At 37.4% G+C, this 72,089-nt stretch overlaps 4 protein-coding genes across 4 annotated transcripts; 2 read left to right on the top strand and 2 right to left on the bottom strand.

The window, feature by feature from the left end:
• Positions 1–20,361: 20,361 nt before the first annotated feature.
• On the bottom strand, positions 20,362–20,913 carry LOC147498686 (uncharacterized). Its single transcript, XM_086563319.1, has one exon. The coding sequence runs from the start codon at positions 20,911–20,913 to the stop codon at positions 20,362–20,364; it is 552 nt and encodes a 183-aa protein (XP_086419445.1).
• Positions 20,914–34,596: 13,683 nt separating this feature from the next.
• LOC147498685 (small ribosomal subunit protein uS15y-like) lies at positions 34,597–36,570 on the bottom strand. Its single transcript, XM_086559062.1, has 4 exons — positions 36,294–36,570; positions 36,082–36,141; positions 35,805–35,991; positions 34,597–34,856 (listed from the first exon to the last, which is right to left on the bottom strand). The coding sequence occupies exons 1-4, from the start codon at positions 36,352–36,354 to the stop codon at positions 34,823–34,825; spliced, it is 342 nt and encodes a 113-aa protein (XP_086415188.1). The 5' UTR covers positions 36,355–36,570; the 3' UTR covers positions 34,597–34,822.
• Positions 36,571–38,581: 2,011 nt separating this feature from the next.
• Positions 38,582–47,871, top strand: LOC147498684 (uncharacterized). The gene is made up of 8 exons (XM_086563318.1): positions 38,582–38,926; positions 39,036–39,250; positions 43,980–44,106; positions 44,194–44,279; positions 44,515–44,606; positions 44,731–45,007; positions 47,472–47,619; positions 47,724–47,871. Exons 1-6 carry the CDS (start codon positions 38,597–38,599, stop codon positions 44,991–44,993), a joined length of 1,113 nt encoding a protein of 370 aa, XP_086419444.1. The 5' UTR covers positions 38,582–38,596; the 3' UTR covers positions 44,994–45,007; positions 47,472–47,619; positions 47,724–47,871.
• Positions 47,872–47,923: 52 nt separating this feature from the next.
• LOC147498683 (L10-interacting MYB domain-containing protein-like) lies at positions 47,924–50,325 on the top strand. Its single transcript, XM_086560597.1, has 3 exons — positions 47,924–48,505; positions 48,589–49,296; positions 49,373–50,325. The coding sequence occupies exons 1-3, from the start codon at positions 48,161–48,163 to the stop codon at positions 50,072–50,074; spliced, it is 1,755 nt and encodes a 584-aa protein (XP_086416723.1). The 5' UTR covers positions 47,924–48,160; the 3' UTR covers positions 50,075–50,325.
• The last annotated feature ends 21,764 nt before the right edge of the window (positions 50,326–72,089 follow it).

Genomic DNA, 72,089 nt, shown 5'->3' with positions numbered 1-72,089 from the left:
CCGGTCGTGAGAATGTAAGAGCCGAGCCGCTCCATGGGCTGGTGGGCGAAGTTGGGCCCGCCCAAAATCAAAATTTTCGATTTTTCGATTTTTTTTTGTGAATTTCAAATCAAAATTCCCGCCTATTACGGGTCCGATTTTTTGCGAATGAGATATGGAAATGATCAGGAGAGAATTTCCTATCCAATGATCCATAAAACACTCTATTCTGACTTTAGATGACATACGTGATAGTGGAAAACGCCTCGAAATGCGCGGCATGACGAAGTTATGCGAAACGAATGAAATCTAAATTAATAGATTATGTCAATCCAATCGTAATACAATAAAACGCCTAAGCAACTCTAATGGGACATAAAACATTTTAGTATCGAACATTTAACATCTTTACCCCCAAACAAATTTTTACAACGGCTTTAGAAAATTTGTTTTTAGCAAACCGGTCTTTTAAAGTCGATTCCCGAGACTTCATAGATTACTATGTTTTTTTTTTTTTTTTTTATTTTAGTTTTAGAAGGAAAACAATAAGCAATAAAGACATAATTCACACCATAGAGAAACATGACTCAAAAAATCCTTAAAAACATGCAAGAGTGGAAAACGGAACTATGTGAACCGTGGACTTAGATCCCAGATTTACAGCCACACACTCCATAGGAGGGCCCGCTACCTTTTAATGGTGCACTCACCAATATATTGAATGAGAGGAAATGCACCAACACAGAAATTTGAGTCGCTTATAGTCGATACTCAAGACTTTATCTAAAACATATGTATGAACATGCAGGGCTGATCATATATCAACAACCTAAATAGTCAGGATCATTCCATAAATAAATATCGAGGAAACATATCCAAACACAATGAAACACCAAGATTTCTACCTACACTTCTAGTGGAATCCAAACGGTCGGATAACCCTATTGTGGTAACCTATCATGCACCTTTTTTTCATTTTGAATGAGTGGGTGTTCTAGTAAATAAGTGTGGAAAAGTGAATGGTCATGGAGAATATGGTAGATATGGATAAGTTCTAGAAAGACAGCTTTGTACACAATGAGGATGTGGTTTTAGCAATCAACTCATTCATTGTGTGTGGACCGCCCTAATTTTGAAATGAAGGTGTCAAATAGTTTGTCCTTCCTCAAGCATCCGCTTGCTGGGAGGATTTAAAAAATTATGAAGCACGTGAGAAACAACAGATCGAAAAAACTCGGGTTCCTTTGAAAGGGTGGAAGGAGGGGAATCGAGGTGGATGTTGTGCTAGTTAGTTCTTGATAGGGTGAATTGTCACCTACCAAGAAACTCATCAAATTCCTCATCTAGATTGGTCATATCCACATTACTATGGTAGTCCTCTACATCTTTGAGAAAGTCATCTATCCCATCCCTCGCCAATAACATGTGTATCGACTAGTGTAGGAAAGAAAATATTGAGTCCCACTTTCCAAAGGAAAGAATTTTGGGGCATATGACTATCGTGAACGTGTTTGTTGAAATAATCTCGAAAGCAAAGCTCTCGATCATGCTAACCTCTCCATCCATAGATCGAATCGGGTAACCGTGTGTCCTTGTTTTAAAAACATTGACTTCAAAAGAAGATGGCCAAAAGATACGGACATTGAACCATCACGCAATTAATGAGCGATTGGCAAATGCCAAGAAAGGACGCCTCTAAAATGATCGGGACAGAGTCGCTAGCTTAATCGGACGAGGACTACAAAATCAGCCGATAGGTAGAAACTCCGACTTTTACAAGCACATTTTCGACTACACCCTTTAGGGTACTTAATAGACCGATCGCCTAATTGCAACGCCATTTTAGTGGTTGCATTTTGTCTAGACCTATTTGTCTATACAAATAAAATGGGAGTAAGTTAACACTAGCCCCCCGTCTAATAATAACGGTCGTCGATAGAATCTCCTAAGGTGCATTGTACAAAGAGGATCTACTGTGGTCCTTTGTAACTTAACAATCCCATTATGTTCGATAAGGTTGGGAATTGTTCCTTCGTTAAAAAGCGCCTTTTTGGTATATTTGTCTTTACTTAGTAGTACACAATTCCTTAAGAAACTTAGCATGATGTGGTAGCTTTTTAATAGCTTCGAGGAAGGGAAGGTTTATAGTTAGATTCTTAAAACATCCCTAATCTCCTCATAATTTGTATCCTTAGTTAACATGGCTAATTTTTGTGGAAACGGTGGTTTCGGCTCATATTTAGCAAATTGTATCACCCTCGATGTTTTACCGTGAAGCTTTATGTTTTTTCAGGTTGTGAAACCGGTACCTCTACAAAGGTAGGCTCTTCAGTTTCTATTTCAAGATTCTAGTAATATAGCAGTGTAGGGTTCGGTGGGGTAACTATAGGCATAGTTACTTTTAGTTATCAACCACTCGCCGTAATCCAGAGTGGTGATGGCATTTATCTCACCTACATTTTCAAATTCATTACTAGTATTATCCGCTACCTCAAAAGCGTCGGTTTGTTGTTTTAGGATTAGGTATCATGCACATTCGAAACACACCTTTGGTTTTGGGCTTTATCTTGAGCCAACCGTTGGGTTAAATTAGTTACGGATTGTAGAAGCCGTTGGTTGATTGAGCCATTGTTTGAAAAAGTTTTGGCTCACTTGTATAAAGGTGTCAAGACGATCCGGTTGTGTGGGTGTAGTGGGTCACGGGTGGTGTTATCGAACTATTTCCCTTGAATTATTTATCAGCGGGATTTTGATAGTTATTATTTAACCTAACGATACCTCTATTAGCATTATAATTATTATAATTACCTTGACCTTGTGCTTGACCTTTGTCGAGGTTGCACTTGGTTGTTATAATTATTAAAATTACCCCGACTCGCCCTTGTCGAGCGGGCTTGGTTAAAGCTTCTATGAGCCTAACATATTGATTATTGTACCCTCGAGGTGTGACGCTTTGGTTATTTCTCCAACCGGCTCGATTTTGTCTCCAAGCGGGCGCTAGTTCACTATTAATGGAACAAGCCCGCTCATAGGCTATAGGACGCTGGGATTCGGATGCTCGTGACTCCAAATGTAAACTACATGGATTTGAATTTACATTCATAACGGGATTGGCTTTTGTTGTACGTAAATGGCATCTACCTTTTTTGTGAGGGATTCAATTAGAGTTTTAAGCTCGATCCGATTTAACCTCAAACATACTAGTAGCCTTAATCGGAAGAAGAACTAGCGAGCGGAGTAATCGCCACTACCCCCAATTATTATTACTTTTAGTTTGGTCCCTCTAAAATTTATAAGCCTCCGAGGCTCCTTTGTTTAAGAAACTACCCCCATTCATTATGTCAAGGACTTCTTTATGGTGATGTTGAAGTTCTTTGAAAAAGGCAATAACTAACGGTCTCTTCGCTAAGCTATGATGACACTCTATAAGCAGATCGGTGAAACGATTCCAAGCCTCCAAAATGTTTCATGAGGATTTTGTCGAAAGAAATGAATCTTGGAAAGCATCTCATCCGCCTTTTAGGTGGGTAAAAATGTTCCATAAACAAATTGAACAAGTTTAGCCCACGAAATCCACGCATTAGCGCCAAGGGCGCTTAACCAAGACGCCTTTATCGGCTAAGGTGAAAGGGAATACCCTTAATTTAATTTGTTCAACCAACCGTAGGATGGTGGAATGTTGTTAGACTTGTTCAATCCCACGATATAGGTAAGGTTTTTCATGGTCTAAACCATGAAAAACGGTAACAAATTAAAAATATTTGAGGGATTCTCAAATCCCCTGGCGGGTTTGCTAGAACGATGCAAGATTTTGGGCTATCGCCAAGGCTTTGTAGAAGTCCGAGAGGAGTCTCTTTTCTTCCCATTATATCGTATGGGCGTGTGGAATAGTAGCTTTAGAGGTGTAAAGTGGGTATACTAGATAGACTTGATTGTTGATGTTGTTTGCATTTACGCTCGCGTGTTTTTGTACCACTGCATCTTTAATCTCATGCAAGACTAAGTCGAAGCTTAACTACACATGCAACACTCCAAACAATTTCGATATACTAGTATAAACCTCTAACAGAGATGCGAGGTGTGGAAGAAAGGAATACCTGATTGCTGGCCCCTTCGCTTTATGAATACCGCCTTTTACCAGCTGTTCGTTTATAAGAGAATAGAACACTGAAAAACTTGACAACCTCGAAGTTCAAATCAAACCGCGGAAATCGAAATTCGAAGAAGCTGGCGCTTTATCTCTGCAGCGCTGGCGCCATCCAAGGCAAAGTCGAGGTCCCAGAAGATAGCGCTGGTCGCTTTCTTTTGGGCGCCAAACTGGTATAAACGAAGTCCAAGAAGATAGCGCGGGTCGATTCTTTGCGCGTCGCGCAGCGCTAAAACGAAGTCCAAAGATAGCCCGCTTGGGCGCTTAAAGCGCCTCGCTTTTCTCGATTTTTCCAAAATCAAACGCAAACCAAACTATGAATCAAACAAAATCAAAGCGGTGGGAGAAATGGGACTTAAAATTACTAATTCTATTATGAAAACAATGATAAAGTGCAACTAAGATAAGTAGCCTTTATTTGATAAACGTAAAATGAATAGTACCTACGAAATGAACTATGAATCCACAACGAAGTAAACTAAACTTTTTACTTAATGCATTTGTTTATCAAAGATTTATTTCTACTCTCAACCAATCGAGATATAGTGGAGTAGATAAGTTCGCTCCAATTCTAGTTTCCTAGCATGGATGTTTTCTAATCTAACTAGTCGCTTTTAAGTCTATGAGAGTTTTACGGCGGAAATTATACTCACGATGCAACTACCCACAAGATGCAAACTAGTCGCTTATCACCAATCCAAGGAATGCTACGCTGATTCTATGATATAAGGAGTTGAGGGGATTGATTCCACCTTAACTCAACTTAATCCACTAACGATTTAATCGTCAGAATCCGAATTGAATCGCTTCGCAACAATTGGTTATTCCTAATCCCTAATTATACATGGCATTTCTACCAATTTATAACTAGCATGTGAACAATTAAACCCATTCTCATGGTGAACTAATCATTTCTAGAGTGGAATAGAAAAATACCTATTTACGACTTTACGATAATCGAATCAAGCTTTCATCAAGGCTTCACAACCCCCTCTAATGGAGGTTTAGCCTGAATCATTCGCAATCATTTCCATTTATATTAAAACTAAACATAATATAAAAGCATTGAAATTTATTTAATTAAACAATAATGAAATCTAATTTAATGACTAAATTGAACTAAGGACATGAATTGAAATTAGATCTAGAATTGAAATTGACAAAAATCGAAATGGATAAAGAATACTACTTTATTTATCTAATCAAATGAAGAACAAGATTCAAAGGTTTAATCTAAAATGAATTGAAATGAAACTTAAACTTAATTAATCTAATAAAACTAGATCTAGAATTAAGGTTTAATGGAGTGCTAACTAATCTAATTTATTTTCTAACCTAACTATTACCTATCTACCATTAACAAAGACTTAAGCTTTTGTTCTTATACATTCAGATCCAAAATTCGTGCATGGGCTTGAGCCATGGTTTGGGCCAGAGAATCGTGCCCAAAACCCAATTCTTTTCAAATTCAAAAGGCCTCTTCAGCTGCAGTTGACTTCCCACAGACTTTTTCGTCCACTTCTTGCTCCTCTGATTGGTCAAGGCTTGGACCATTGCAAAGCTCTTCCGGTCGGCCTGGCCGTTTTGACATAAGGTATGCCCAATTCGGTGGTCCGAGTCCAAAGATACGCTTTCGAAGTTCTCAATGACTTTTGCCCTTTATCTCGCTAAAAGTGGTACATTCTCGCATTATAATGGACTTTGAAGCCCTAAATGCATAAAAACGCCAGAATCGTCTTGTATCTCAGCGGGCATAAGTAAGTCCAAGAACAAATGCTACAGGCACCCTACAGTAATCTCCATCGTTCATTGGTCAATGTTGATGGAGAACAATTGTTCTCCATCCTGCCTCTTCAAAGAAAATGCAGCTATTATAAAAATAAGATGTTTGCCGGAGAATAAAGTTCAGCCGGTCTTACCATAAGAGGTTCCTTAGCCAACATATGTGATCACCTTCACAAACCAAGCACCGAGAAGTGCTTTGGAACAAATCCAGCATCGTTCGGTGATCAATATTGAGATATCATCTCTAAATTACGCTTTGAATACCGCGAATGATTCGGATACTACACGCTTAAAAACCGAAAATTTCTTGGTCCAGGAGAAGTCGTGGAGCGGCCATTAACTTATGCCGCGCCGCTTTGTATTTCTGATTTCCAAGAATTTAGCGCTGGTCGCCAAAATACAAGGCGCCAAGGCCGACCAAATTTTTCGATAGAATTTTAGTATGCTCAACTGCCAACTAGCGGCCCGAAGGCGCAGAATTGCGAAATGAAGTCCTAACGCGGGGAATCGCTGGTTTGAAGGGTGAGTGACGGAGTTTAGGTGTAAAGTGAAATTGAGGATAGATTGTATCAAGTTTATATGCTTAAAGTTGCTAGAATGGATCGGAAAGTTGCCAAAACTAATTTGGCAGTTCCGAAATCCTAAAATTTCCAAACTCGAAAACGAAACAACTCATCTCCCGATTCTAATTCAAACCCAAGATCTCTTATTTGGATTTTATGACTGAATGTACCTATTTAATCTAGATTTCATCCTACAATGATTCTCAATCACGATATGCCTAAACTTCCATATATTTTCACCTTACTTCTATAAGAATTTAACACTAGGGTTTTTATAAAAAATACTTTGAAATAATCAAACCACCCCCAAACAAGTTTGGAAGGTGTGGTCAATATGAAATAAGCACACAATATGAAAATAAACCCCTTGTATTATAATTTCATTCGAGTATTACTACAAAATTCAAATTCATCAAATAAAAGTTACATTACAATAAAGACAACAAAAGTAAATAAAACAACAACTACTAAAACATAAATAAGGGACTATCACTCCTCATCCTCTCTAAACACCTCGCCATTTGGTGGCGAGGGCCTCGAACTTTCAGTGGTCCGTCCCGTAAATCCGAAGGAAGCAGTTAGCCGTCCTTCGCCGACGACATTTCATGCCCTAGTAGTGTTGTGTCCCCGTGAGGCAGAGTCCAGATGAGGTGGGAAGCCGTTAGCATCTCTACTTTCTAAACCGACGGGCTTCCATCTCGGCCCTAGCACGCTCCCATCTCTCATCCTCCTCGGGTGCGAGCTCGAAGTTGTTGTGGTGAATGGTGGTCTGTCGAGTCCGAGAGGTCCGCATGCAGAGAGTGTTGAGTGAACGATGCCCCTATGTAGCATAGTCATATTTCAAGATCAGACCAACACCTCCGGAAGGCATCCGTATCAAAAGCGGTGCCATCCTCCTCATCCTCCTCCGACTCATCCTCATCTACCCTCTCCTCGTCCTCCCCTCCTGTTCCCTATCCCGGGCAATTTCGGACTTATTGGACACCTCCCTATAGATACGCGGGTTCCGCGGTGGTAATGTAAATCCTCCTCGCTTCGGAGTTACCTTCATCTTCAACATGATCTTAGTGATAAGCAATGTGAAAGAGGTGCCAACGAATCGTCCGATCCTCCCCGATTATGTTGAGCAAAACTCCGGATACAGAAATCGACTTCAGCCCCTCGAGTATCCATAGACGTGGAGGCAGAGTCGACCGATGTCACCGACCTTGTCCTTGCCCTGGGACATTCCGGACCAATCCACGGGTTCGTAGCCGTTGGTTGGTCCTCGAGAAGTTCTCGGCGCATAACAATGGGGAGTTTGGATTGTAGCTCCCATTGATGGCGAACGCTTCCATCAACGCTCAACCCCATCAAACCGGGATCCCAGATACGGCACATCAGATTGATTCTAGGCGGAATGCCTAGAATCTCGAATCTCAACCAACCGTCAACTCCCTCCTCTTCTTCCTCACCAACACAAAATCTTACTCCCCTCCAACTCCGGGGTGTTGTAGAACCGTCGACCAAGTCTTCATGGTAGAAGTCTTCGTCGAAAATTACCGTAGACTATTCCAGTCTCATTACTAGCCATTTCGTCAACCGTGAAAGCGCGCGAAATGGTCGGCGGTGAAAATCTGCTCGGTATAATACGGATTGAGCCATTTAGAGTTTGATTACACGGTTTGGGGTTTGTGAGGGTGTGGTAGTGGTGGTTTAACTTGACCGACCTAAAGAAAAGTGGTGGTGGCGCTGTGGCGGCAGCGCAAATTTTTTTTTAAATTTCCGTGGTTTTGATAATAGAAACGGTGGGTGGTAGTGATGGTTGGTGTTTTGAAGTCGATTTGGTTTGGATTTGATTTTGGCGTGGGTTGTTTGTATTTTCTTTTTATTTTGATTTTCTTTTAGGTTTGGAGCTTGGTAATGGCGTTAATGGAAGATGAAACGATGAACTGGTCGGAGAATGTAAGAGCGAGCGGCGCTTCCATGGGCTGGTGGGCTGAAGTTGGAGCCCCAAGCCCAAAATCAAAATTTTCGATTTTTCGATTTTTTTTAATTTCAAATCAAAATTCCCGCCGTTACCGGGTCCGATTTTTTATGAATGAGATATGGAAATGATCAGAGAGAATTTCCTATCCAATGATCCATAAAACACTCTATTCTGACTTTAGATGACATACGCGGATAGTGGAAAACGCCGAAATGCGTGCATGACGTAAGTTGCGCAAACGAATGAAATCTAAATTAATAGATTATGTCGATCCGAATCGTAATACAATAAAACGGCCTAAGCAACTCTAATGGGACATAAAACATTTTAGTACGGAACATTTAACACTTGAATTCCCCAAACAAATTTTTACAATGAAGCTTAGAAAATTTGTTTTTAGCAACCGGTCTTTTAAAGTCGATTCCCGAGACTTCATAGATTACTATGTTTATTTTTTTTTTATTTTAGTTTTAGAAGGAAAACAATAAGCAATAAAGACATAATTCACACCATAGAGAAACATGACTCAAAAATCCGAGAAAAACATGCAAGAGTGGAAAACGTGAACTATGTGAACCGTGGACTTAGGATCCGTACTTATGACCACACACCCATAGGGAGGGCCCGGTTACCTTAATGGTGCACTCACCAATATATTGGAATGAGAGGAAATGCACCAACACAGAAATTTGAGTCGCGTTTATAGTCGATACTCAAGACTTTATCTAAAAACATATGTATGAACATGCAGTTGATCATATATCAACAACCTAAATAGTTGTGGATCATTCCATAAATAAATATCGAGGAAACATATCCAAACACAATGAAACACCAAGATTTCCTACCACAATTTCTTAGTGGAATCCAAACTAAGTCGGATAACCCTATTGTGTAACCTATCATGCACCTTCTTTTCATTTTTGAATGAGTGGGTGTTCTAGTAAATAAGTGTGGGAAAGTGAATGGTTGTGGAGAATATGGTAGATATGGATAAGTTCTAGAAAAAGACAAATTTTGTACACAATGAGGATGTGGTTTTAGCAACCTAACTCATTCATTGTGTGTAGTGGACCGGCCTCAATCACCTCTGAAAATGAAGGTGTCAAATAGGTTGTCCTTCCAAGTATCCGCTTTGCTAGGAGGATTTAAAAAATTATGAAGCACGGAGAAACAACAGGATCGAAAGTGCAAACTCGGGGTTCCTTTGAAAGGGTGGAAGGAGGGAATCGAGGTGGATGTTGTGCTAGTTAGTTCTTGATAGGTGAATTGTCACCTACCAAGAAACTCATCAAATTCCTCATCTAGATTGGTCATATCCACATTACTATGGTAGTCCTCTACATCTTTGAGAAAGTCATCTATCCCATCCTCGCCAATAACATGTGTATCGACTAGTGTAGAAAGAAAATATCGAGTCCGACTTTCCAAAGGAAAGAATTTGGGCATATGACTATCGTGGAACGTGTTGTTGAAATAATCTCGAAAGCAAAGCTCTCGATCATGCTAACCTCTCCATCCATAGATCGAATCGGGTAACCGTGGTCCTTGTTTTAAAACATTGACTTCAAAAGAAGATGGCCAAAAGTCATGGACATTGAACCATCACGCAATTAATTGTTTATTGGCGTTGCCAAGAAAGGATTCTAAAATGATCGACAGAGTCGTTAGCGACTTCTCAGATCGAGGACTACAAAATCAGCCGGATAGTAGAAATCCCCGACTTTTACAAAGATTAACATTTTCGACTACACCCTTAGGGTAATTTAATAGACCGATCACCTAATTGCAACGCCATTTTAGTGTGTCAGATTTTGTCTAGACCTATTTGTCTATACAAATAAAATGGGAGTAAGTTAACACTAGCCCCGTGTCTAATAAAGCCGTCGTCAGATAGGAATCTCCTAAGGTGCATTCAGACAAGAGGGATCGACCGTGGTCCTTGTACTTAACAATCCCATTATGTTCAGATAAGGTTGGGAATTGTTCGTTAAAAGGCTGCCTTTGGTATATTTGTCTTTACGCCTAGTAGTACACAATTCCTTAAGAAACTTAGCATGATTGGGTAGCTTTTAATAGCTTCGGAGGAAGGAAGGTTTATAGTTAGATTCTTAAAAACATCCCTAATCTCCTCATAATTTGTATCCTTAGTTAACATGGCTAATTTTTGTGGAAACGGTGGTTTCGTCTATATTTAGCAATCAGTATCACCGGATGTTTTACCGTATTGCTTTTGGTTGTGTCAGAACCGGTACCTCTACAAAGTGGTAGCTCTTGGGTTCTATTTCAAAGATCTAGTAATATAAAGGTGTAGGGGGCTCTCGGTGGGGTAACTATAGGCATAGTTACTTTGTTATCAACCACTCGCCGGAATCCGGAGAGTGGTGATGGCATTTATCTCACCTACATTTTCAAATTCATTACTAGTATTATCCGTTACCTCAAAGGTCGTGGTTTGTTGTTTTAGGATTAGGTATTATGTTATTCGAAACACACCTTTGGTTTGGGCTTTATCTTGAGCCAACCGTTGGGTTAAATTAGTTACGGACAGAAGCCATTGGTCGATTGAGCCATTGTTTGAAAAAGTTTTGGCTCACTTGTATAAAGGTGTCAAGACGATCCGGTTGTGTGGGTGTAGTGGTCACGGGTGGTGGATCGAACTATTTCCCTGAATTATTTATGGTGGATTTTGATAGTTATTATTTACCGAACGATACCTCTATTAGCATTATAATTATTATAATTACCTTGACCTTGTGCTTGACCTTTGTCGAGGTTGCACTTGGTTGTTATAATTATTAAAATTACCCCTCGACTCGCCCTTGTCGTGAGTGGGGCTTGGTTAAAGCTTTATGAGAGGCCTAACATATTGATTATTAGACCTTGAGGTGTGACTTGTTGGTTATTTCTCCAACCCAAATTGGGATTTTGTCTCCAAGGGTTAGGTTCACTATTAATGGAACAAGCGCCGCTCATAGGCTATAGTGACGATGGGATTCGGATGCTCGGGACTCCAACAGTAAACTACATGGATTTGAATTTACATTCATAACGGGATTGGCTTTGTTGTACGAAATGGCATCTACCTTTTTGTGAGGGATTCAATTTAGAGTTTTAAGCTCGTGATCTGATTTAACCTCAAACATACTAGTAGCTTTAACTGTAGAAGAAGAACTAGCGGAGCGGAGTAATCGCCACTACCCCCAATTATTATTACGCTTTAGTTTGGTCCTCTAAAAATTTATAAGCCTCCGAGGCTCCTTTGTTTAAGAAACTACCCCCATTCATTATGTCAAGGACTTCTTTATGGTGATGTTGAAGTCCTTTGAAAAGGCACTAACTAACGGTCTTTCGCTAAGTTATGATGTGGACACTCTATAAGCAGATCGGTGAACGATTCCAAGCCTCAAAATGTTTCATGAGGATTTTGTCGAAAGAAATGAATCTTGGAAAGCATCTCATCCGTTTTTTAGGGGTGGGTAAAATGTTCCATAAAAAAACTGAACAAGTTTAGCCCACGAAGTCCACGTAATTAGCGCTTTGGGCTTAACCCAAGACGCCTTTATCGGCTAAGGTGAAGGGGAATACCCTTTAATTTAATTTGTTCAACCAACCGTAGGATGGTGGAATGTTGTTAGGACTTGTTCAATCCTACGATTTGGTAAGGTTTTTCATGGTCAAAACCATGAAAAACGGTAACAAATTAAAAATATTTGGAGTGGATTCTCAAATCCTCACCGGGTTTGCTAGAACGATGCAAGATTTGGGGCTATCGCCAAGGCTTTGTAGAAGTCCCGAGAGGAGTCTCTCTTTCTTCCCCATTATATCGTATGGTGTGTGGAATAGTAGCTAGAGGTGTAAAAGGTGTGGTATACTAGATAGACTTGATTGTTGATGTTGTTTGTATTTACGCTCGGTGTTTTTGTAACCACTGCACTTTAATCTCATGCAAGACTAAGTCGAGCTTAACTACACATGCAACACTCCAAACAATTCTCGATATACTAGTATAAACCTCTAACAGAGACGCGAGGTGTGGAAGAAAGGAATACTGACAAGGCCCTGTTTCGCTTTATGAATAAGCGTCTTGGGCACGTTGTTGTTTATAAGAGAATAGAACACCGAAAACTTGACAACTCGAAGTTCAAATCAAACCGTGGAAATCCCGGAAATTGAGAGAAGCTGGCGCATGGCGCTTATCTTGCTGGCAAGCCAAGGCAAAGTCGAGGTCCAGAAGATAGCTGGGTCGCTCTCTTTCGGCGTGGGCCAGTGTATAAACGAAGTCCAAGAAGATAGCTGGTCGCAGCTCTCTTTGATGCAAGCCAAGCGCTTTAAGTCGAAGCTCCAAGAAGATAGCGTCGGTCGCTCTTTTCGCTGGCCATTCGATCGTTTTCTCGAATTTTTCCAAAACTGAAACGGCAACCACAAAGATGAATCAAACAAGGGTGGGTGGGAGAAATGGGACTTAAAATTACTAATTCTATTATAAAAACAATGATAAAGTGCAACTAAGATGGGGCCATTTGATAAACGAAAATGTATAGTCTACCTGAATTAAAATGAACTACTTAATCCACAACGTAAGTAAACTAAACTTTTACTTGATGCTCTTCTTTATCAAAGATTTATTTCTACTCTCAACCAATTGAGATATAGTGGAGTAGATAAGTTCGCTCCACTCCTAGTGCTCTAGCATGGATGTTTTCTAATCTAACTAGTCGCTTTTTAAGTCTATGAGAGTTTTCTGGCGGAAATTAGACTACGATGCAACTACCCACAAGATGCAACTAGTCGCTTATCACCAACTAAGGGAATGCTACGTTGATTCTATGATAAGGAGTTAGAGGGGATTGATTCCACCTTAACTCAACTTAATCCACTAACGATTTAATCGTCAGAATCCGAATTGAATCGCTTCAGTAACAATTGGTTATTCCTAATCCCTAATTATACATGGCATTTCTACCAATTTATAACTAGCATGTGAACAATTAAACCCATTCTCATGGTGAACTAATCATTTCTAGAGTGGAATAGAAAATCGGCGACTCTAACGATAATCGGACTCAAGCTTTCATCAAGGCTTCACAACCCCCTAATGGAGGTTTAGCCTTGAATCATTCGCAATCATTTCCATTTATATTAAAACTAAACATAATATAAAGCATTGAAATTTATTTAATTAAACAATAATGAAATCTAATTTAATGACTAAATTGAACTAAGGACATGAATTGAAATTGGATCTAGAATTGGAATTGACAAAAATCGAAATGGATAAAGAATACTACTTTATTTATCTAATCAATCAAGAACAATGATTCAGAGATTTTAATCTAAAACCAGAATTGAAATGAAATTAAACTTAATTAATCTAATGAAAACTAGATCTAGAATTAAGGTTTAATGGAGGCTAACTAATCTAATCTATCTTCTAACCTAACTATCTACCATATGCTACCATTAACAAAGACTTAAGCTTTTGTTCTTATACATTCAGATCCAAAATTCGTGCATGGGCTTGGAGCCATGTTTTGGGCCAGAGAATCATGCCCAAAACCCAATTCTTTTCAAATTCAAAAGGCCTCTTCAGCTGCAGTTGACTTCCACAGACTTTTCGTCCACTTCTGCTCCTCTGATTGGGTCAAGGCTTGGACCATTGCAAAGCTCTTTCCGAGCCGGTCGTTTTGACATAAGGTATGCCCAATTCCGAGGTCCGGAGTCCAAAGATACCGGCTTTCGGAAGTTCTCACGACTTTTGCTCCTTTATCTCGCTAAAGTGGTACATTTTCGCACATAATGGACTTTGAAGCCCCGAAATGCATAAAAACGCGCGAATCGGTGTTAACTCTTACTTATTATTCACATAATTGGTCTAATAAAGATGATTATTAAGGGGTTAAAACTACAGTTTTGGGCTCTTATCAGTCAACTTTAGTAAGTGGAGACGAATATCCAAGATGGTCCTGATCCATAAGAGAAACATCATTTCTAACAAACTTATCCTGTGCTAACTTCTGAAAGAATGACCAATGTTTAGGATCATGGTTTTCCAAGTTCATGCTCAATCCAGTTCCATCACTATACAATGGACTTATGCTAGAGGAGTCTTCAGTCAATCTTTCCTTTGAAAATATATCTGACAGGAAATACCGAGGGAATCGGTCATTGATGTCAATAAGAATATCTCCACGCTCTGGAGCGGAATGCTTGGCAACCGAGGACTCAACTTGAAGTGCATCTTTAGTGGATGCCCCTACCTGAACAAAATTATTAGATTGCTCAAGTACATCATTACTATGTGTGTCACTGGAAGCTAACATAATCATGGTTTCATACTTGCATGATACAATTTGGAGATTGATGATGCTCATACTGTTCATGAAATACTGAAAAGTGTCATATCAGCAATGTATAATTAAAAAATAAAATACCAGATCCAATAAGAAAATTATAATCAGCATGAATGGATAGTAAAATAGATAATAAGGTCTCCGTACATCATCTATACTCCATCTCACTTCTCATTTAGAGAAATTGAAAATTCTGTACTTATTCATTTACATTTCTAGTCCATATTTCCTCGGATTTAACTTACTTTATTTTCTCTAGCTGACAATACAAATAAGTTTTTTGAACAGCCCAACACTTAGTTCCATGAAGCAGTATTCTTGTAGTGAACAGTTCGATAAAAGGAAAATAATTGTAAACAGAAACAAAAAAAATATGAATGTAACTCACCTTTTTGTATAAGGTTGGAAGGTTGATCTGTCATATCAAATGGGAGGTATCCAGCCATTATGACATAGAGGATGACTCCACAAGACCAGATATCAGCGGCTGAACCATTATAACCTTGATGCCGAGAATCGATAGGCCAAGCTTCATAGCTTAAGAGCTATCACGTAATTGACTCCACAAGTATTGAATGTTGAACCATATACCAGTAAGTTAACAATATAAAATCTTTCCAACATCTTAATTGTGTATAAACATAAATGTACCTCGGGGGTTTACATAATTTGGGGTTCCACATGTTGTATGAAAATGTCCCACTCCCCCCATATAAATATAAATAAAAACATTAATTCCACAAAATGCGAATTAAAAGTGAAGCCTCGGTTTGCATCTGTAAGGAGTCCTACTATCTTGACCCCCCTAATGCACAAGAAAAGGAAATGCAACTTACTTGTTGGGGCAACGCACTTAATCCAAAATCAGAAATCTTCAAGTTTCCTTGAGAATCAATTAGAAGGTTTTCAGGCTATACAAAATGATGAAAGCAAATAAATACAATTAGAAGCAATATATTATGAACTCAAGTGTCGTATAGAAAGAATGCATCACACCTTCCAATCTCTGTGATACACACCCTTACTATGGCAATAATCAACAACATCTATAAGCTGTTGAAAGTACCGCCTAGATTCATTCTCACTAAGCCTTCCTTGGTGAACCTGAAGACCGAAAAATGAACAAAGAAAGAAAAACAGTAACAAATAAAATAGCCATGTTCATAAAGTCTTACTATTTTATCAAATAATTCTCCCCCACGGATCTAATTCCAAAACAATGTAAAACTTTGTCCGACTCGGCCAAAAACCTAAAGAAATATAACAAGTCTATTGAAAGTGACAACGCCAGAAAACTTTAACAAAAAAGTAAGTGGTCATAAGATAAATGTCCCATTACCTCGTGGAGCCTTACTATATTAGGATGCCTGACAATCTTCATATTACGATACCTGACCTAAATTGTAGTATCAGTTGAGACAAACAACGATGGTAATTAGACAATGAACAAATTAATTTACGAAATGGGTAGTGGGAATCGTTTCTGAGTTAGTGCGAGGTGAAGAGAAGGCAATATACACGAAGAGATAGTGGAGAGGCGAGATAGTTGGGATTAGAACGGAAGTTGCCATTGTGAGTTCGTGCTAGTCATGAGAGAGTACTGTACAGCGGGACTTCTATTTTTTTGGGACTTCTATTTTTTTGGGATTTCTGTTTTATTTGCCAAATTCATTCCGAGATATTTGGTATAATAGCAATTATATCATTTGAGTGCCGAGATATTTGGTTTAATATCATTATATCAGTTTAGTATGAGATAAATTAAATTTCCTATTATATCGGGTTCCACAATGGTGAGATAAATGAAATTTCTTATTATATCGAGTTCCATACCACAAATGGTAAAATCCATATATTTTATCTCGGTTAAGTAAGAGGTGAGATAACAGATTAATACTCAGAGTTAGTACTTAAGTTATGGGACATATTATCTCATTTACGAGGACATATTATCTCTTTTTTTTTTTTTTTTTTTTTTTTTTTTTTTTTTGCTAAGTAAGTTAAAAATTCTATTAAAGAAAAGGATTATACAAGTACATTAACAGACATCACTCCCCTAATCTACTTGGTTCAAGCAAATCACAAAAAAGGTTTGATAAGGCACCTCCCATTTATGAATCCATGGGGTTTCTCATTACAAACAATTAACCGATCTTTTCTAGGTTTGAGGCTTTTTTGGCTATGGCATCCGGCACGGTATTCCCTTCCCTCCATATGTGAGAGAGGTAAAAGAAATGTAGTCTCTTCATGCAATTCTGCCATCTCGATTTCATCCGCCACGACATTGAATTGGAAGTGTAAGCGTAAACCGCAAGAGTCGTGATTCGATTCCACCCACACATTCAACCATCCTTTCTCAATAGCGATTTCCACACTTTCCAAGATACCAATGCTCTCTGCCTAATAACTTGTAGCTTCACCCTTTTTTTTTTCCAAATTAGCGTAAAATTCCCATCCTCGATCCCTAAAGGTGACCCATATACCCCCTTCACCGACTGGATTACCTTTAGCAAGCACCATCAAGATTAATTTTGATCTCGACCATCGGGGCGGTAGCTAAATGCCCTCATTGGACCCTCTGGGCTTTGTGGGTCTCATGCTCAATCCCCAAGTTCGGTAATCTCCAGTTCTTGTAAAGAGTTATGGGTGTGAGCCGTCGAGAGTAGCCGCAATATGGATCTCTTTTCGAATCTGATTGAAACAATCTTTGAAGTGTGGGAGTTCTTCCTTCAAAGTGCTCTCTATTTTCGACTTTCCAAATAGCAACCATGCCACCACTAACCGCCACCGCCCACAACTGTTTCCGGAAAGGGACTCACTTGTTGGGACCGACTTATTGCATCTCTCGCTGTTTCTAAAGCCGCTCTCGAATTTGAACTTTCCGCCAACCAATTCCAAGTCTTATCGGCAAAATCACATTGCCACAAGAGATGGTTCAGTCCTCTTCTTTGTGTCCACATAGCTTACATTTTGACGCTTTTTGGATGCCCTTCTTCTTAGCTGCTAAATCTGCATTTTGCTCTTCCACTATAAAGTTTCCAAGCGTTAGCCGCTAGCTTGGGATGAGTAAAGCGATTCCAAACAGCTCCATGCCAATGAACCCTTACTCCTTTATTTCTGATAGCTTCAAAAGCCGAGGCTGTAGAGAAATCACCCTTTAACTTAGGTAGCCATATTAGTGTATCCTCCTCAGCCCTCTTCATGTCGTTAATGCTTAGACCAGCTCTTTGTATCAGCTCCAGGATAGCGGGTGGGCAATATATGTGACCGTACTAATGATAGTGCTTACTCTAGAGGAGCAGCCTCCGAAGTTCCTTTGTCGGTAAGATGGAGTGCTTCTCGGATCGGCGTGCCTGCCCATCCGTCCCTCCAAAAATCAATCCCATCGCCCGACCCCACTACCCATTGGCTTCTTGAGTCGATATCATTCGTGGCTCTCCGATCCGTGCCAAATGGAAGAGTACTTGTGGTAACCAATTTGGGCTCCATCCGTCGTTAGGTACTTGAGTCGCATGAACTTTGCAAAATCATCCGAACCACATTTAAAGTTCCGGCAAGTTTCATCAACATGGCAAGGTTAATTTCTTTAAGCTTTTTATCCCCAAGCCTCCTTCCTCAACCGGGTTTACAAACCTGTTCCCATTTCAATGTGGATTGCCATCTTTTACTCGAATCCCCGACCACAAGAAGTTTCTCATAGCTCGCCTCGCTTTTTTAATGATACTCGCTGGCCATTTGTACAAAGCCATGTTATGTATAGGTATCTTGGAAAGCACCGCCTTGATCATGATGCTTCTCCCCTTGAAAGGACAAGAGCCTTCCCCCTCCAATTGGCCATTTTCGATCTGATTTTATCAAGCAGTATGTGAACCCCTGCTCTAGTAACTCTTCCTTTCGACAACGGTACACCCAAATATTTCTCTGGAAGAGCCCCTTCTGCTATACCAAACTCCTCAGATATAGCCCTTCTCCGCGCAAGTGTGATGCCACCCAAGATGAGCTTGCATTTAGCCTTGTTGAGAAACTACCCCGCTGTTTGTTGGTATCTAAAAAGCAAATCTGAAATATGTCTCTGCCCTCGGATCTTACCATTCGAAGAGATGATTATGTCGTCCCAAGAAAGAGTAGGTGTGAAGGCCCCATCGCCCTCGTTAATCACCATCGATCCTACCGGTCTCTTTGTTTCTCAATTCTAGGATATTTCTACTTTAACCTCTTCAGCTAATGCAAAGAGGAGCGGTGATAAGGGATCTCCTTGCCTTAGACCCCTTTCCACTGAAAAGAAGCCGCAAGGCCCACCATTGATAAGGACCGACATTTTAGTCGACTTTAGAATACAAATGAATCCGGTTGATAAATCTAATTGGGAAACCAAATCAAGCAGAACTTGAAATAAGAATTCCCTACTTAGAGTATCGAAGGCTTGAGAGATATCAATCTTCATCACCACATTCCCTCAAAATCTGTTTATATCCAAACTCATTCACCATTTTCGATGCAAGCCCTATATTGGAGTGCACACTTCTCCCTAGAATAAAACCTGCTTGCTGTGGAGATATGATCCCCCCAATGAACTTATTTAGTCTAACTTGGAGGATCTTAGAAATAATCTTCATGTTGAAGTTACTCAAACATATTGGCCTGAAATGGATCGGTTTGACCGCGTTTTCTCCGCCGGGATGAGTGACAAGAAGTTAGAGTTGAAACCTTGTGGGATTCTTGGATCAACAAAAAAGGATTGTATAACAAAACACACATCGATCCTAATAATAGACCAACAAGCATGGTAGAAGCCCCCGAGAATCCATCCGCCCCTCGAGAGTCCGTCCGGGTTCATCATAAACACCACTTGTTGAATTTCTTCGTAAAGTGGGGTTTGGGACAAAGAGCATTGCATCCATAGCCGAAAAGAGAAGGCTGGATGGGTTCCAAGTAGAGAGCATCATCCCGAATCACCGGATTTTTCAAGATTTTTGTGTATACAATTTCACCGCATATTCTTGAATTTGAGTTTGTGTAGACATTAGCACCCCTCCGTTTTCGCTTTCGTGAATCATAGCTTTTACTCACGAGATTTATACAGGTGTGAAAGTAGGCCGAATTTCTTCCGCCTTCTCCAACCCATTTGTCTTTGCTTTTAGTTCTCCACAGTTGCTGGTGGTCGGACATAGCTTGACAGAGTTGGGCTTCTTTAAGTATAACTTGGTTCACTGCTTGGCTATCCTCCAAGTTCATATCCACTTCTTGTTGAGCCTGACTCAGTTCCTCCTCGGCTTTGGCGAGATTTATTTCGACATTCCCGAACACTTCAAGGTTCCAAATTTTAAGATCTTTTTTGAGTCTTTGAAGCTTTTTCATGAGCACTACCATCGGGGTTCCATGCAAGGCCCGATTCCATTTGGTGAAGATACCTGCGCAGAAGGTTGGTGAGAAATCCAAAATTTATTGAATCTAAAAGGAGCGTTACTGGTCTAGGAATCTGTGTACAAAATCACCGCAAAGGGGAGTGATCGACGCCACTGGCCGAAAGCACTTTGTACCTCCAGCCCGCGGAACTTACGGGGTTCAAGCATTGTTAACCAGAATGCGGTCAAGCATAGACACTATTCTGCCAGCTCCAGCTTGATTATTACACCAAGTGAAAGTTTGGCCCTGGGAATTGGCTTGCATAAGGCAACAATCATTGATCATATTGTGGAATTCTTCCATTGCCAGTCTCATCGGAAGTCTCCCTCCCCTTTTCTCTGAGTAGCTTAGGACACAGTTGAAGTCGCCTGCAACCAACCATGGCAAATCCGTCTTCATAGCCACCAATTCAGCCCAGAGTTGTCTTCTGTGGAGCATTAGGCTGTGGGCATGAACAAAAGGCATGACAACTCCTTCTACCTCAATCGTTATTTGCTGCCTTGAGGCGTGTACAAGGTTTATTTGCAGTCCTCTCTTATACAATATCCAAAGGTTGCCTGTTCTGTCGACTTCATCATTGTGGAAGAAGCACTCATCATAGTCAGGCAACCCCATTTTCAAAACTGAATCTGTCTTTGGCTTTACCAAAGGTTCCGCCAGACAAATAACATCAAACTGAAATTTTTTCACCATGCTACGGATCCTCTCCATGGCTTGATCCTTTATAACTCCCCCTAATGTTCCAATAGAGTGGCGCCATTAATAGGCTAGTTTAGATTTTTGCACTGTACTTTTCGGTAAAGAACGAGCTTGTGAACTTCATTACCTTCCCCTTTTTGGTCTTCCCCTACCTCTTTTCACCGGTAGTCGGATCGGGTCAGTTTCAACTTGATCACCCCACCTCCCCCGACACGAGGCCGGCTTCTCTAACCAACTCATCCCCGCATCTTGGGAACGTTGTCCTCGTGATCAAGAGTACCGGGTTGTTACTAATGTTCACTTCACACCTTAGCGGTACCTCTGCGACAAAAGGTACAATGGCAGTTACTAACTCTTCGTTAACTCTCGATTCTCGGTGATCTAGATCCTCCTCAAGCTTCCCCCGCCGACCGATGTTATGGCTCGGGCTGTGCATCTTCAAAGAGTTCAGAGAATCCTCATCTTGTTCGAGTCGCCTCTTGTCGTTTCGTTATCCCTCTCGTGAGTCGCACCGATAAACTTCTTGTACCTCCTCATGCTCTCCTCGACGCCTCACCATGTTCCTTTGTTCCTTGTTGCCTCTGTTTTCTCTTTAGTTTTTCCTCCGCTTTTTGAGATATGCTGGGTAAACTCCGCCCCCTCACCCCGAGTTGACGCCTCCTTAGCTGATTTTCCTTTGTCGAGAACCCGAGCTTGGACAGTGGGTTGGTATTGTTGGTTTTCTTTACCCAAAGGCAACTTTAAGATGTTCCAGACTCGAGACGAGATGCCCAATACCCTTACAATGAGAACAAAATTTGGGCATCTTTTTGACTTCCACTTTTTGCCAGAACTGGATGTCAGAGTCCTCTACTTCCACCCAGATTCTCTCAGGTACCGGCTTTGATAGATCCATGTCACAAAGGACCATGGCGTAGAACCCATTAGTTCTATTTGCAGTGGTATCATCGATATGCAATGGTCTACCCACCGTTTTGCCCAGAGCCATCAGGGTTTTGACCTCCCAATACTCCATGCTTAGCCCAGGGAATTTAACCCATACTAAGGCATTAGACTGAGTTTGCTTGTCTGTAGAAAAATTTGGGCTCCATTTGTTGAGGCGCAACACCTGTTTGTCAAAAAGCCAAGAGCCTTGTCCCAAAATGAGCTTGAAATCTTCCTCCTCTGAAAATTTAAACATTAGGTAGCCTCTTCCTAAGGGTGTGATTTTTACCTCCCCTTTAGTTGGCCATTTTTGCGAAACCAGCTCACATACTCTGTCAAACTTCAGAACCGAGATAAGACATATTATCTCTCTTATCAACAGAACCGAGAGAAGACTAATTTTAGAACCGAGATAAAAACCTTTTTTTTTAGTAGTGATAATTGATCAATATTGTCAATATTCGTTTCTCCATATGTTTAGCCACATAATAATTTCCATCGTCATTGATAATTAGGACTATTTGTGTTCGGTCAAAATAACAAAGATCAACCCTTTCTCTTATGTATTTTTCCAGATTGAAATGGAACAAAATATTGGTCGTGCTATGAACCACAAAATATTTGTCGTGCTTTGAGCAACACGAAGAGTCTTGAAGAGAATGCTTATTTTGCTCTTGATTACTGTAGGGTAGATATATAACATGCATGCCTAACCACATAACAATCCATACTATTTGTACAAGAAGTTTGGTCAACCATACACGAAGTCCAAGTCAGTAATTTGATGTTACATTCTCAAGTCCTCTATATATATACCAGTTGTGAAATAATGTGACAACCACTTTAAGTATAGCTCATCCTTAATATGAGCATCTCTCTGCCCAATTAGCTAGAAGAGGAAGTTTTGATTATCATGGACGTACAGATGCACCATTAACTTCATGTTTTTCATATTATACCCTCCTTGATAGTATATTTATGTAAGAACATGCTCTATTGATCTGTAACATTGAAGTGTGTTGTGAAATAAACATTCAAGACAGTTAAAACTCTTCTTTTATTTTCTTCTTCAATAGAATTTGTAGGTTCTTTTTGTGGTGGCGAATTGGATCTTAGCTAAGGAGTTTGAAGACCTTGGTAATTGCTTCAATTTCAATGAATGATTCTTACTTGCCAAAGGGGTTGTAGAGAATTTGCAAGAAACTCATGAATGTGAGCAACAAATGCTTCCTGAAAAATAGTTGCTTTTTAGGCATCTCTTTCCTCTGTTAGAGTTGTTTAAGTTAAATTAGTTTATTATATGCTTTCTAATGTCCATCTAAATTTGTAAGTATCCCCTTCACAATATACACTCTCCTAATTCACTACTTAAATTATACATGAACATATGGATAAGCCAATTTTATAATCCAGCCACATAGATTTGTAGATTATTTTCCTATATTTGTTTGATTGTGATAATGCTCTTTAGTTTGGTGACTAATTAATGGGAGTTTTTTGTGAAAGCTACACAACAATGGGTTTGAGTAGTACTTTATTTTTATTTGTAAAGGAGGGTTTTTGGTGGACATTTTTAGTTATGTTTTAGAAGTATAATCCATGCAATTTGCAGTAGAATTGCGAATATAAAATAAAATATTAAGCCTACAGTGTAACTTGTTGTTTTAACTTTTAACGTAATCTATCTTGCACTTTATGCTTATATATATGGGGTCGGCTAGGTTGACAGCAATTTCGTTGACATCAATCTTATAGCAAAATTTCGGCCATTGGATCACAAAAAAAATCAAATGCCCAGATCTAAACACCAAAAAATCAAATTACAAAGGGTTTTCTCTAACTCGCTCCTATTCCTCTCTCTAATCTCTCATGGGTTCCTCTTCTCTCCATTTCTCATCCAATCAAATTTCAGCACATCAGAATGTGGTTATAAATAGAGATTCAACCCAAGTGCCTTTGGAGTTTTTTTTTTCCTCCAGATTTGTTTCTCAACGAGGGTGGTGTTAATTTATTGATGGGTATGTTGGATTTTGTTTGTAATTATCTGTAATTAAAAAAGATCAAATAAGTCGAAATGAAAATTAACGTACAAAAAAAAACAAAAAAAGAAGGTATATGAAATGCATCGGTGAGAATCAAAATATTTCACATGAAAAATATAAAAATCGCATAATTTTTGCACCCACTTGCTAGAATCTATAAAACATCACCATGAGAAACAAATCTGGAGGGAAAAAAAAAGCTCCAGAGGCACTTGGGTCGAATCTCAATTTATAACCACATTCTGATGTGCGGAAATTTGATTGGATGAGAAATGGAGAGAAGAGAAACCCATGAGAGTTTGGAGAGAGGAATAGGAGCGAGTCAGAGAAAACCCTTCGTAATTTGATTTTTTGGTGTTTAGATCTGGGCGTTTGATTTTTTTGTGATCCAATGGCCAAAATTTTGCCGTAACATTGATGTCAACGAAATTGCTGTCAACCTAGCCGACCCATGTATTGTATTAATGAAATTGCTATAATGTGCGCATAATGAATGTGCCTCTATCCCTCCCTTTTATATATATATGAATTGGATCTTTTGCTCAGTGGAAAAGCACTTTAGTGTGTGTAAGTAAATCTCAAGAGATGGTGGTTCAAATCCACCAAGGTCCCATCCTTTAATGTGACTTATTGCTTTGTTCTCATAAGCAACTACATTAGTTTCTTTTCAACACTATGAGTTGTGATAGTTTGAGCATTATAAAATAGACATCGAACTAATCTTAAATAATAATTAACGGGAAATCGAAAACTTGATACAATACATGGAGCTAACTTCAAAAAAAAATTAACGATAAATAAAAAACTGGATGCAAAATGTATTGAACGAACTTACCTCAAAGAATAATTAACGGGAAATCGGAAACTAAATGCAAATGCATTGAACTAACTTCAAATAACATTAACGAGATATCAGAAACTAGATGCAAATGCAATTAATTAACCTCAAAGAACAATTAATGGGAAATCAGAAACTAGATACAACTGTATTGAATTGAAATCAAAGAATAATTAATGGAAAATTGGAAATTGGATGCAAATGCATGGAACTAACCTCAAAGTATAATTAACGAAAAATTGAAAACTGATGAATGCATTGAACGAACCTCAAAAAATAATTAACGGGAATTCGAAAACTGGATGCAAATGCATTGAACTAACCACATAGAACCATTAACGGAAAATCAGAAACTCGATGCAATTACATTGCACTGACCTCAAATAATAATTAACGGGGAATCAGAAATTAGATGCAAATGTATTCAATTAATCTCAAAAAATAATTAATAGGAAATCAGAAACTTGATGCAAATGTATCGAACTAACCTCAAAGAATAACCAACGAGAAATCGGAAACTGGATGCAAATAAACTGAACTAATTTTAAAGAATAACTAATGAGATATCAAAAATAAAACTAGATACAAATGCATGAAATTAACCTCAAAGAATAACTAATGAGATATCGGAATCTAGATGCTGGAGGTAGAACATGAGCAGCAAAAGAGAAAATACACGGATTGACGCTGGTTACACAGGACCTTGAAGTCCAAGATCACAAGATGCGATGTCGATTATGCCACAATGAGTTCAAATTTTCACAGAAACTTTAGAATCTTGTGTAGTTTACTTTCTCGGTCCTAACTTTTTATCCCGGAAGTACAACAAAAATTCGAGAGAGGTCAAGTCTATTTGAGACAAAAATACTTAAAATAAAACAAAAATGTAAAAAACGAAAAGGAAAGAAGGATGAGAGTGGGGGTTCCCCTTGGAGCAATTTCCAGTCCGTAGCACATGCCCTTGGTCTTTAGAACGGCAGCGGCGCCATTTTGATATTCACCTTTTTTACGTTAAAGATTTGAATCTCTTCTTATGCGAAAGTGCGAATTCAAAGATTTTCCTTACTCACGATCTTCGTGTTCATATAGTTTGGAGTAAGGATTTGAACCAACCTAAATTCTATGACCACTTACAACTTGGTTTTTACTCTTTTAGGGTACTAGTGAGTAAGTTTAAATATGATTATATTAATACTAAATATTTGGTTTCTTTACTACACAAAAATTAAAAATATTAAATTACGAAATCATGCAACTAAGACACAATAAAATTTTACTAAAACAAAAGTGGAGAGTTAATTCTCCTCATGTAAAGATTACTTTTGTTATTTGATTTTTATAAGTGAATTAAAATCTTTCTAGAACTCATAGACAAGTTCTACTAAAAGAAAACTTGATCCCTAACAAATATGACTCATCTCTACGCTCATACATGCTAGCATGTGGAACCAAGCAATGACTTATCCCTAAGCTCATCACTTGATCCCTAACTAGACTCTACACCAACTATCATTTTGAGATAGAATGTAGGCCTAGTTGTTCTTCCTAAACACTTACTAAACCAAATAACAAGACTTTTCCCTCACATGAGTGTTATTAACTCCCCAAATGGAAGGTTTAGCTCATGATCCTTGGGCTAAAACTAAATCAAGTGTGGAATGTCAAAAAGAGAGAGTGAGAACAAAAAGAATAAATTATCTATTTATAAACTCACTTGCATGAAGAAGTGAGAATTTTCAAGAGAAACTCAAGGTTTCCTCCATTAAAACTATTACAAGTTTTTTTTTTTTCAAAACCAAAAACTAAAACTATCTAAAAACTAAGGAACTAAAATAATACATGGTAAAGAAAAATAAGTCAAGGGAGTAAATAGAGTGTCCCCCCCTTGTTTTGTTTTCTTCTCCATTTGAGAGAAATCTCATTTTCTCCCATGTGAAACATCAAACCACATTTACTTCATTTTTATCCACCACATTAAAACAAAGTGACACCTTGCCTTTTTTTTCACTATTAACACCTAATCTAATTAATTATATGCAAGGTGTCAACTTTGCACAAATAATTTGTTATTTTTGTCTTGACATGCTCCATGATTGATGACTCATCAAATCTTGCGGGCCCGTATAGTGGGTCTACGTGCAGTCTAGTGGCGGTCCGGTCTTTTAGCAATTTTATAACTTCCAGCCTATGCGTAGAGTTCATCGCCCTGATTGTCTGAGTAGCTCACTTGTCGCATTTGGAATCCTGGTTCAAGAGGTAAGAACTTCAGAAGTTTGATGCTTCTGTGCGGATTTGTTGGGCTTTACATGGCTGATTTAGAAGAATTCATATATACGTCGTTCCCCGTGCTTTAACGCAGGTTTAACCAATATTTTCATGTTTACTGCGAATACCTGCAAAAGTACGAAAATATATTTATTTCATGATTATTAAACACATAATTAACCAAATTTATATGTCTCAATGGGGTTTCATATTACAGTTTTTGGTGCTTATCAATAAGAAATAGGAAATTGGATTTAACTGCAACAAACTAACCTCAAAGAATAATTAACGGGAAATTGGAAACTAGATGCAAAGAATAATTAATAAAAAATAAAAAAAAATGGATGCAAATGTAGGGAACTAACCTCAAAGATAATAATTAACAGGATATCGGAAACTAGATGTAAATACATAGAACTAACCTCAAAGAATAATTAACATGATATCAGAAACTATATAGATCCAAAAGTATTAAACTAATTACCCACAAAGAAAAGTTAATAGGATATCAGAATTGGATGCAAATACATCGAAGTAGCCTCAAGGAACAATTAACGAAAAATAGGAAATTGGATGCAGTTGTATGGAACTAGCCTCAAAAGTTAATTAATAGAGAATCAAAAACTATATGCAATCTGATTGAACTAACCTCTAATAATAATTTAGTTTAAATCAAAAATTGGATGCAAATGTATTAAACTAACCTCAAAGAATAATTAATGTAAAATTAGAAAATATATGCAAATGCATTGAACTAACCTCAAAGAATAATTAACCGAAAATTGGAAACTAAATGTAACTGCATTGAACTAACATCAAATAATATTTAATAGGATATTGAAAACTAGATCCAAAAGTATTGAACTAATTAACCACAAAGAATAGTTAATGGGGATATCGAATGGATGCAAGTACATCGAACTAACCTCAAAGAACAATTAACGGGAAATAAAAAATTGGATGCAACTGCATAGAACTAATCTCAAATAATAATTAAGAGGGAATCAAAAACTATATGCAACTGCATTGAACTAAACTCAAATAATAATTAGCCAGAAATCAAAAACTAGATGCAAATGTATTGAACTAACCTCAGATAATAATTAATGTAAAATCGAGATCAGATGCAAGTTCATTGAACTAACCTCAAATAATAATTAACCGAAAATTGGAAACTGAAGTACAGCAAACTAATTTAACCTTAAGGAACAATTAACGGGAAATAAGAAATTGGATGCAACTGCATAGAACTAATCTCAAAGAATAATTAACAGGGAATCAAAAACTATATGCAACAATATTGAACAAAGTTTAAATAATAATTAGCTTGAAATTGAAAATTGGATGCAAATGTATTAAACTAACCTCATAAAATAATTAACAAAAAGCCGGAGACTGTATACAACTGCATTGAACTAATCTCAAAGAATAATTAACCGAAAATTGGAAACTGAATGCAACTGCATTGAACTAACCTCAAAGAATAATTAACGGTATATCAGAAACTGGATGCAAATGCGTTGAACTAAACTCAAGTAATAATTAATCGGAAATCTGCCGGAAACTAAAATTCAATTGCATTTAACTAACCTCAAAGTATAATTAACGGGAAATCGGAAACTGATGAATGCATTGAACGAACCTCAAAGAATAATTAATGGGAATTCGGAAACTAGATGCAAATGCATTGAACTAGCCACATATAATATTTAACGGAAAATCAGAAACTAGATGCAAATGCATTGAACTAACCTCAAAGAATAATTAACAGGAAAGCAAAAACTAGATCCAAATGTATTGAACTAACCTCAAAGAATAATTAACCGAAAATTGGAAACTGGATGCAAATACATGGAACTAACTTCAAAGAATAATTTTGGGAAATCAGAAACTGGATGAAAATTCATTGGACTAACTTAAAAAAATAATTAATAGGAAATCATAAACTGGATGAAAATGCATTGAACTATCCTCAAATACTAATTAACGGGAAATCGAAAACTGGGTGCAAATTAAATGCATTAAGTTAACCTTAAAAAATAATTAACGGGTTTTGCATTTAGAGTGATGTTTATCGTATCTCTTTTCGTATGATTTTGGAATGCCTTGTGATCAGCTCCCAAATGTGCGTTTTATTACTCTTACATTACTGCATTACAGCCCTTCTTACGCATAATGAAAAGACAACTTATAGCTTTTATTGCCTTTTTCATATTACAGAGCAATTCATATCACTTATCATAAAAGCTGCATCTTGGCACAAAAAAGAGCTTTATTTACGCTTTTTATGAAGACTCAAAGTTGTTATGAAAAAGTGCTAAAAAAGTTAAAATCAAAGTCAAAGGTCAAAGGTCAAGGACTCCAAACCAGAGAATTTGAAAAGTCAAGTCTTTAACTCAGAAGACCAAAAATAGATGTCCTTGATACAAAATAAGACTTTCTTTAAACCTAGCTTGATTAAGAATAACTGAAAAAGCAAAAAGGAAAAGCATAAAACAACATTGGTGAGGTGTCTTGATTGTAGAGGGAGAGGATAAATCAGTCTTTTGTAAAAGTAGGTGTATAAGAACTCAAAAGTAGGATGAGAGAAGGCACCTAGACTTATTCTAGTGTCATGTAGGAGTAATGTAGGATTTATTTTTCAAGTCATTTACATTCAAGTTGTTTAACTTTTTATTCTTCAATTCAATCATTTTATTTCAAGTTTATGTTTCAATAAAAGTTATTTATTTCAAGTTTATGTTTCTATCATTCAATCAACAAGTTCATTTCAAGTTTTCTTTCATCAATCAATTAGTTTCCTTTGAGTTTTCTTTCAATACAAGTTTTGTCAACAAAAACAAGTTCTAAAAGCTAAGAAACCTACATTTCCTTACTCAAAACTCCCATTCATTCAAGCTCTAATAAACAATCTATGGTGAATCTCACTCAAATATCTTTTGAAACTCCCACCACTACTAAAACTTCATCTTGCTATTCAAATAATTAACTTCAATATATATATGATCTTCTCCTCATTGGGCATTCTAACAAAACTTAATTCAAACTTAAATCTATTCTTAACCAACAAAAAGATGATGAATGCTTTTATCAAGACTCGGATTTTCACGTTTCAAGAAATTTGAATGAGTGATCAACATAATTCATATTTTACATTTATGCAAACTCGCAAATATTTTTCAAGATAATTTAATATAACGGCATCCGTTCGTAGGACGGGTTCGAAAGGTAGTGAAGATTAGAAAGCTATAACTTTCAAACTAAGATTTTTTTTCAACTAAACAAAACTAAGTATTTCATCTATTTTTTTTTCAAGCAGGGGGATGGTGGAGACAATTAAATATGAGCTTACTAATTTCCTCTCATTTTTCTTGTTACTTATATATAGATTGGCTAGTTGAATCTGTGTTGAGATGGACGAAAATAAAAATAAAAATAAAATATTTTATTTTATTTTCGTCCATCTTAACACAGGTTCAACTAGCCAATCTCACATGCGACACTTGTCATTAGATTTAAACTTATACTACTGTAATAGATATACGTCTATGAGTTGTGATCCTAGTATCCTACACACATTGTTCAATTAAAAGTTGTATTGTATACTGGCTCACCTTGGAATAAATTTCTGACTCCACCACTGATTGCCTTATAGATGGCTACATACTATTTGGGCCATCGAAGTAGGGTTGTTGTATTTTTCTTTCTCAAGCCCTTCGAAAGTTACAAAAGACACAGTGGTGCCCTCTTTGCCACTTTTGCAAGTGTATAGATGTGTAACTATATATTACTTTGAAACAGACAACATTGTTCCCTTTTGCGGACAGAAAAACATCAATAAGCATACGAGCTAAGTAGTTTTTGCACTGCCCATTATGAGCATTTACGTGACATTTCTACTTTGTCAAGAGAGCATTGGTATGTAATGAGCTTGTACATATGCAAAATTTTCAAGGTATATATGTAATGAGCTTGTACATGACATCCATCTTCTAATGTTCTTTCGTACTTTCCAAACCACGATCTCGCCAAGGAGAAAATGAAACAGATACTTATGGTGGTGTTTCTTGTTCCTCTAAAGTGAAAGCATCAAATTCAATGTCTGTGTATATGCCAAACAAATGAAAGTGAAAATTGAGTTTGTTTTACTTGAAACCTCTTTTAGTTTATATATATATATATATATACGGTTTGTCTAGGGTGCCACTCTTATAGTGACACCCTTATCTCACACTTCTTCTGGTCCCTTGGATCTCTTCTCTAGATCATCGATCTAATTCACTCAAAAATCACTTTAAATTTCAAAATTTCAAACTATTTCAAAACAAAAAAACGAAAAAACGCGAAATTTGTTTTCTTCTTCATCTCGGTCTTCTTCTTCTCCAAAACCAAAACCCTTCAAACAAATTTCATAAATTATTCAAACAAATCGGTTAAAAGAGGAAACCCAAAATTTCTTGATACTGAGTTGTTAAAGAGGAAATGGATTTCTTAAGAAATCCGGGTTGTTTAGAGGAACGAATTGTCGGTGATGGGTGAAAAAAGAGGTAAATACTGTGTCATCACTTCTCTCTTGAAATTATTTGTTCTCTCTTGAAATTATTTGTTCAAACTTGATTAAAGTGCAACTTTTGGTTGGGTCTTGAATTTAGAAATCCTTCTGGACAAGTGAAATTGTCCATTGTTACTTCGTGTTACCTGTTAATACACCAAGTTCCCCATTCACACCAACTATCGCATGTATTTCATTGAAGGATGAGGGCTTTCCAACCTTCCCTCCACGCGGAGGATTTGGATTCATTTATGTGAATCACTAAAAATTATTTTACTGCTGAATTATTTGGCATATATGAAATGATTTGTGTCAAAATGCATCTAGAACCCTTCTTGTAGAATACTTAACTTGTAAACTTCAAATTTCATCCATATCAGAATCTCTATTTTGCCCAGCTAATCATGTATTATATGAAATGACTAAGTGAATAACACACTCTCTCCATATACTGGTCAAGACGTCAAGTAATGCTATGTCCTTAATCTCGTATAGTTCTCTTAATGGAATACTATATGTATAAGAAGGCTCACGTACTATACTTTGAAATAGCAATTTCTTATGGATATTTCTCATTTATGTTGTGGTAATTTTGGCAAGCATTACTGCATTAGTTAAAAAGTTTATTTTACTGTCATCTTGCTCTGTTGTGAAAGCATATCCAATTTAACATGAGTAATAATTTCACTAATTTGATGAACTTGTGTAAATGAGGTTTTCATTTGGGTCGACATCACTAAGACATTTTACTCAAATTTCTGATTGATTCAGTACGCAGGTGGGTTCGCAGCCAATCACATCCATTGCTTGGATTCCATACAAATCGAAACATTGCATACGAATTGATATCTAATGTCTAACAGTTAAAACTGAAATTTGGCAGGCATGGAGGGTGTGATATCAGTGTTTAGGAGCAGGACATTGCGATTGCATACAACTCGTAGTTGGGATTTTTTAGGTCTTATATTGGAACAGGGCAAAGTGACTTCAGTAGCCATGAAGACAAACAAAGCGTCTCCAATGCAGCTAGCTGAACTGCTGCAGGCCTTGTGAACTGCTGCAAGCCTTATTTGACACAGGTCTTTCAGGTGATGAAATCAGTGTGGCTTGTTGAATTGCTGCAGGCCTTGTGATTTGAGTTACTGGTGCTTGGACCACTTCTGGAGATTGGCTAGTAGCAACTGGCCTTGTACAAGTTGCAAAAACTCATTTGGCCTTGAGAAATGAATTCCTTTTCAATTGTAAATGAAATCCGCAATAGTATTGATAGAAGGACATCTGTGTCTGAGAATTTACTTGTAAAGAATTTGGGTGGTATAAGTTTCTCAATAACTTCTGACAGTGCTCGAAACAATGTCTATAATATTGACAATTCACTAGTGATTTGATTTTGTGGAATTAGTAGGGATTTTATGAGTCTGCAGATACAAATAAAGGAAGAGGATGCCTGAAACTTCAAAACTTAGTAACAATAATTCATTAGAGTTGTCAAACTTATTACTTCGATGGAAAACTAATATTACGATGCCTGCTGATGGTGTGTTCAATCAGAATCAATGGAATGACCTTAAACTTGTCAGAGAGCTACTTATCGAGAAAGTTAGTATCGATGTAACGGTTAGCCAATGCATATGAAATCAACAATCAACTTTGTCATATTGATGACAAATGATGCAATTCAACAATACAATAGTAGTGTCTCTCAAATTCTTGTCAACCCTCATAAGCCGTTATAGTTCTCATAATATAACATCAAGACAACAGAAAAATATAACATCAAGACAACATAAATGGCCATGCCGTTTGGACTTTGAACTTGCAAAAAAAATGGTGTCTGTTTGGACTTTGTCCCAACGGCATGCCCACACCGTTTGTCCTTAGTCCCAAACGGCATGGCCACCGTTTGGTACTAAGGCCAAAACGGTGTGGCCATGCCGTTGGACTTTGAACAAAAAATGGCGTGTCCGTTTGGACTTCCCAAACGGCATGGCCACACCGTTGCCCTTAGTACCAAGCGGTGTGGCCATGCCGCTTGGCCTTAGTACCAAACGGCATGGCCACACCGTTGGTACTAAGGCCAAACGGTGTGGCCATGCCGTTTTGGTACTAAGGGCAACGGTGTGGCCATGCCGTTTTGGGGACTAAGTCCAAACAGACCGCCATTTTTTTGCAAGTTCAAAGTCCAACGGCATGGCCACACCGTTGGCCTTAGTACCAAACGGTGTGGCCATGCCGCTTGGGACTAAGGACAAAATGGGTGGGCATGCGTTTGGGACTAAGTCCAAACAGACACGCCATTTTTTTGCAAGTTCAAAGTCCAAACGGCATGGCCATTTATGTTGTCTTGATGTTATATTTTTTCTGTTGTCTTGATGTTATATTATGAGAACTATAACGGCTTATGAGGGTTGACAGTAACTTGAGAGACACTACTATTTTTTCTGTTGTCTTGACCGTTGGACTAGGTCCCAAACGGTGTGGCCATGTCATTTGGGACTAAGTCCAAACGGTATGGCCACACCGGTCAAGGGGGAAAAAAACAGACACGTCATTTTTTTATCCAAGTTCAAATGATGCTAGTACCATAGTTAAGAGTGGCAAGTCTCCAAGTTTTCAACAAAGATCTCCAATACAATGAGGATGGACATGGCTTTGGGTGGAATCGTATTCGTTAGCTGCACTCAAGACCTCCAAATCAAGTGCAACGCTATGGATAGTCGGATCAAGATGGGAGATGTAAAAATAGTCTGCGCCGCCCTAATAGTCTCAATGCACCGGGAGACATAATATTGTAGCAGATTTTGGTGTAAGAATGTAAGATTACAAGTTGGCGACACTTTTTGTATGAAAGGACCCCATGGTTATATAAATGGGAGGTCGAGACCGTGTCTAAGAAAATATCACTTAACACGGAAAATACTCTTTCCGGCCTACAAGCACTTTCTTGACTCGTTGACATACATATATATGGTCCAAGACAACCAAAAGTTTACAAGCAACTACACCTCAAAAAAAGTACAAATAACCCTTTGTAAAAAAAAACAAATGAAAAACTGAATAAAGATGCACATCACAAGATTAAATATCAACCAAATTTAATGCCCATTGAGAGAATCAAAATCAACCAGAAGCACAATACTCTTTAACATAAAATAGTTTCCATTTTCCTCACAAAATTAAATAGAACAATCTTCGTTTAACAAGTAAAAACATTCCCCATTAAACTAAGGTACTAAAGACACTAACTAGCTCCCGGACACCTTTAACATGAACTTCACCAGCCCAGTAAGGGAATTCAACCTAAGCTACCAAAGTGCTGGCAGTGGTGGATTCACTGCACAAAGAAAGAAAAAAGAAAAGCATCAGTAACGAGCTAGACAAGCATCTAAAACAGATTTTATATAAGTAAGAAACGCAACACGTGAAAGATAGCATCATAAAAGAAGAGCTCCAGTATCATAGCACTAGATACCATTTCAATAAAATCAGAAAAGCCAAAAAGAGGTTTGATGGGGTGTTATAATCTGAGAAAATACATGGGAACGGGATCTTATAATCTGAGAACCACCTTCCCATAAAATCAGGAAAATGTCCCTACCTACAAGTCATGGTCTATAAAGAACCAACAACAACAAATGAAGCAAGACTTTTAAGTTTTAGCATTCAAGAACCAACAACAACGAATGAAGCAAGACTTCTAACATTCAAGAACCAACTTATTATAATTCATTATACATTGAACAATTATGAAAAATACAAAAACACATGCAAGCACCATTTTGGTAACTTATGGATTAAGACCTAAATCTACAATTATTAAACATAAATATATCATTGCCTTTGAGCATAACACAGACTTAATTAAAACAATAGGCAACAGAGCGATAAGCAAATAAGTTAGCCGCAAAAGGGGAGGAACACCAAGTTTCACATTAAAATACAATCATTTCTTAGAAGTTAGAACTTAAGACACTACATACCATATTCTAATAACCAGAGGCATTGACATAGAACCAAGTGATTTTCAGTAGGAAGCTTAAACCTAAAATGCATTGAACCCGGAATGTATAGGTTTATATTGATTTTTATTGTCTACTCTTTAACTGTGAAACAGAGACATGCATCCAAGCCGCCGGATCTCTAATTTTGCAACCATAAACCCAAACTTCACCAATTATTTCTCAAAACATTCAGTTCATATAAAATATGAATACTGACATCAATACTAATAAGTGCATACAACAACTGTATATAACTAAACAATGTGTGCGAGTCCACTCACTATTTCCAGACTGAGGGAAGCTTCTTGGTCCTCTTGTAGTAACGAGTGAGCTTATGAATCCTGCTCTCAACCAAAATCAGCCTAAACTTGCTGTCCTTATCCTTCCTGTTCCTCTCCAAATGCTTATGGATAGCAACTGGCTTCTTAATCAAATGGTACAGATCTTCAGGAATTTTAGGTGCAAGCCCTACAACCCCACAATATAAAGCAACCATTTTTAAAACTAAAATACAAAAAACAAGTGAATAAATAAATAGAAAACAAAATGGATTAGTACCGTGGGACTTGAGAATATGCAAGATCTTTAGCACGAGTAACACTTTTGACCTGAGCGATACTGTGATAATCACGAAGAAGCACACCGATTTGAGATGGTGGTAAACTCTTCTTAGCAAACTTACAGATGTTATCCAAAACCAGAAAACATTATAAAAAAATAAAAAGGATGAATAAATATTATAAAATAGATTTGAGGTTTTTATTGCTTACATCTTGAGATTGGACTTTGAGCCTGGTGAGTTTCTCTTGTATGCCAAACCGTATGCTTCATCGAAGAGATCTAGTTATAAAAAGCTTAGATCGAAAATTTCTTGTGTGTTCATAACTGAGATCTAGTTATAAGAAGCTTAGATCGAAAATTGAGAAACTTTCTGAGACTGAATAATGTTCTCTGAAACTGAATAATGTTCTTGTTGATAAGAAAATTGATTAATTGTTTGGTAAACAGTTTTTCTAGATTCGAAAAATTTCGGAGTGGAGAAGAAGACGACCGTGAGAGATGATCAAACATTTCGCATTTTTTCGCTTTTTGGTTTCGAAATACTTTAAAATCTTGAAATATCGGATATTTGAGTGAATTAGATCGATGATCTAGAGAAGAGATCCAAGGGACCGTAAGAAGTGTGAGATAAAGGGTGTCACTATAAGAGTGGCACTCTAGACAAACCGTATATATATATATATATATATATATATATATATATATATATATATATATATATATATATATATATATATATATATATATATATATATTTGTTCATGCTATAAAATGGATTTATAAACATTGTCTAAGCTAGTATGACCTTTCCACGACCGGCTCTGGGGTATAGTCTCCTTAAGCAGCCACCTAGGGGCCCCACTTGTTCGCCAATCTAAAGGCTTCCAGTTCTGTAACCAATATATTACACATATGTCCAAATGCATGAACAAGCCCAAATAAACAAGGCTAACTCTAGTAAAACACGAGAACGTACTGCCATTAAAAATAAATAAATAAAAACGCAACTAGAAGTAAAACAATTTGTCCTTGTCCGCCAATTGCCAAAAAGAAAATGGCTTCTCCTTCTTTTTTTAAGGTGCTTGCCTAGGGCCCCGCAAAACTCAAGTCTGGTCCTAGACCTTTCAACTAGAAATATGGTTATAGTAAGAATGCATATATGTAACTAAATCATGCAACAAGCTAGACCTCTTGAAGTTCGTCATTTATGATCGTAACTTCTCTATTGCACCAATTTGTTTTATAACATGAGATTGAATGACAATTAATTGTTTGTCTCATGCATACACAAGATTTTACGTCCCAACACACAATTCATGTGATGATAGGCCCTAATTAATGTAGTCCAAAGGGAGAACAAAATCTACATTTTTAGTTAAATTAGCATGTCACATGGCTTAGGTGTTGTATTAGGGTACCATGCATGACTTAGGCGCTGTATCCGAGTATCATGTCAGAATTAATTCTTTGTCGAATTCACTATTAATTTTTTGAGGAATTAATTCTTAGTGATATGCAGTGATGTGTTTATTATAAGTGGTTTTTGGTTATTGTATTAAGGTGGTATATTTATTGTTGAAATACTAAGGCTAAGGGAGCATTGGTAGGATAAGTTGATTGAGAGGCTAAGATGGTGTATATGGAGAGTGGAATCTTGTACGAAAAGCTAATAGATTTGAGCATTTAGCCTAATAATATAATAAATAGCTCGATATGAGAGATATATATATTTTTTTCGCTAACAAAAAGTTATGAAGATTAGAGGATATTTTTTTCGATATGAGAGGATACGCTTTAGAGATTCTTTTAGTAAATATTTCAACGGTGGTATATAAAACTTTTTATGTGTATCAGATTTCATAAAATTTACATCTCAACCCAAACTTGCTAAAAATGATCTCAATTTATTACATACAAGATTAGATTCTATAAATATCATTACTTTTAATGAATATATAAAACTTTTTATGTGTATCAGATTTCATAAAATTTACATCTCAACCCAAACTTACTAAAAATGATCTCAATTTATTACATACAAGATTAGATTCTATAAATATCATTACTCTTAATGAATATACTAATATCAAAATTTGTTTTCATTACTAATATCTTATGAATAGTTTAATAATTATAAATTCATGTTATTTTAGCAACATACTAAATTTTCTGTATCCATCCATGGAAATAAATTAAAAGGAATCTTTTGAAAAGAAAAAAAGTCAACATAACAACAATTGGCAAATGCAAAATATCTAAAAATAGGAGGCACCTAAAACATGTCATTTTTTCACTCCTATATAATCACCCATTTTTTTCTCTTGAACAACAACATCAACAAAAAAGAGAAGCTGAGAGAGAGAGTGTGTGTGTGTGTCTTGAACTTGTTTAGTTATTCTCCACCATTGTTTTAAGTAGTATGTAACCTTCAAAACCAACTCTTTGCAGAAAGCCCATTTTGAACTCCTTCTCCTTTTCTATTATTGAACTTATTTTCTTGAGTTTCTAAACAATGTCTAATTCTGGGGATGTTTCAATTGCTCCAAGTTATGGTGAGAGTCGGTTATACTACTCATATGAAAAAAGACAACAACAACATCATCATCATCATCAACAACAACAACAACAACTGTTGTTTTTGCAGCAGAAGCAAAAGCAACAAGAAAAGCTTGAAAAGGAAATGAACTTAAAGGGGATGGTGGCGATTGCTGCGTCGACTACCAAGGTGGAAAACCAACCAAGTTCTAATGATTCTACAATAGTAAGACCGGGATTTTTTTCAAATCTAGATAGTTTCTTGCAATCAACTACTCCATATGTTCCTGCTCAACTTATTCCCAAGGTAAATTTAATAGAAATATCATAACTTTTGTTGTTTGATTAAGTTTTTTATGTAGTGGTCTTGTGTTTTAAAGGTTGTTGCCATTTTTGGTTTTTGATTGCTTTTACAGACAATGGTGAGAGGAAGGAGAAATGGGGAAGTTGGTTATGACTCATACTTCATTCTTGATGACCTCTGGAAGTCATATGAGGAGTGGAGTGCTTATGGAGTTGGTGTGCCTTTGTTACTGAATGGGAGTGAATCAGTTACGCAGTATTATGTTCCATACTTGTCTGCTATTCAACTGTATGTGAAACCAACAATGCCCTCTTACACGCTTCAAAGGTGAGAGACTGTCTTATAGGTTATATTCATGCATGCATATTTCTCTATTGGTTATTTTGCATGTATTGTGCTCTTTACGTACACCTCTTTTCCATGTATAGTCCTCTTAGTATCTAAAATCATGTGTGTTTTTCATGTTTTGTTCTTTTCGGCATCTAAGGTATAGGTTTGTATGTGTTTCGATTTCTTTTAGGGGGTTTTCATTAATATGCTTTTGGGGAACTATTTCATTCATATGGGAATTTCTGTTTGAAATGATAATTAATGACATTCAACATCAAATTCTGCGATTAAATAACTAATTATGTTTTTGTTTCCAATTTTTGTCTACCTGCGTGTATGATGCTATTTGCACACACACACACACAGACATATATATATGGGGTAGGTTCCGTTTACAACACTTTTTATACAATACCCTTTGAAAATATGAATTAAGCATTGATTCACCATGGAGATCATCTCCACAAATATTCAGCTAATTTGAAAACTCCTACCCATGAAAAAAATTTCTCTCAACCTATGAATTTTTATCAACGGTCCAAAAATATCGATTTTGTAACCATTTTTTGGCAAACAAACATTGCCTTCGACATTCTTCATAGATAACACACACACACACACACACACACATATGTGTGTATAAGTTAGATATATTTTCATGATTGCCTTAGTTAGATATGCTTTCAAGATTTTTTGAAAATAATAAGTATTTTTTACCCTAATTGCTGCCACTAATTGTGGGGCCCATCTTTATTCGAGAGACTTTATAGAGTTATTAGGAAATCTCATTTTTTACTTTCCGTTACTACTGATTCACCTTGTGATCGTTAGTAATTAAAGGGCACTACTGGTTGCTTATTTTATCTCTTGATGAGCATGCATTTCCCATACTTGTTAGATGGTAAACTACCATTTTCATTTTAGCAATTGCGAAAATCCCGAAAAGTAGTGGGTCATTAGTTTTGTTGTTTACCGTGACTATTTAGTTCCGCGTATAGTGGTAGCATTGTAGAGTCTAGGAATATGGACAAAATTTGGGTCTACCCTGACATAAGCTCTAAAACATTCTGCGAAACTTGAAGCCCGTCTAAGATTCAGGCATGAGTGGGCTAATTGATTAGGTTAAGGGGAACTCAGATGTTTATAAAAAATGTGAATGGTGATGGAGAAACATTGTTAGAACCAGTTTGCCAGTCGTCACTCTCCAAAAGACTAACAACGAACTTCACTTTTGGATGTTCTTCTTGCATTATGATCGTAGAATATAATATCAAGAGTAGTTTAATTTCTATAAGAGGAGTAAAACTGTGTTGTTTCATGTTTCCAATTTTTGTTTTTATACGAGTACTATTATACACAGAGAAAGTCGAATGCTAAGCATGTTGCATTAAATTGATATTTATAAGAAAAATATTTATCCTAATTTGTTGTCGCTAATAGTAATAGTAGATTGTTCACGCACCTTTATTCACGAGTCATTTTTTTTTACAATTTATTTCTAGTTTTCTACTGATTCACTATTTAAGTTCTGTTATAATAATTAAATAAGAAAGTAGACCCGTGCATATGCACCGCTTTTTTAAAAATTTGCTCAACAATCATAACAAATCATGATTCCTGTTTTCGTCGCTAACCTGTTTTAATTTTCTAACAAATTATTTTAATCAAGTCTTAAAAATCCATTTTTATTTCTTAAAAAAATGTTTTAATTAAGTTTTAAAAACCCATGTTTTTTAATTGGGGGAGAAATCCCATTTTAATTTGGAAATAAAGAGTTTTTATGCTACTATTTGAGTTTTGGTTTTAAAAGGAAAGAAGATTCCCGTTTGAAGTTGGATTCTAAAGGAAAAGAGTTTCCCGTTTTAAATTAACTATTAAGTTGATGACGTGGAATTTTAATAGAGCTCAAAAAATACCCCTTGTGAGAGTTTTAATATTAAGACTAGCTTGTAGGCCCGTGTATACGCACCGACTCTTTTGAAAATATTTAGATTTTTTTTAGAAAATTAGTACTACCGTTTTAGTTGCTAACCCGTTTTAATTTTCTAACAAATTGTTTTAAATGAAGTTTTAATTAAATTTTAAAAACCCATTTTTTCAATTGGGAGAAAAATTCTGTTTTAATAGGAGAATAATTCCCATTTTAATTAGATATGCTAGATTTTATATTTTCAAATGAGAGAGAAATTCCTGTTTTAATAGAAGGATTAGAAGATGACGTGGAATTTTAATAGAGCTCAAAAAATACCCCTTGTGGGAGCTTTAATATTAAAACTAGCTTGTAGGCTCGTGCATACGTACCGGCTCTTTTGAAAATATTTATATATTTTTTTAGTTGCTAACCCGTTTTAATTTTCTAACAAATTGTTTTAAATTAAGTTTTAAAAACCCGTTTTTTCAATTGGGAGAGAGATTCTATTTTAATAGGAGAATGATTCCCATTTTAATTAGATACGCTAGATTTTCGCTTAATTTTCAATAGGGGAGAAATTCTCATTTTAATAGGAGAAAGATTTATACTTTAATTAAAAGTGTTAGAATTTGTTTTAATAAGAGAAGAATTCTCGTTATAATAGAAGAGAAATTCCCGTTTTTCAAATAGGAGAGAAATTCTCGTTTTAATAGGAGATGACATGAAATTTTAGTAGAGCTCGAAAAATACCCCCTTTGGGAGCTTTAATATTAAGATACTAGCTTGTGGGCCCGTGCATACGCACCGGCTCTTTTGAAAATATTTAGATTTTTTTTCTAGCCCGTTGACTACCGTTTTAGTCGATAACCCGTTTTAATTTTTTAACAAATTGTTTTAAATGAAGTTTTAATTAAGTTTTCAAAACCCATTTTTTCAATTAGAAAAGAGATTTTGTTTTAATAGAAGAAGGATTCCACTTTAATTAGAAGTGTTAGAATTTGTTTTAATAGGATAAGAATTCTGGTTATAATAGAAGAGGAATTCCTATTTTTCAAATAGAAGAGAAATGGAGATGACGTGGAATTTTAATAGAATTCGAAAAACACCCCTGTGAGAACTTTAATATTAAGATATAGATATAGATGTGAGTACTGTTTTTCTATACTTGATCTCTTAGATTATTATAGTTTCTCACCTTTGTCAGATATTTGAACTACCACTTTCTTGTTAGCCATTGCAAAATTTCTCAAAACTAGTGGGTTAAACCATTAGTTGTGCAACGTTATTATTGTAGTTCACTTTTAGTGGTAGCTTACAGAACATAGGAATTGAAGGTCGACCAATTGGGGTCTGCCTGAGTTCAAGCCCATCTTCAAGGTTAGGCATGAGACGCTGATCGAGAAACGGATTTGTGTATGATATGGTCGGTCATGGCAGAAACATATATAGCAGAACCCGCTCCCCACTATTCAATCTTAATTCTTTCAATGATTTTACATCTACTTTGGACATGAGAAAATAAGCTAAAATCTCATCTAGAAACCTTATACAATAGATTAACCTATCTAAAAGTACATTTGTCAAGTATTACTCATATGGATTTCCCAGAATTGGGATCGGAATGAAATCATAAATTTACTCGAAGATATTAAGTTCATAGTTCCAAAACCTCTATTCTTTTTAGTAAAGTATGTTTGAGGAAGTGAGCCTCCCTTTCTCTCAATCACGTTTTGTAAATACAAATAACAAACTTCAGAATCTGTTTAAAAGGATCTACAACTTCGGATGAGAACACAAGTAAGTTGGTATACCAAATTAATCCTAATCTCCAAATTTTCACGTCGCCCTTTGTTTCTAACAGACTCCTTCAATTGACCTAATCTTAAGTAGAACAAGAAAAACTCCCACTGAGAAGAATATTTGTGAAGATATTTTTTTCAAATCACATGTACTTAGATGATATGGGGTATTTTAATATTTACAGGGGTGGGCTTCAAGTCAATAGATCTGTTATAGAGACTTTTGAATCAATATTCTTAGTTTGGCTACTGAGCTTTAGAGCTTAGACCCATATTACTTTTTTTTTACACAAAAGAACCCCGGGCTAAAGCCTAGTGTAGCCCTCGATCTCCTGGGTCCGCCCTTGGTCATTCATCAATACCTACTTTAGTTACTGATCATAGGAAACAAAACTTGACATTTTTAGGTGAAATTGTTCAAAAGGAGAAAGACGAAGAAATAAGATATGTGGGAGTTAGTATTGCTGGTCAGGCTGGGGCAGCCTGAGGCTTCAACCACTGCCTAATGCCTGAACACAAAGTCATTCTTATAGAAACTTATTTCCTTAAATTATTATTCCTTTGGTAGTTTGGACAAGGTTTTTGCTAATGATTTTGATTCGCGGTTATTATAATCGTAATTTAACTTTAACTTTTAAGATTATGATAGTAACCAGTAGCAACATACGTTTAATATCAGATATTGTTCTTATGATCCTTATCTACTTTTCAATAAATAAAAAAAGTGATCCTTATCTTGCTATGAAGCAACATAAGCGCACTATCAACCTAGAATATTACACCCTAAGCATGATTTATGATGTTTTCGATCCATAAATTATGTACCATCAATGCTGCAATTAAAAATGCCTGAATGAAACACCTTTGTTTGTGAAATGTTTGAGCCTTGTGATCATTAAATTACTAATATTTGAATTGATTACCTTTACCCATTTTAGGTTTTAATATTTACAACGTTCATACTAAAACTGGTGAAAATAACTTAGCATCTCACATGCTTCTTGTTTTGAGACAGACAACCTGGTGTGAGTGACGTGGATTATTCCAATAGTGAAGACATCAAAAGTGATTCAAATAGCTCTCTAAAATTTCAGTATTTTGAGATGGCTTCTCCATATACTCGAGAGCCTCTGGCTAATAAAGTAAGTAGACCTTTAGCTTGGGTTGTAGTATATCTATATCATCCTTCATGTTCATAATGTTTTCTTACTTTATGCTTCCCGATTCAGATTTCAAATCTTTCATTGCGGTTTCCTGCACTTGAGACGTATAAAAGTTGCGATCTGTTGCCCAAGAGTTGGATTTCTGTTGCTTGGTATGGTTTTTTCCTCATATATATTTTTCTATTATGGTGTGCCAAAGTTGATATACTGATTTAGAGCCGATTTACACGACAACTATTTATGCTACCACGGTACTCCAATACCTTACTTTTGGTCATTTCAAGTGAAAGGCTAACATAATTGTGTTATGTATATTTGTCCTTTAAAGGCCATGCCAAAAGTAATAGCTTCCGCTTCACACTAACAATTGTTATAAACTTTGTTTAGGTACCCAATATATCGGATACCTGTTGGCCCAATTCTAAGGGATCTTGACGACTGCTTTTTAACATTTCAGTCTCTTTCAACACCTTTGAGCAGTACGTCTCTCTCTCTCTCATTGTTTAAAAGGGGTGATTTTTATTTTTTGTGTAATACGTAAGGTACTGAAATCTCTCTCTCGTTGTTTAAGGGGTGATTTTTATTTTTTGTGTAATACGTAAGGTACTGGAAATGGCCAGCTAGAAGTTTGTAGTCCAATTTTTTGGGAGGCAAACGGTGCCACTGGTGCTCCTGCAAAAATCTCCCTACCTATCTTCGGGCTTGCATCTCACAAGTTTACGGCTTCAGTTTGGGATACCAATGGACACTATGAACGCCAACGAACAAACTCACTATTGTTCGCAGCAGATAATTGGATCCGCCGTTCACAGGTCGATCACCCTGACTACCGATTTTTTGTCTCTCACAACATATTCAATGGGTGATGATGGCAAATTAGGTAAATGGAAAAACAATTTCAGAGGTTTTATTACTGTGGACTTGACATTGTTTAGACGAAGTAGTTGGTAACTTTTGTTATATGCATCTACTTTGCTCAATAGTTTTACTTCAAGGGAGGGGTTAGAGGGACATATTTTATTTTAACTTGTAAACAAACTCTTTTTTTAGATATGATCTCCTAACTATTTTAAACATTGTTACAAATAATAAAAAAAAAATTTAAATTTGCCAAATATAGTATCCAAAATGGTGAAAATGAACTGTCTACAATTAGCCAAATTTTATAAATTGTTAACTACATTTGACAAGTTTGGATTTTTTTGATTTTTTTGATTATTTGTGACAATGTTTAGAATAGTTAGGAGATCATATCTACAAAAAATTAGGCTAATCCAAACTTATAAATGTCCTAACAATTTTGAGTTTGTTTACGTGTTAAGATAAAATATGTCCCTATAACTCCTCCTTGCTTATTTTTTTTTTTCTTCTGAATGTAGCTTTTTTTTCTCGATACATACATGAGAGTATCATAATTTTTTTTGGTGGGTTTTTTAAGCGCATTAAGAGTATGCCTACCTCACCCCCTCACTCGAGTAGGTAATCTCTTATTACTTTGAAAAGTGTACATGAAAAATATCATATATAAGCTAGTGTTGAATACAGCGATTAATCACAACAATTCTACAATTAAATGGAGTAAATCTTCTCTCAAAAACCAATAGTTTGGATAATCTTGAGAGAAAATAAAAGTGAAACCATATTTTTCCTAATACAACAAACCGCAAGCATATGATTGAGCAAGACAAACGACAAAGAGAAGTTTCATTATTCATACCTATTGTCCGGATGATCTGGTCTGATCGCTTTATTTTTTGAAGAAGTTTCAATTCAAGTGCCTATTTGAATCACATCGCTGCTACAAATCATAATAATATTTTCTTTAGCCTTGTGACAACAATAGCAATTCAAATAGGTGCTCAAAGCATCACTGCTTGGCCGACCCAACCTCTTAGTGCTGCTACAAGCCCTAGAACTAATTGATCGGAGTAGAAAAAATAATGATTTGCACATATTTATATACAAATATGCAAACCGTGCTACACATCGGTTTTTTTAAGTCTTGAAACCTGTCTCTCGAGATTGATAGTTAGCATTGTTTCTTTGGATTCTAATTGTAAATAGTAATCTACTATCTATATACTAAAGTAGAGACCTTTAAAAGAGGAGTTTAAGATAATTAATTATATTTGAAAATTACGGATTAATATCCTAAACCACAAAGTAAAAAGACTATTTAATTTGATTCCTTAGTTTCCAATACTAAAGTAGAGACCTTTAAAATAGGAGTTTAAGATAATTAATTATATTTGAAAATTACAGATTAATATCCTAAACCACAAAGTGAAAAGACTATTTTAATTTGATCCCATTTAGTTTCCAAATACTTATGCACCATAATCACGATCATTAACGTATTTTGGTTTATTTTCAATAAAAAATATATTCGATTGAAAATTTGTGTGAGATATTTTGTAAAGCCTTTTCAAAGATACAAAATATTTAATAGATCGGTATGTCCGAGTCCAAAATCTAATTGTATTATATAGGAGAGACTCATCTATTTATTTATTTTAAACAAAATGGGAAATATTTATGTTATTTAAGTGATATTTGGGAGGTTCTTTTAAATTATCAATAATAAAATAGAATTTGTTTTAATTTTAATGTGAAAAATGGGGATAATTATTTAATTTAAGTGACATTAGAGAGGTGTTTCTAAATTATTAATAAAAAATAGATATTGTTCAAATGATATTAATAAAAGTAGGGTTTATTCTAAATTTAGTAAGGGATGTGTTTCTAAATTAAGTAAATAAGAAAATTTTAAATTGCCTACTTTATATTAGGAATTAGGAAGGGTATTCCGAAAGACCCGACTATCATATAGTGTAGATAAGCTGTGCAGGGTGGCTAATTGGCTTTTTTGGTTGGCAAGATTTGTGAATCAAAGTTCAAGTTCTCATCGAAATTTAACATTCTTCATCACTCTATTTTTAGTTGCATGGGCGGATGGAACTTACAAACAAGCTTGTATTTGATAGGCCCAATTATAGGTCATGGCTTACCACTTGACTAGTTCAATTCTTGGTTTTTGGTGTTTTGTTTACTACAAATAAAAGCATTATACCGTGCTTCACTTTGTGCATCAAAGTGGTTGCTGGATCACAAATGGCAAATGACAAATACATTAATGAATCACTAATTCCCTATCAAATTCTTATAGCTCTCCATACAAAAAGGATTAGGTTGCCGGGTTGGCACCCAAATCGTGTTTTGATTAATATTAATCTTGCAATTTTACATTTAATTATCTCACAAGTGAGGAAATAAACACATTTTTCTTCAAATTTCAACAGTATCTGGCTCTAACCTCGAATGCTAAAAGTGTACGTCTTTCGCAGGGCAGCTGCCACTCTGCTAGCATTTCTCTTGCAAATGCTTAAAGAAGAATTTAATGGGAACAGTGGGAGATGCATAAATTTGACACGCCAGCAAATTCATGGTCGTTAGTGCACTTCAAAATCTTTTGTGAATATGATCTCTTAGATGGTAAAAAAAAACATTTCATCTTCCATTGTAGTTTACAAATTGAACAAGTGTAGACAGTTCGTTTCTACCGTAATTTGTATAATCCGAATTTTCATAAGTTTCAGGTTTGAAGCACTTTCGGGCGAAATATCGGTTACGAAACTTTAACCCTAAAATTTGGTGGGTAAATAATAAGACTGCCCCGTCATAACTTATTCACGGAAACCATATCCCACAAAAAAATCGGAACACCTTCGTTCTGGATCCATCAAGGTGCGTTCTTCTCCATTCCAATTTCCAATACCCTTGAAATTTATTCTAAAAAAAAAAAAAAGTTTCTCTGTTTGAGGATGCCAGTTTTTCAGTTTGTTAAGACAAATTTTAAAGCATTGTTCTAGAATGTGCGAAACAGCATGTACCGATATGGGGTTAATAAGGAGCCTGAACTTTTGAGTTTGACTCCCCTCGTTGTTATAAATTGGCATGTTCATGTGGTTCATGCATGTTTTCTGGATGGCCTAATCGTCATTTTTACTGACAACTCCTCCTAACATGCAGAGAAATGGTTGATACGGGTGTTGAGGCACCAGGTAGTAGTGGTGTTTTGAGGACAATTTGGACAACTGCAATGGACCGTTACTTCATTGATCTTATGCTAGAGCAGGTTGGCAGAGGGTACAGGGCTGATGGTCATTTATTCAGCAAACGGGCATGGAGGCATATGACCATGTTATTCAATGAGAAATTCCATTTGCAATATAGCAGGGATCATTTAAAAAATCGACACAAGACATTGAGAAGGATATATAGAGCTGTAAAGAGTCTTCTTGAGCAGAATGGGTTTACTTGGGATGAAACGCAACACATGGTGACTGCTGATGACCGTGTTTGGAGCAACTATACAAAGGTGTCTTGTTTGTTAAATTAAGTGTTAACAAATTTTTTGACGGGTATTGTCATTTGTACTCCACTGACAAGTGTTAGATGCAGGCACACCCCGAGGCGCGGTCATACAGAACTAAAAGCATACCACATTTTAGCGATATGTGTAAGATTTTTCAGGATGCGTCTATTGGAGGATACAATGATTCAACTCACAGAAGAATCTATAACAGTGATGTCCAAGGAACAAAGATTGGTGGAATGGTGGGTGGTCTACAATCTTCACCTATATCTGTTGCCCCTGAAGATCTAATGGATGATGAGCAACGTTTGGTATCTAGTTTGGATAGAATTGTAGACGAACAACAACTAACAATGCAATCAACCTCTTTCTTGAGCCCTAATCACGGCATGGTTGATATGCTTCATGAGATGGTCACCTTAGATACAGCTTCAGCAAATGGGAAGCAAGATAACACCTCAGAAAATGCATTGGATGCCTGCAGTGGTAGTCGTTCGAGGACTTACTGGCAACCACCGATGGACAGTTATTTCATTGAACTTATGCTGGAGCAAGTGCACCAGGGAAATCAGTTTGATGGTACATTCCGCAAGCATGCGTGGATAAACATGACGGAGTTGTTTAATGAAAAGTTTGGCTACAAGTATGACTTGGTTGTTTTGAAAAATCGTTACAAAACTCTGAAGAGGCAATTTACTGCTTTAAAAATTCTTCTTGATCAGAAAGGGTTTGTCTGGGATGATGCACGGCAAATGGTGACCGCTGATGACCATATCTGTCATGATTATATTAAGGTGAGCTTTTGATCCTTCAATCTTTTATGACTTGTATGAATGTAGACTCAGGTTGTTTTGTGCATGACATGTGCAGGTGCACCCTGATGCAAAGCAATACATCACTAGACCTCTGCCACACTTCCATGACTTGTCTGTAATATTTAAAGATGTAATTATTGGTGAAGGATTTAGCGATCCAGCTTACAATGTAGATGAACAGAATGAAGTACTCAGAATAGAAACTGGTAGAACATTGGGTGTTCAACAATCTCTGATAATGACATCTTCCCATGGTGGCCCAACCAATGCTGTAGAGGAGTCTTCATCACATTTGGGTGGGGATATTGACATATTTGGTCGGAAGAACAAGCGCCAGTTTGCAGCTCCATCAACGTGTCAAAACTCTAAAAGGCCACAGAGGATGCTCAATGAGGACACCATGGTGGAATTGTCGCATTTGGGAGGGGACAGGATTGTTTCTGATAAACAAAGCAGGCATCGAACTCTTAGCTGTCAGCCTTCTAGCATACTGCATGGGAGCAGCAATGAGGCTATGGTAAATGCTATTCGCGAAATGGCAGCTGTAGTTTCATCAATATCAGATAAGAGGACTGAATACAACAACACTACATCAACAGAGGATGTAATTCATGCTCTTCAGGCTACTCCAGACATAGATGATGACCTCATACTGGATGCATGTGATCTTTTGGAGGATGACAAGAAGGCAAAGACATTCTTGTCACTGGATCTTAGGCTGAGAAAGAAGTGGTTGATGAGGAAGCTTCGTCCATAGTGGGCTTCAATATCTTCATAATTGCTCGTGTAATTTGTTTGAAGATGTCCGCTGGCCTACTCTAGGGCAGGGGGTCGCTTCCCACCTTCACGCGGAAATGGTGGGTTTTCTTTTCTCTTGTATCTACAAAACTTACAAAAGAGACTTCCTGTTACTATATGACTCTCCCAACTAGGATCTCTTTACTTTATGCATTTGAGGTTGTACACTTTGTATCCCCCTGAATCCATCAATGCATTTGAGGTTGTACACTTTGCCTGCTCCTTACTGCCATTTGTCGCCATGGCACAAGCAGGTAAGTTTAATTAGAAATATTCACTTACATAACTCTCTCTCTCTCTCTCTCTCGATAAGTTGATTTTTTAAAATCAATTTGTCGAGAGAGAAAAGTTTTCAAACTATTTATTTCAAAATGCATTAGACACCTGTGCCCGCGCGCTACAATGGATCGGTTATTCTAGTAAGTATCCAACGAGGTGTTTAAAATTAAACATTTAACTTGTCATGGTTAAAATCAATAATGGTTCACTGCTCATAATTTGAAATTCCCAGAACTATGCTTGTTTGTATTCATCGATCCAGATTCATTGTTATATACTTTATGCTATGGAACATGGAATTGAATTGTAATATTACTTGAGTTTAGAGTCTTCGAGCTCTGCAACTTATTTGAGGTCCTTGAATCTTGATTCTGCCCTCAGAGCTCTGAACTTTGTGCTCTATACTCGAGGGATCAGAAATTGGACTCAATATGTTTCACAGCTAATCGAGTCTTTTCATTTGAATTATTGAAACATGGTGACCTACTTATTACAAACAACACGTACAGCAGTCATGTAAGACAAGTTCGATGCCTTTGTAGCACGATTATTGTGGCTAGAGAATTATGCACCCGAACATGTTGACAAAAACCAACTAGGATGTGGGTCACGAACATTGATTTGGACTAGTACTCTAAACTTGAGCTTGAGCTATAACTCGACTCTAAACTTGTTTTAGTAAATAACTTGATTCTAAATTTGAGTCGCGAATTTCAACTCTAACTTGCTTGAGCTCTAAACTTACTTGAGTCACTAACTTCGACTCTAAACTTACTTGAGCTCAGCTGTTAATTAACTTATTTGAGAAAGATGAAATCGAGTTACGTATTTGTTTTGAAGCCAATTGAGGCCTTGGCTCCTTTCACTTGTAGGTTTAATCTAATGTCGAGCTCAAGCTCAGTCATCATAAACTTAACCAACATAGATATATACATTTTGCGGAGTTACCAACACTTGATTGTTTGGTATGCATTCTCATGACACATTTCTCATTTGACCGGTTACATGGCCATGAAATTTTTGGAACGTATAGCTTTGTAAATTTCTTTTCGGTTGAAGAACTTCTTGGGAGACTTACTTGGTCGATGAATATTCCATATTTTTAACTCGATATTCTTCGGAATTTTCGAGTGTAACTTGAGAATTCTTTTCCATACTTTACTTGGTTTTGTTGCTGGATGGAGAACGGGTTTTGGGAGACTTACTTGGTCGATGAATATTCCATATGACCAGACTTACTTGGATAAGAGATTTCCTTTCCTGACTTGAACTTGGGAATTCTTTTCCAGACTTCACTTGGTTATGTTGTTGGATGGAAAGCAGTGGCGATTCGTGCTTATGCTCGAGTATCGATAGAACTGTGTTAACTTTCGTTAAAGTAACAAGAAGAAGATTACGAGAATAATAATCAATAACATCACTTTTAGATGAGTTGACATACCCCGACAGTATGTATTTCACATCCATTAGCAGGTCGATATTAGTTGCAAATGAGGAATGTACTCCATCTTCATTTGTAACTGTTTGTAATAACGTGCTATAGACATTTTCTGGCTCATGATCAACTGTATGTGTATCCTGCTTTAATTTCCTTAACTGGAGCTTTTGTAACTTGAGACTGGATGATAGATTTCTCCTTTAGGTCCATAAGCTCTTGTGTAAAGTTATTACAGGTCTCAGCATTCATCTTTGAGATATTGCTGGCAGCTGTCTTGACTATAATAGCATATTTTGATTATGATTCTGGGTAACAAAAACTTCAGGGGTAGTTTGTGGATCACGATTGCATCGACCTCGCGAGATTCTTCTGCGTGAAATTTGTTGTTCGTCTCAGATAGAACATCATTTTTGTTAATTTCCTATTACGCTTCTGAGTGCCCTTGATTTTTCTCGAGTACTGCCGACCATCACTACTATATCTTCCTTTCCCCATTTCGGCACTCAAATTCTTGCTTTTGGTATGGTGACATCGTCAGGCACGCTCACTACTTTGCAGTGACTATAAGAATTTTATGAGCTTTTCAGCTTGAACAATTTGGCAGAACTCTGGGATGCCATGTACTTGTGACACTTTCAATTATCAAACCATACGACCAGCAATCCTCTTTCCTCTATCCTTTAGACTACGACTGCACTCACATATTAACTAGTCTTTAGTATTCCACCATCATCGATCTTTTTGCTCAGATACATTTGTAGAAGGCTTTGGAACATGCACGTACATTTTGATGTTCTTTTAGAGAACCAGTTTAGGTGATGTCGCTTTATCTTGCCAAGTGTCCACTGAGTCAAAATAATATGCCGAGAGGAACACAAGCCCATCTAGTTAGTTGGAGTTATCCCTCACATGAGAATGAGGAAGAAGAGATAAATCAGTTCTATTTGCGTGAAGAGGTCTGAGCGCGTGCGCGCTCAGATTGGTCTAGCCCAAGACGCACCCGCACCCTTGGTACTGGAAAAAACGGAACAGGCACTTGAGAGCGTGCGCGCTCGGAATTGGCCTTGCCGAGAGCGCACCCGCGCCCATGTCTATTTTTGGCAGAATTCTATTTTTGCGAAACCGTGAGTTTGCAGTATAAGGTTTGGGTTTTTGGCAAAACCTAACACACGAAAACCAAGCCCACACAAGAGAGAGAGAAACCAAATTTTGAGAGCTATCAAAATTGAGAGATAACCTTTGCAGAGAGAAAAGCCTGTAAAGAGAGATGAGTGATCTAGTAAGCTAGGTGAGAGACTGAAAGGAGTGATTGTAATCGTCCTTCCCACTTTATAAAAAGATTAGCTCTTGTGGAAGTAGGCATCATTGGCCGAACCACGTTACATCTTGTGTTGTGGTATGTTTTACTTTATCTGCATTATTATTTGTTGTTGATAGTTGTTTAGAGAGTTGGGCATGCTAGGTTGGTTGTAGTGAAAGTTTAGATTTTTAGTCTGGAGATTGTTATTGGTCCTAGTACAAGTTATATGTGTAGTGGGGATCAATTGGTATCGAGATTAAACCCCAACAAGTGGTATCAGAGCCGTGGTTAGATTAACCTAGGGTGTTATCTGAATTTTGCTCGGAAGGTGTTTGACAAAATTCCTGAGAGAATATTTGAGTTTAAATAATTTGTAGAGATGGACCATTCCGTGAACACTCGCATGACAAATCTTAATAGAGATAACTACACTATGTGGAAAGCCAGGATGGAAGACTTGCTCCATTACGAGGACCTAGCACAACCCATTGAGAATGGGGAAGTAAAACCGGATACAATATCTGATGCTGATTAGAAGACGCTTGATGAAAAAGCGATAGGATGCATTAGACAACGGATTGACAACAATGTAATCTGCCTTGTATCCCAAGAGACCACAGCTTTCAGCCTGTCGAAGACTTTAGAATACCTCTACGAGAAGACAAAAAGGACGCACAGAATAGCTCCTGTCACTCAGATATCCTTGTTACAGAAAAGCAAGAGAGAGGCAAAAACAGAAAACCATCTCATTCTAGAGGTGAAGACAAAAGAAAATCTAGGAGCGCAAGGATACCTCCTAAGAAAGACTTGTCGTGCAATCATTGCGGTATCTATGGCCACTTCAAGTATGAATGCATAAAATTGAATAGGGATGAGAAGACTAGTACCGTACATGAAGACAAGTTAGAGTTAAAAGAAAGCACCACCGATAGAGACACCACAGATATCGATTTACATGGTGAAGTAAGAATTGTGTCAGATGGTGACGAGTTATGCTTGAGCACTTCAGGCCAGGGTACAGAGTAGGTGGTAGATATAGGTGCTTCTTACCACGTCACACCCCATAAGAGTTTCTTCACTACCTACAAATCGGGTGATTGTGGTGAGGTGAAGATGGGCAACAATGTAGTCTCGAAGATTGCAGGCATTGGGGATGTTCATATAGAAACCAATGTCGGCTACACCTTGACATTCAAGGATGTAAGATATGTCCCTGACATTCGGCTAAGCCTAATTTCTGCTGGAAAGTTAGATGATGATGGCTTTCTAAACTCATTTGGTAACGGGGTATGGAAACTGAGTAGAGGTTCCATTGTAACAGCAAAAAAGAAGAAAACTTGTTCTCTTTACAAGACACATGCTAGTTTATATAAAGCAGAAGTAAATGCGGCAAAAGAAGAAGCTTCTTCCGAGCTATGACATAAGAGACTATGTTATATGGGAGAAAAAGGCATGGAAGTTCTTGCCAAGCAAAAGGCATTGTTAAACATCGAAGGTACACATTTAAATAGATGTACTCACTATTTGGTAGGAAAGTAACACAGGGTGTCTTTCCAAAGATTCCCGTCTCAAAGAAAGGACAATGTCCTTGAACTAGTGCGCACATATTTATGTGGTCCTATAAAAGTGAAGTCCCATGGGAGAGCTTTATACTTCTAATTGACTTTCATTGATGATGCGTCGAGAAAGGTATGGGCATATAGTCTAAAGACCAAGGATGAAGTACTTGGCGTGTTTAAGAATTTCCATAGCATGGTGGAAAGAGAGATATGGAAGCCTTTGAAGTGTATTCGCTTAGATAATGGGGGTGAGTACATAGAGCCATTTGAAGAGTATTACCAGAGTCATGGGATTCGTCATGAGCAGACCATTTCCAAAACTTTGCAGCAAAATGGTATAGCCGAGAGGATGAATCGTACCATTGTAGAGAGGATGAGATGCATGTTGTCTCACTCTAAGTTACCTAGAAGCTACTGGGTAGAAGTAATGCGCACAACCGTACATGTGATCAACCTATCGCCGTCGAAGCCTCTGAATAGTGATTATCTAAAGAGAGTATGGTCAGGTAGAAATGTTGATTATGGATACTTGAGGGTATTTAGGTGCAGAGCATTTGTGCATATTCTGACGGATGAGAGATCCAAGCTTGATGACAAAGCCAAGCAGTGCATTTTTCTGGGTTATTGGGATGAGAAGTTTGGCTACAAACTCTATGATCCGATTAACAAGAAGGTAATACGAAGTCGCGTTGTTGCGTTCTTGGAAGACCAAACCATAGCAGATTTCGAGGATGGTGAGAAGCTACAAGCTTTCACTAATGATTTTGTTGATTCATAACCAGAAGTTCCCACTATGGAACGTGCAGAAGGCATTGAGAATGCAGAGAGCCATGGGTTTGAAGCTCATAATGATGATCTTATTGCTCATGATGGGATAGAACCTATTGATATAGAAGATGCAAATGAAGTGCATAAACCACCACCTAAGCAAACAAAAGTGCATCCTCCTGAGGCACAAGCAGGTGGGGGCAAGGAGGTCAGATAGAGAGAGACAAGCTTTAACTAGGTATCCACAATATACGTATGTTCTACTATCGGATGGTGGAGAACCTATGTACTATCAAGAGGCTCTTGAAGGTACAGACAAAGAGAAGTGGTTGAAGACCATGCATGATGAGATAGATTCTTTGCATAAGAATCACACTTATGAGTTAGTTGAGAAACCGAAAGGAAGAAAAATTCTCAAGAATAAGTGGATCTACAAAGTCAAGCATAAGGAGAACAATCCACACCCAAGGCACAAAAATCGCCTTGTTATGAAGGGATTCGGTCAAAGGAAAGATATTGACTTTGATAAAATTTTCTCTCCTGTAGTCAAGATGACTTCTATCCAGGTGGTATTGGGTCTGACCGCAAGTATGAACCTAGAGGTTGAGCAACTAGATGTCAAGACAACTTTTCTTCATGGAGACCTTGAAGAAGATGTCTACATGGACCAACCAGAGGGGTTGAGGTCAAAGGCAAGGAACACCTAGTATGCAAGCTGATAAAGAGTTTGTATGGGTTTAAGTAAGCACCAAGACAGTGGTACATAAAGTTTGATTCATTTATGGCGAAGCATGGATACAAAAAGTCTGCTTCCGATCATTGTGTGTTTGTTCTGAAATTTCCAGATGGAGATTTCATAGTGCTCTTGTTGTATGTGGATGATATATTGATAGTTGGCCCAAACATCAACAAGATATCCAAGCTGAAGAAAAACTTGAGTAAGTCCTTTGAGATGAAGGATTTAGGTCAAGAAAAGCAGATACTTGGGATGCGGATCACTCGTGACAGAAAGAGTGGAAAGTTGTGGTTTTCTCAAGAAAGCTACGTTGAGAAAGTGTGGAAAAGATTCAACATGGATCAAGCGAAGCCAATCAGTTGTCCGCTTGGTGGCCAGTTCCGCATGACCAAATAGATGTGTCCAAAGGGTGAGCATGAGCAGAGTCAAATGGAAAAGATTGATTATGCATCCACAGTGGGCAGCTTGATCTATGCAATGGTGTGTACAAGACCGGATATTGCTTTCGTTGTTGGTGTTGTAAGCCATTTTCTGTCAAATTCGGGTAAGGAGCATTGGGAAGGTGTTAAGTGGATATTAAGATATCTCAAGGGCACTTCCAAAGTGTGTTTGTGTTTTGGTGGAAATAAGCCCTTACTTGAAGGCTACACTGATGCAGACATGACAGGTGATGTTTACTCGATGAAGTACACCTCCGGTTATCTAGATACTTTTGTAGGGGGAGCAGTTTCTTGGCAATCTAAGTTGCAAAAGTGTGTTGCCCTCTCTACTACAGAAGTCGAGTATATTGCAGCCATTGAGTGTTGCAAAGAGATGTTATGGATAAAGAGGTTCTTCGATGAACTAGGGATAAAGCAGAAACAGTTTGTAGTTCTATATGACAGTTAGAGTGTCATCAATTTGAGCAAGAATTCGAGTTTTCATTCTAGATCTAAGCACATACATGTGCGTTATCATTGGATTAGATAAGTACTCGAAGACAATCATTTGTGTATTGAGAAGATCCATACTGACAAGAACGGGTTGGATATGTGACCAAAGTCTTATCGAAAAATAAATTTGATGTTTGTTGTGCTACCGCCGGAATGGTAGGCTGGTAACACATTCCTCTTGTTGATTTGGAAATTGCATGGATGTATCCCTCCTCATTGTTCAAGAGGGGGAGATTGTTGGAGTTATCCCTCACATGAGAATGGGAAAAAAAATAAAAATCAGTTCTGTTTACGTGAAGAGGTCTGAGTGTGCACACGCTCAGATTGGTCTAGCCCAAGGCACGCCCGCGCCCTTGGTACTGGAAAAAACGAAACAGGCACTTGAGGGTGCGCGCGCTCGGAATTGGCCTTGCCGAGAGTGTGCCCGCGCCCATGTTTATTTTTGGCAGAATTCTATTTTTGCGAAACCGCGAGTTTGCAGTATAAGTTTTGGGTGTTTTTGGCAAAACCTAACACACGAAAACCAAGCTAACACAAGAGAGAGAAAACCAAATTTTGAGAGCTATCAAAATTGAAATATAACATTTGCAGAGAAAAAATCCTGTAAAGAGAGAGGAGTGATCTAGTAAGGTGAGAGACTGAAAAGAATGATTGTAATCGTCATTCCCACTTTATAAATGGATTAGCTCTTGTGGAAGTAGGCATCATTGGCCGAACCACGTTACATCTTGAGTTGTGGTATGTTTTACTTTCTCTGCATTATTATTTGTTGTTAATAGTTGTTTAGAGAGTTGGGCATGCGAGGTTGGTTGTAGTGAAAATTTAGATTTTTAGTCTATAGATTGTTGTTGGTCCTATTACAAATTATCTGTGTAGTGGGGATCGATTAGTATCGAGATTAAACCCCAACACTAGTAAGATTTTGTTGATGTTATTTGCTTATTTGTGGTTTGTTTCTTTTAATAAATCTCTGGAGACTGAAAAAATCCGCAGGCTGCGCTATCACTTTATCATATTTCAAACCTTCTATTGCAAGTCTCGCCATTGACACAGCATATAACCTGTCTAATTCCTTCGCATCAAGTTGTCCACTATATCTAAGCTTTTGAAGTTTGTCATTAATCCGGTTGACATGTTCTTTTCCAATATCCAATGTATATCCCAGGATAGGAAGGCTGAACAAGTATGCCACTACAAACTAGTATGAAACACAACAGCGTAAAGCACCTAAAATTGTGCAACTTCATGCCTTGCAATTCTGTCCTGGTAATCAAGAGAAAAAAAACGATAGAAAACAGAAAACCCACCAATGGCTGCCTGAAGAAGCCAAGGAAGAATGTTCATAGTTCTTTGGGTAAAAGAGAAAATGCTTACCCAGGAGAAACATTACCTATAGCCAGACTACCAGAGAGATGCTCCCAAGCAAGTACGACACAAAGAACTCCCAATCCCCAGGAAGTTGTCCTGCAAACACACTAAATACCCCAGGCAATTTGAGATTTTCAACGATGCGCACCAAGAAAATGTGAGCAGTGGCGGTTCCTCGTATTACCCCCTTGCCTGAAAACAGTGTGTTGTTTTATACTAGGCATATTTGCCACACATGTTTCGTAATTTAAATGATGAACAACCTTTGTTTGAAATGAAAAACCAGTATATCTCCCTTAACCACTTTGTCAGCAGTGCAGTACAGAACGTTCTCCCTTAACCAGTATATGTTTGGTAGTTATAATGTTGTACACCAGTCGAACTTTAACCAAAGCAGAATCCAGAAAGAGACCAAGGTCGTCCAGGACCCAATCTCGAAACAGTAAGCACGTATATGAGTTGTGAACCCTAGGACACTTCAATAATGAAGAACTACAAGCTTGTCAGTCTCACAGCTAGAATGAGTATATTAGACAACCTTCCTTTTGTTGCCTAAAAAATCCTTCAAAATATAAGCATATCAATTAAGGAACAGTGGGTAAGAGAAATGACAAACACAACAATCACAAAAGAGAAATGAAAAACAAAGCAATCACAAGGATGATGCCCAAGTCACACTGCAAAACAATGATTAGATAAGAAATTCAAAAGCTCCAATTAATATTCCATAGTAAAAATAACATCCCTAGTCTGCCTAATAAATTATGAACGCCACCAAAACTTGTGAGAAGGATGGGCTCCAGAGAAACGCATTGGAAATAAATGTCCAACAAATAATTCCACCAAGAGCTCTAGCAACCAATTGCCACCTTAATGTTTATGGAGGAAATTAGTAACCACTTCTGTACTTGACCAATTCAAACCTTTTCTTTTGCTTTTAAGAATCAATTCCACCACTTCAGCATCACTGAAGTTAAAACGTGAAACATAGCTTTGCGTTACGCTCCCCACAGATGGCGCCAATGTAAGTGCCAAATTTCTACCATGAACTTAAGTAGTCTATCCATCCTTTACAAGAAATGGAGTAATAGAATTGGGTTTTCATGATTAGTTATTTTATACATGTTTATATCACTTGTATTTCTCTGTTCTTCCCCTTGCTAGCTAGATGAGTCCATAAAATCTCCTCCTCCATGTTTATTGTCTTGACCCTCTATTTATACATAATCATCTCTTTATCCACCTCATCTTTGTGAGCTCCACCTCATGTTTGTGTGCATGGACATGGCGTTGGATTGCCAGCTCATGTCCATCTCATCTCGAGTAATCCAGCTCATGTTTCACCTCAGGCCACCTATCCATGTGTCACCAACTTCTTGATGCCATATGTTGCCACTGTACTTTCCTACTGCCTGCTCCTTATTGCCAAGTGTCGCCATGTCACAAGCAAGTAAGTTTTACCCCATTCAATTAGAAATATTCACTTACAGTATTGTGCATTGGTTCACTTCACCATGGTAATAAATCAGCATATATTCCTCTAATCTATCTTTTTTCCAGATTAAGCTTCTTAGTGTAGACATCTTAACTCCGCCTCTATCAGTGTCCACCAACTCTCAGGATGCCTTCTCCCATATGTGTTTGCACCCAGGGGCGAATCCAGGATTGCCACTCAAGAGGGTTGCTACTACTAACACACACTACTCATATTTTGTTTTTGGGTGAATCATACACTATTATAACTATTATGTTTTTTTTCGACGGATCCGCCCCTGTTTGCACCGCGCCATAATAAGGAACGATCTTGTGCAACTCCACAACCACGTGTCCACCCATATTAAAGAAGCATAAAGACATACCGTAGAAGTGGACAAGTAGTGAAAACAGTGAAGGTTAATGCACTATAGTCATATGGAGTAATTGCCCCTTCCTGTCAATTAATCAAGTGAGTGGAGCAAATGATCTGGGCAGAAGGGGGGGTTATGCGGACAAAAACTAAGTTGGTTGGTTTCTGTCTGTCTGTCCTCACCTATCCCTTTCTCTCTCCCTCTCTCTTCTCCACCCTCCGCTCACGCCCCCACTACTTAGCAATTATCTAGTAGTTTAAGTTAAATAGCCGAAATCTATTTATGATAGTACAATTGGGCGCTGCTGAAAGTTTTACGTTGCAATTCATTCTTAGCTAGTGTCCGGGCTCAACCTTCAATGCAGGAATTCAGGTTGTTCAAAGACTGGAATATGATATTTATGCATGTTGAGAACGTGACACCTTTTTAGCTGCTTGAACTACAAATATTAAGCAAGTATGCATAAAAATTAGACAAGGGCTTGTTTTTCACGAGGTTGTCATTTACAACTTTGCATCACTATATAATTGGAATCAAACCAGTGTAAGATCTACGAGACAATGACCTACATACTCTCCTAGTAGAGTAAACAATTCAGATGTCATCATTTAAATTGTCTGTTTGCAATTTGTCCTTTCTCAGAAAAATACAATTGCCCTCTGATAAGTATTAAATTAGACTTACTCCAACTCACACTTAAATCAATTATCTTACTCTCGATTCATGTTGAAATATAGTTCGAGTAAAGGAATCGTCCCATGCCTAACATTGAATCACTTGTTCACAACTTAGGTAGACTGCTCAAGAGAAATCTTAAATGAGAGAAGGCTTTAGGTGGAAGTTTTATACTAGACTTACTTTAAATTCACTTTCAAATTACAATATAACAAATTTATTATAAAATTACTTAGAGAAGATAGAAGAGAGAGAAAGTTGTGGAGAGTTATATGTGGAGGATTAACTTCACTCATGCAAGGATAACTACTATTTTTAATCAATTCATTACAAAAACTATAATCATTATTGGGTTCATAGACAAACCCAAGAATAATATCAAGTTTGATCCCTAGTAGATTTATCTTATCTTTAAGACAACCTACTAGCATGAGGACTTATTATGGTACTCTATCTCTAGAATACCCTAACAAGTTATAGCTTGTTATTAACATAAACTATTTTGGAGTTAATGTTGATAACAAGCTTGTGAAAAATTAAAGTAATGAAAAACTCCATTAATGGAGATTCTCCTCAGATGAGCATCATCAACCCTCCACAAAGGAGGGTTTTAGCTCATGATCCTAGGACCTATGAACTACTTACAAGAGATACTTAAGAAGAACTAGAGATTGAGAAGAAGAAGAAGAAGAAGAGAGTGAAGGGCTATAAGACCACAAATCACAAGTAAATTGGCAAGTTTATTTAGAGCATCACCCCTCCTATTTATATTTTCAGAGTAAGATGGGTGGCCAAGATTACATCTTACATTTTCAATCCAAAGATTACAAATTAATGTACTTTTATAATGGAATTTATTTAATCTAATTGAAGAAAGTGGGTGAATAGTAATTCCCATTACAAGATAAATAATTATGAGTGGTTTGTGCACTTATTAAGTAGAGAAAGTGGGTGATTACATAAGCTTCCACTTAATGACATCATGATGAATAGTAATTGGATTTTTACTTTGTCTTGGTTCGGACTTGTTTTAATTTCCAGTCCAGTAAATTGATGGAAGCTATATACCATTGTGTAGAGCTTGTTACGCTGATCGTTTTGACAGGTCACACACCCAAAACGGAGTTCGGAGTCAAAAGATATGATTTTCCGAAGTTTCATTGATTTTTTTACAAGATTTGACCAGGGTTGACCCGGAATTGACTATTTTGACCAGGCATCATGGGCTTGATTTAAGCTTCCAATGGGCTTGGCTTCTTTTGGACTTGATAAAAAGGCTTTTTTCAATTAGCATATTCACCTTGTTTCCATGCCAAAATGCCAATTTTGTTGAAATTTCATCGTTTACGTGTTGAAACCTGCAAAAGTATGGAAATACAATTAATTTGCATTTATTACACACATAATTAACCAATATGTAATGTCTCTACAGGGGTTATATTACAGTTTTGGGTGCTTATCACCCTCTACATTAGTTCTAACCTAACTGTTGCTATTAGTTCGTAGATCCAATACTACTTGGAGTCTAAAGAGTTCATTATGTCGTTTTAATAGAAAATCTTGCTAGAAAATAAAGGAAAAAATGTAATGAAAGTTGTACAATCTACATCTTAAAGTTGTGTAACTTAAGTCGTTTAATTAGGAGTACTTTTCTGAAATAGGTTTGTTGGGGTTTAACACCGATAGCAATCGATCCCCACTACACAGATAATTTGTACTAGGATCAATAACAACTCCAAACAACAATCTAAATATCCCCTACAACCAAACTAATATGCCCAACTCGCTAAACAATTATTAACAACAGATAATAATATAAAGCAGTAAAAACATACCACAACACAAAGATATACCGTGGTTCGGCCAATGGTTCTGTAAAGGTTATCTCTCAATCTTGATTGCTTTCAAGATTAGGTTTCCTCTTTGTGTGCTGTGTATTTTCGTGTCTTCTTCCTTAGTTAGGTTTTGCCAAAAACCCCAACTTGTATTGCAAACTCGCGGTTCTACAAAAATAGAATTCTTTCGAATTTAGGCAAAAATTGAACAAGGCCAAGGTTAATGTTTTAGGCGAAAAACATTGTAAGTCATCCAAAAAAGGCATCATCAAGGCGTGTAGCGCCGTATTTTTAAATACATTTTTATCTATTTAATTAATTAATTTAATTATTTATTTTCAAAATTCGTCGGATTGGACTCGGGACATGTGGGCCTGATTTTCGGGGCCCGAGTCTGTGTTGGGCTTGGGTTTCGGACCCAAGTATATAAACACATTTTTCTAGAAAATAGGGTTCAGAGAAAAATAATATATTAAAATGGAGGAGAGATGAAAATTTGGATTTACGGAGGGTGGGAGCCACGGCTCGGGACTTCGGAGAAATTCGTAGGAGCTGTTCATACAGGTGAGTAGCTATTTTGCTATTTCACCGGATTGATGGTTTTCGTGTATCGGTGAATATTGTTTAATGTCTATGTTTTTATATATTGGTCATTATATTGTTTTAATTCGGTTGTCTGTCATTGAAAACTCTATTGAAATGTTGTGTAGTTAAAAACTTAAACTCAAAAAATTTTGGGATTTGGAACCATTGGAACTTCGGAAGTCGGTCAATGGCGGCAGCCATGAGAGTCCAACAGCAAGAAAGCATCTAGTTTTTATTAACTGTTTTTTGTGCGTGTTGGGTATGAGGTATTGATTGGGTGGGATTCTATGAAGTTTTGTGTCCGGCGATAATGGCATCGCCTATCGACGGCGGTTTGAAACCTTGTCACGGTGATTCTAAATTTCATCGGCTTGAATGGTTTGATTGGTTGATGGACGTCGGGTATGGATTGGGAGCTTCTCCGAACGCATCGCTCAAATTGAAAGTTGCGTTTTTTGTAGTTCCAACTGTTTTGGTTGTGATTTTGAATGGTTGATGTATGTTGGTAATGTTGGAATTGTTGAAGGGGGTGTGTTTGAGTGCGTGGGGGCTGTTGATAGCTTGGAGAAGCCATTAATGGCGGCGAAAATCAGATCTAATGTTGAGGAAGATGAGGGATCAAAGGATTAGAGTTTTTGCCTTTGTTAATGTTGCAGGGGTTGTTGAAATGAGTAAAACCGATTGGTTGAAATGGGTGGTTGTGTGGAGGCTTGTGGTGGCCGGATTTTTAGTTAATTTGACGGCTTGGGCTCAATCGGTTTCAGTTTTTGGGCCGGTCTAATTTCATTTGTTGCTTGGGCCGAAATGTTTTAAGTTTGGGCCCGGATTGTTTTAGTTGTTTGGGCCCTTTTCTATTTGTTTTATTTGGCCCTTTTCTATGGACAGTACCGGATTAAATTGATGGATAGAACCATTTTACGTGTTGGACCAATTTAATTAGTTTCCTTTGGGCCGATCACTTAACTGTTTTGGGCCAGTTTCTAATATTGCTTGGGACCAGTCCATAGGACTTAAAATAGATCTAATTGGGTCTTTAAATGTTTAGACTTCCGGGTCTAAGGTTTGGGCTTGGCGATTAGGTCCGAACCATGACCTTAGCCATGAGCCCATGAACCAACAGACTTGTCAAACTAAAAGCAGCAGCAGTTTGACTTTGACGGAGACAGTTTGGACGGTTTGACTTTTGACTTTGACCTTAGCCATGAACCATGGCTATGCGAAAAGCAGCAGTTTGACTTTGACCATGACATGTTGACTTTGACTTTGACTATGACATGTTGAGTTTGACCTTGACCATGATGTGTTGACTTTTGACCGCCAGTTTTTTGATCGGTTGTAGATTGATCGTGGAATATTGACTTTTCCACTTTTTCACATATTTGATTATATAAAATATTGTCGATATTGTATAACTTGGTTGGTCATTATCTAATTTAGATTTGGCGTGAGTAGTGTGTAAAAGCATATATATATATATATTGGGCTTTGATCATGGATTTGTTTATTTGTCTTCACGTTTTATGTGTATATTATATGGACACATATAGTAATAAAATCTTTGTGGAAGCTAGTATATATTTGGTTGTCATTATCTAAGAAAAGATTTGACATTGATGTTGTGTATTTTGACACGCGTGACATGATATAATATCTTTGGGATAGTTATATAAATGCGATATCTTGGAGAAATGTATATACACTCCATTATTTTATATGTGAGATGCTAATATAGTATTGGTGAATGTTTGAGAGCGGGGAGTGTGGTGTAGTGGTAATAATATATTGGCACATGAAAGAATGAAAGTGACTATGAGATATAATTGAGATGTTTCTAGATATTATGGCTTAGTGCAATACAAGGTAATTGACCAAGACGCGTGATATAATGGAATGTTTATGAGTCATTAATGTATGACACGAATAAAATTACATAACGAAAATCCTAGAACGACTACCACAACTCATGTGAATGGCCCTTCCGGGCGAATTAATCTGAATTACTTCAAATAGTGACTTGATTGCAAAATAGAAGCGATGATGCATAATATTTTATGCGAATAGTGGCGATCTTACATAGATTTGGCTTCCGTGTGAGGATTTTACGGTGTCGCGGCATCCCGCCAGGGGTGGTTCGCGCGCGGAGTGGCTCATTTATGTAAGGGAGGCATGTGGATGTACATGTTAGGTGTTGGGTTGCGATTGTGGTAGCCAGGAAACTAGGTAAGACATAGATCTGACGTGATTTTAGGGACATGCAAAGAAAGTCTGAAATAATCTAATTATGGTAATATGCTTGGTTGATTATTTGTTTAGTTGAACCTAAAGGCCTCGATGGATGGAGGAACTACCGCCTTATTTATTATGTGTATAGTTTGTTTGTGTGGTTAGTGGAAAATTAAGGCTCGATTGGAGGAACTACCTGCCTTAATTATTGTGTTTAAGGATGTATAGTTTGAAAGGTGCGCCTCGATGGAGGAACTAAGCGCCGTATGGATTGTGTATATATATGTATAAGTATATTCGTATTTTTAGGGCTACTCACACAAAGCATTGTTTATAATAATCTTGACCCGATTTGCATGTTTGCTTATCGGGTGTGTTCATTCAATGAACATAGTTGATAAGTTTTGCCAGGTTTAGTGTTGAAGAAGGTTGGTGGGTTTGCTTGTGGTTTGCATTAGCGTTACATCTCCGGATCGTTTTGTTTTTCCTTGAGGTGATATAGCTTTTCAGTCTAGACAATGTTTTTGTATTCTCATTTGTATATTTTAATTAAAGAGTTATTGAAAAGAGATTTGTAACCTAATCTTAATTGGGAATTTTTGTAATGAAGAGGACTTATGTATAATTGAAATTTTTATTGGTTTTAATTATCCCATATTTTAAATCTGTTTATGGGTTTTGGAAGTGGAAGTCGTCACACCCGGAGATCAAGAGTCGGGGACAAATAAGCTCTCGCCGAAATCGAGGTGTGTGGATACACCGCCATGTTGAACTTCTTTTCTTCTCATGTGAGGGATAACTCCAACAATCTCCCCCCTCAACAGTGAGGGGGGATACCTCCATGCAATTTCTAAATCAACAGGAGGAGTGTGCTACCAACCTACTATTCCGACAATAGCACAACAAACATCAAACTTACTTTTTGGTAATACTTTGGTCGTTATATCTGACCTGTCCTTGTCGGTATAGATCTTCTTAATACACAAATGCTTGTTTTCGAGTACTTCTCTAATCTAATGATAACGTAAATGTATGTGCTTGGATCTAGAATGAAAACTCAGATTCTTACTCAAATGGATGACACTCTGACTGTCACATAGAACTACAAATTATTTCTGCTTTAGCCCTAGTTCATCGAAGAACCTTTTCATCCATAGCATCTCTTTGCAACACTCAGTGGCTGCAATATACTCGGCTTCTGTGGTGGAGAGGGCAACACACTTTTCCAACTTAGATTTCCATGAAACTGCTCCCCCTGCAAAAGTAACCAGATAACTGGAGGTGGACTTCATCGAGTCAACATCACCTGCCATGTCTACATCAGTGTAGCCTTCAAGTAAGGGCTTACTTCCACCAAAATACAAACACGGTTTGGAAGTGCCCTTGAGACATCTCATTATCCACTTAACACCTTCCCAATGCTCTTTCTCCGGATTTGACAGAAATTGGCTTACAACACCCACGGCGAAAATAATATCCAGTCTTGTACACACCATTGCATACATTAAGCTGCCCACTGCGGTTGCATAAGGAATCTTTTCCATCTGACTCTGCTCATGCTCACCCTTTGGACACATCTCTTTGGTCATGCGAAACTGGCCACCAAGCGGACAACTGACTGGCTTTGCTTGATCCATGTTGAATCTCTTCAACACCTTCTCAATGTATCTTTCTTGAGAAAGCCACAACTTCCTACTCTTTCTATTATGAGTAATCCGTATCCCAAGTATCTACTTTGCTTGACCCAAATCCTTCATTTCAAAGGACTTACTGAAGTTTTTCTTCAGCTTGGATATCTTGTTGATGTTTGGGCTAACTATCAACATATCATCCACATACAACAATAACACTATGAAATCCTCGTCTGGAAATTTTTGAACAAACACACAATGATCGGAAGCAGACTTCTTGTATCCTTGCTTCGCCATAAAGGAATCAAACTTTATGTACCACTGTCGCGGTGCTTGCTTCAACCCATACATGCTCTTTATCAACTTGCATACTAGGTGCTCCTTGCCTTTGACCTCAAATCCCTCTGGCTGGTCTATGTAGACATCTTCTTCAAGGTCTCCATAAAAAAAGGTTGTCATAACATCTAGCTGCTCAATCTCCAGGTTTATACTTGCGGTCATACCCAATACCACCCGGATAGAAGTCATCTTCACTACAGGAGAGAAAATCTCATCAAAGTCAATACCTTTCCTTTGACCGAATCCCTTCACAACAAGGCTAGCTTTGTGCCTTGGATGTGGATTGTTCTCATCATGCTTGACTTTGTAGATCCACTTATTCTTGAGAATTTTTCTTCCTTTCGGTTTCTCAACTAACTTATAAGTGTGATTCTTATGCAAAGAATCAATCTCATCATGTATGGTCTTCAACTACTTCTCTTTGTATGTACCTTCAAGAGCCTCTTGATAGTATATAGGTTCTCCACCGTCAGATAGTAAAACATACGTATGTGGTGGATACCTGTTTGAAGCTTGTCTCTTTCTGTTTAACCTCCTTACCCCATCTGCTGGTGCCTCAAGAGGATGCACTTCTGCTTGCTCTGGTGGTGGTTCATGTACTTCATCTGCATCTTCTATATCTAGCTAGGTTTTATCCCATCATGAGCAATAGGATTCTCATCATGAGCTTCAAGCCCATGGTTCTTTGCATTCTCAATGCCTTCTGCATGTTCCACAGTAGGAACTTCTGGTTCTGAATCAACAAGATCATTAGTGAAAGCTTGTAGCTTCTCACCCTCCTCAAAGTCTGCTATGGTTTGGTCTTCCAAGAACACAACATCTCAACTTCGGATTACCTTCTTGTTAATCGGATCATAAAGTTTGTAACCAAACTTTTCATCTCCATAACCTAGAAAAATGCACTGCTTGACTTTATCATCAAGCTTGGATCTCTCATCCTTCGAAATGTGCACAAATGCCCTGCACCCAAATACCCTAAAGTATCCATAATTAACATCTCTGCCTGACGACGATAGGTTGATCACATGTACGGCTGTGCGCATTGCTTCTACCCAGTAGCTTCTAGGTAGTTTAGAGTGAGACAGCATGCATCTCATCCTCTCTACAATGGTCCGATTCATCCTCTCGGCTATTGATAAGAGCCCAAAACTGTAGTTTTAACCCTTTAACAGTCATACTTTTAGACCAATTATGTGAGTAATAATTAAGAGTTAACACTGATTCACGTGTCTTTATGCATTTTCAGGGTTCAAAGTCCATTATGTGCAGAAATGTGCCACTTTAGTGAGATAAAGGAGCAAAGGTCGGTTACTAAGGAGTTCCGTGATTAAAGGCCAAGTTTCGAGAAGACAAAGCCTTTCTAAAAGTCCGGTCAAAAGCTGAAAAGTCGGCCAGGCGTAAAACAAAGACACAAAGTCGTGAGAACTTCCGAAGGACATATCTTTGGACTCAGACCTCGGAATGGGGCCTACCTTATGTCAAAACGACCGGCTCGGAAAGAGCTTTCTAATGGTCTAAGCCTTGACCCAATTAGAGGAGCAGAATTGGATGGAAAGTCTATTGAAGCCAACTGCAGCTGAAGAGGTCTTTCTGGACTGAAAGAATTGGGTTTTGGGCCTGATTCTCTGGCCCAAAACATGGCTCCAAGCCCATGCACGATTTTTGGATCTGAAAGTATAAAAACAAAAGCTTAATTCTTTGTTAAGGGTAGATTTTTAGGTTAGAAAATAAAAGTAGCTTAGAATAGAAAGTAGTCATTAAAATAGCTTCTAGATCTAGTTTTATTTAATTGTTTTTTATTAAGTGTAGTTTCAAATCCAATTATTGTATTAGATTAAACCTTGGAATCTTGTTCTTCATTTTGATTAGGTCAATAAAGTAGTATTTCTATCAATTTCGATTTTTGTCATTTCCATTTCTAGATCCAATTTCAATTCCTGTCCTTATTGCATTTTAGTCATTAAATTAGATTTCATTATTGTTTAATTAAGTAAATTTCAATTCTTTATATCATGTTTAGTTTAAATTTAATCGAAAATGATTGCGTAATAATTCCCGGCTAAACCTCCATTAGAGGGGGTTGAGAAGCTTTGATGAAAGATTGATTGATTCGATTAGATTAGATTCGTCGTAATTTCCTTTCCACTCTAGAAAGCGTTTAGTTCACCATGAGAATGGGTTTAATCGTTCACATGCTAGTTATTAATTGGTAGAAATGTCATGTGTAATTAGGGATTAGGAAGAACCAAATTGTTCATGAAGCGATTCAATTCGGATTACTGACGATTTGTAGTTAATGGGATTAAGTCGAGGTAAAAGTGGAATCAATTCCCCTCTAACTCCTTATCATCGAATCAATGTAGCATTCCCTTAGTTATTCCCATAGTCGACTAGTTGCATTTTGTGGGTAGTTGCATCGTAGTCTAGTTGCCTTTTTCGTAAATCTCTCATTAGACTTTAGAGTTAGAATACTTATACTTAGAGAACATTAACATGCGGAAGGACTAGGAGTGAAACGAATCACTCTACTCCACTATATCTCATAGGATTGAGAGTAGAAATCTTTGATAAATTAGGAACGTAAACTATCGTTTAGTTTTACTTACGTTTAGAGTTTCCTCGCTTTATTCATTAGTAAAAGTAATCTTTTTACGTTTATCAGCTATACCATTCTGTTGTGGAGTTTTAGGAACGGTCTGCTCATGACGAATCCCATGACTCTGGCAATACTCTTCAAACAGCCCAATGTACTCACCCCCATTATCTGAGTGAATACACTTCAACAACTTCCCTGTCTCTCTTTCCACCATGCTATGGAATTTCTCAAACACGCCAAGTACTTTATTCTTGGTTTTCAGACTATATTCCCATACCTTTCTTGACGTATCATCAATGAAGGTCATGAAGTATAAAGCTCCCCCGTGGGACTTCACTTTTATAGGACAACATAAGTCTGTGTGCACTAGTTCAAGGACATTATCCTTTCTGTGAGACAGGAATCTTTGAAAGACACCCTATGTTGCTTTCCTACCAAACAATGAGTACATCTATTTAAATGTATACCTTTGATGTTTGGCAAGGACTTTTGCTTGTCAAGAACTTCCATGCATTTTTCATCCATATGACATAGTCTCTTATTCCACAGTTCGGAGGAAGCTTTTTCTTCTGCCGCATTTACTTCTATTTTACACAAACTAGCCTGTGTATTTATAAAGAGAGCAAGTTTTCTTCCCTCTGGCTGCTACAATGGAATCTCTGCTCTGTTTCCATACCCCGTTACCAAACGAGTTTACAAACCATCATCATCTAACTTCCCAGCATAAATTAGGCTTAGCCGAATGTCAGGGACATGTCTTACATCCTTGAGTGTCAAGGTGTATCCGACATTTATTTCTATGTGAACATCCCCAATCCCTACAATCTTCGAGACTCCACTGTTGCCTATCTTCACTTCACCATATTTACCACAGCTGTAGGCAATGAAGAATCCCCTGTGCGGTGTGACGTGATAGGATGCTCCTGTATCTATCACCTACTATATATCCTAGCATGAGGTACTAAGATAACACTCACCACAATCTGACATAATTCCTACTAGACCATCATCGACTAGTGTAGTACGATCTCTACCCGAGTTTTCGTTCCTCTTTATCATGTCTTCATGTATACAGTTATTATTCTCATCCCTCTTCAGTGTTCTGCATTCATATCTGAAGTGGCCCTTGGTGGCACAATAGTAGCACTGTCTCTCTGCCTTAGGAGTTCTAGCTTCACCCATAGATTTGCTTCTGTCATCACCTCTAGAATGAGATGGTTTTCTGTTTCTACCTCTCCCCTATTTCTCTGTGACAAGGATCTCTGAGTGAGAGGACCTGCTTCTTGAACTCCTTCTAGCCTTCTCATTCAACAAAGACGCGGTAGCCATCTTTATGGAAACGATTCCATCCTTGGCTGATCTGTGTAGAGAGACTGCTAACGTCTCCCAACTTTCGGGTATAGAGCCTAATAGAAACTAAGCCTCAACTTTGTCTCCCATATCAATCTTCATCAAATGCATCTGATTGATGGTATTTTGTACTTCGTTAAGATGCTCAGATATTGGAGAACCTTCTTGGTACTTCGCGTTGGCAAACTTTTTAACGAACAACACTTTGTTTCCGCCCGACTTCCTCTCATAGAGGTTTTCGAGTTTCTTCTACAAGCCAAAAGCTGTAGTCTCTTGGGATACATGGTGAAAGACACTATCGTCAATCCACTATCGAATGTACCCAATTGTTTTTCTGTCAAGCTTGCTCCACTCAGCCGTAGCAACTGATTCTGGTATTTCTCTTCCATTCTCAATAGGTTGTGTCAAGTTCTTGCAATAAAGCAAGTCTTCCATCTTGGCTTTCCAAATGGTGTAGTTCTTTTTATTCAGACTCGTCATGCGAGTGTTCATGGAATTGTCCATCTCTATAAG

Source organism: Coptis chinensis, chromosome 5, assembly GCF_015680905.1.
Source record: "Coptis chinensis isolate HL-2020 chromosome 5, ASM1568090v1, whole genome shotgun sequence".
NCBI lineage: Eukaryota > Viridiplantae > Streptophyta > Magnoliopsida > Ranunculales > Ranunculaceae > Coptis > Coptis chinensis.
The sequence above is the reverse complement of the archived record's forward strand: the minus strand, read 5'-3'. Positions and strand labels throughout refer to the sequence as shown.

Bases quoted from the DNA above. Each gene is read 5' to 3' on its own strand.
- LOC147498685 (XM_086559062.1), bottom strand. From the start codon at position 36,354: ATGAAGCATACGGTTTGGCATACAAGAGAAACTCACCAGGCTCAAAGT. The intron at 35,992-36,081 runs GTACTAATCCAT...GTGGGGTTGTAG, and splicing joins GCATATTCTCAAGTCCCACG to GGCTTGCACCTAAAATTCCT. The intron at 34,857-35,804 runs GTGAGTGGACTC...TTCTTTGTGCAG, and splicing joins CTTCCCTCAGTCTGGAAATA to TGAATCCACCACTGCCAGCA.
- LOC147498683 (XM_086560597.1), top strand. From the start codon at position 48,161: ATGGTTGATACGGGTGTTGAGGCACCAGGTAGTAGTGGTGTTTTGAGG. The intron at 48,506-48,588 runs GTGTCTTGTTTG...TGTTAGATGCAG, and splicing joins TTTGGAGCAACTATACAAAG to GCACACCCCGAGGCGCGGTC. The intron at 49,297-49,372 runs GTGAGCTTTTGA...TGACATGTGCAG, and splicing joins TCTGTCATGATTATATTAAG to GTGCACCCTGATGCAAAGCA.
- LOC147498684 (XM_086563318.1), top strand. From the start codon at position 38,597: ATGTCTAATTCTGGGGATGTTTCAATTGCTCCAAGTTATGGTGAGAGT. The intron at 39,251-43,979 runs GTGAGAGACTGT...GTTTTGAGACAG, and splicing joins CCCTCTTACACGCTTCAAAG to ACAACCTGGTGTGAGTGACG. The intron at 44,107-44,193 runs GTAAGTAGACCT...TTCCCGATTCAG, and splicing joins GAGAGCCTCTGGCTAATAAA to ATTTCAAATCTTTCATTGCG.
- LOC147498686 (XM_086563319.1), bottom strand. From the start codon at position 20,913: ATGGAGAGGATCCGTAGCATGGTGAAAAAATTTCAGTTTGATGTTATT.